The following is a 67,773-nucleotide window of genomic DNA, read 5'->3' on the forward strand; positions in this document are numbered from 1 at the left end:
TTTCCTCCCCATCACCCAAACGACTGCACTCGAGTTATGTGTGCTAATTGTTCTGAGCCACATCCGTCATCCTCAAGTGAGTGTAAAAGGTTTAAGCAAGCTAAAGAAATTTTAACTATAAAAACCAGAAATAAATGCTCGATGAAGGAAGCCAAAAATATATATCTAAAGCAAGTCACATTACCCCCAGCTAACCCCATAATTTCCCACGCCACTGTGCTTTCGTCTCACGTGCACGCACGTGCTAATACTACTGCACCAAGTACCGGTTACTCACAAACGGTAATTAATGAGAACAAGGAGAATTCTAGCACCAATTCATCAACTATCATTCATAAATCACCTTCAAACCCAAAAGTCTCCAGCGACCAATCACAAATTTTCTCAAGCAAGGGCAGGCAATAACCCCTCACCATCTGCTAAGGAAGCTGCAAATTTGTTTGCTAAGGACTGGTCTGGTTATTCAAACGATACAAATTTTTCTCAAACTTTTGTAGCTGACAAAACTCGCCTGTTAAGCGAAATATATTTCCCCCTCCTAATCTCCTTCTATCTGCAAAAGAAATTGATAATCCAATCACGAAGGAGGAATTTAACAATTTCGTTAACAGGGTTAAGGGCTCCTCTCCAGGACACGACCGCATTACTTACGTAATGATCAAAAATCTCCCCGATTCATTTAAAATGAGGCTGATAAACCTATATAACAGCATTTTTTCATCTGGTATTTTTCCTCAAAGTTGGAAGTGCGCTTTTGTATCTCCCATCCACAAGCCAAACAAACCAGTGGATAATATATCAAGTTTTCCGCCCATATCCCTACTTGTATATAATAGTAAAGTTCTGGAGAAAATAATTGCCCACAGGTTGATGTGGTTTGCTTCTAGAAACAAATTGTTAAGCTCTACTCAAGTTGGGTTTAAAAGCGGTCATAGTACCATCGATTCCCTATTAACTTTCGATCATTTCTGTTCGAATGCTTTATCCAGTAAAAAACACATCACAGCTCCTTCCCTTGACTTCCAAAAGGCTTTTGACCGCATTGGAGCACACGTAGTTTTAAGGCAACTAAGAAAGTGGAAAGTGGGTGGCAGAATGTATAACTTTGTCAAAAACTTTCTAACGAATAGAAAATTTATAGTCAGAGTAAATGGCGTTTCATCCGAGATATATGATTTGCAAAATGGGATTCCTCAAGGTTCTCCTCTTTCGGTAGTGTTATTTATTATTGCATTTGACGAAATAAGTCAAATTATAGATAAGTACAAAGTAAGTTACGGGATTTATGCTGATGACGTTTTAATATATACTAAAGAGGACAGCCTTGAAACGGTTCAGGCGATTTTTTGTAAAGTCCTTAATGACATTACTGTCTGGTCGGCTCAGTCAGGAGCGATTATATCATATGAGAAGTGCAATACCTTGTATATCTGGCGGAAAAAATGCTGCCCAAATATAAAACTATGTCATAACAATGTGTATGTAAGCAATGTCAGCAGTTTGAAAATATTAGGCGTTTTATTTGATTGTAAATAAACTTTTAGGTTTCACTGTAATTATATTAGAAATAAACTTATCAAACGCCTCAATATTATGAAATATTTTTCGTCTAAAAAATCATTTGTTCATACTACTACACTTTGTAATATTGTTAAAGCATTATTTTAAACTGTAATTGACTACGCGCTGCCAATCTATGGAACCTGTGCTAAAAGCACTTTAAATCTTCTCTGTGCTCCATATTACGCAGCGGTGCGGAAAAGCTTACGGGCCTTCACCACCACCCCCGTCGACAATATGCTAACTGAATCTGGACTCCCTAGCATAAATGAGAGAATCGAATACATGACTGCAAGCCTTATATACAAAATTTTATGCTGCAATAACAGCCACATCTTTGACGAAATACTTAAAGCTTCCAATCGAAAGTATCTTCCAAAGCGGCTCTCAGCGATACACCGTGTACTGATCACTGCCAAGAAATTAAATGTATCAGTTAAACCAACTCGGAAAGTGTATCCAAACTACCCGCCTTGGCTGCTGTCAGACTTATCAATTGAAACCCGTTTACAAACATTTCAGAAGTAAAACACCTGTCCACAACTTTACGCGCAAAATTTTCTGGATTATAAAGCTGAGCTAAGTCAAAAAGCATTCAACTTTATTTTTACCGATGGTTCGAAAACCAAATTTTCAACCTCATTTGCAGTAGTCTCTGAAAACCTTGATGTTTTAAGAAAAGGTATCCTGCCTAATCATTGCTCCATCTACACCAGTGAAATCTTTGCTATCTATCAAGCCGCCTTAATTGCATCGAAAACCCAGGGCAATTTCTGCATTTGTACTGACAGTCGGTCTGCCATTGATGCCCTCTGGAAATTCAAAAAGGACAGCGTTCTAGTAACCCACACCAGGGATTTGCTAATTAAACACAAAAACGAAATTAAATTGATGTGGATTCCTGGCCATTGTGGCATCCAAGGCAATGAACTAGCTGACTCTGTTGCGAAGAGTCTTCATAATGACCCAGTTATCTGTTTTGACACTTTTGAAAAGGCCGATTTGTCGAGGCATGTACGGCAGTATATTAACAATAAATCCTTACTAAAGTGGAAAGAATATGTTCACCATTATGCAGATATTAATCCAACAAAAATTAGCCCTACTTTTCTTTCGGATGCTAAACAGTCAAACATTCTCGTTTTCACAAGACTTCGTTTGGGCCACACGCAGATCACTCACGGACATCTTCTTAGTCATGGAGTATCATTATGCAACGTGTGCGGGGCAATGAGCACATCTGTGAAGCATATCTTGGGCATCTGCCCTCGATTTTCTATTCAAAGGCAACGGATTTTTGGCTTGACTGTTCCATCACAACTTCTTTCCGACACTGCAGCACTTAACATAAGCAAGATATCTAGTTTTATAGCCTCATGCAACCTATCTCATTTAATTTAGTTAACCTTAACTGTATAATATTTGTAATCCATAAACGAAATGTAAATTAGTATTCTTTTGTAAAACCAGCTGATGGCCTCGAGCTAGTGCTGTTTTTTTTTTCTCTTGTTTTCTGCATATTTATTGTGCATGAAATAAATAAATATCTATCTATCTACATTTACTACCATCGAATATGTTCTATATAAAATTGAAAGCTGGGCCAGCTCTTAGACTGAGGGAACTCTTCCTTTTAGAAATAAGGTCCATTCTATGAAATTTAAAGAGTTCCCGTTTCTTCCCATTAAGACGGATTTTCTAAATCATACAGAGTTGAAACTAAATCCGATTTTCAATATTGCCAGCTTATCCAGAGAGGAGTATTAAAAGGGTGATTTAACAAGGGCGTGGGGTTATGCATCTGTATGGATGGATCAAAACTAGAAAACCGAGTGGGGAGTGGTGTCCTTTCTGCTAAACTAAATACCAAAATCACCTTCCATCTACCAGACCACTGTTGTTCATACATATATGAACTTGAAAGTTTTATAACATTAAGATTAAATTATATATAGAGAATTATATTTGTGACACAAATACATTAATTACACGCATAAACTATAAATTAAATAAAAAGTATATTCAGTAAACTTAATGTCAAGTACGATGGTAAGCTACAAAATTGTAATGTGCAGCTTGCTCATAAAAATGAAAAAATCATTGCCCATCGAAGAAAAACTCATAATTCAATGTTCACTCATTCTGACAATGTTCACCAAAAGGAATATATGTATCTATATGTACATATAGCCATGCAGCTTTAAGATCACTAAAGTTAAAACGGGCACCACCCTACAATAAGACTCTGGAAAAGACTCCGACTATTGTTGAATCTATGACGATGTAGAAGAAGAAGCGATTTTAAAGTTCTATATAAAAAAGCTGAAATTCTTGGTATAAAATATTGTTTTCAGTAAGCTAAATTGCAAAGATAGAAGATTAGAAAAGATGTTGAGGATCATCAACGAACTAATAACATAGTAGAGATGGATTATTTAAGTACTACAGCACCATAATTTAATATGAATAAAAATAGTTTATGGAGCTCATACAAAGAAAAAATAATTTTAATAATTTTGTATAAAACTGAAGGAATTCTGTAGGTATTTTTCAATAGCCTTTTTTTGACAGATGACGCGTGAGCTGTGTCACGCGGTCATGTTATTTTTGTATTGTTTAGCATTTCATCATGGAAAGACTAACGCCTGAACAGCGTATCTTCTTCTTCTTTACTGGCGTATTCGCCGCTTAGGCGGTTAAAGTCGAGTTAACAAAAGCGTTAGTCATTTCTTCTTTTCGTTACGTGGCACCAATTGGAGATTCCAAGCGAAGCCAGGTCCTTCTTCATCTGGTCCTTCGAGCGGAGTGCAGGTCTTCCTCTTCCTCTGCCTCTGCTTCCACCGGCGGGTACTGCGTCGAATACTTTGAGAGCTGGTGTGTTTTCGTCCCTTCGGACAACATAACCTAGCCAGCGTAGCCACTGTCTTTTGGCTTGGAATCTCCAATTGGCGCCACGTAGCGAAAAGAAGAAAATACTAAGGCTGTTGTTAACTTGCCTATAATCGCATAAGCGGCGTCTACGCCAGTAGAGAAGAATGCGTTTCGCTTCCCTCTTCAACTTTTGGTATCTTGTTGCGATGTAGACAGTCTGTTTCTCTGCACTGCGACACGACATTCCTCATCGTACAAGCAGTTTCTTTGGTTTTTCGAAAACCAATGATTTCGCTTGCATCTGTACTTAAGGAGTTTGAAATGCCGTCCCACAGTTCTCTTACACCGAGTTGCTGACGAGTGCTCTCAGAGAGCAGGAGTACAAGTCGAGTAGAAAATCGTTCGGCTGTCTTTTGTGATTACAGCTTTTCGACGACGAACGTTCCTTGTGCATGTAGATGTTCGGTTTTTGATGCACAGAGGCGGGTGCATATCTTGGCTGCAACAAGTCTGAGTGTATGTTAGGACATCGGAGCGTACGCACGTCTAAAACGCTGGAGACGTGTATTCCGTCTATCGCAACATAATCGATCGGGTTGGTGACGTTTCGATCCGGAGACACCTGGCTTGGTGAATTTTCCTGTGCCGGAATCGATTACTACAGATAACCATATTTGGGGCCCCGGCGAAGTGGATCAGCCTCAACCCATTTGGGGATATTTCATCATGGAGGCTGAATTCATCAACCGTTGTACCAAAGATACCTTTGAAGAACGTTTTCGATTTCAATATTTGCCAATTTCATTGTTTTTTGTATTCGTCGGATGAACGTTCTGTTCAATTCGGTAATACGGTTGATCTTAATGCCAAACTCTTTTGTAATTATTTTTTGAACCTTCTTCTTTTGTTTCTACATAGCATTCCCTCTCTTTGCTCCTTTTGTTTATAATGTTTCTTTTGAACGTTTACATTTGCATCTTCAAAACGTTGGAAGACCTCTTGCCATTCGGGATGTGCATTTAATGGTAGAATGGTACCGATCGTTATAATTTCCTACAACGACCTGCATTCTCATCTCTTTTGTAAGATCAGAGTCCTAATTTCCTGTTAGTTTTTCCAACAAGGTTGAGTGCAATCTCTTATCGCCGCATTTCCGTATAACTATTTGGTTTTATGAGATGAACCTGTAATCCTTCATCCCGAAGGTATGCCAATAATCGTTCTGCCTTAAATTCGTTACCCATAACGACTTTTTTGGTTTACCGAATTTCGAAAAATGGTCAAACATTATCGCTTTCTTTGCGGGCCAGTTTCTATTTGTTGTTTTATAGGCTATCGCTAATTTTGTGAGCCTATCTAATGCTGTTACAAAGGATTGATTTGAAATGAAAAATATCTATGTGAACTATTTCATTTTTATTTTCATGGATTTCTAATAATTGAAATTTTTTGTTTTATTGGATGCCTATCATATTTGATTTGTTGGCATTTTTGGTAGTTGTTTATTAGTAATTGAATATGTTCCTTAAATTAAGGGAAAATTTTATCTTTTAGTGAATTATACGTTTACCACTATGCATAAATTCTTTTGTATGGTAAAGTGATATTTGCTTACGTAATTCCTCTTCTTCTTCTATTTCCGAGCCTGTTTTTATGCATTTTACAATTTTTAAATTCCTATCTTGATCAAAAATTTTAATGAGTAATTTCTGCATATTATGGTAATCCGCTTCAAATACTTCGGAAAATAGTCCCACTATTCCGTTTCCTATTTTTTATCTTTTTAATGTTTCCTTGTTCTCTTGTTCTGTATTTATTGGGTTTATTTCCATTATTTTTCTTCCATGGAATCTTTTCATTTGTACTTTATTTACACTTCTTCTTTGATTGGGAAGTGCGCATGCATTTCTTAATCTGATGAATTAATTATTTGTGACAACTCCAATTTTGATTCATTGTCGTCCTTCTTTTATTTTTGGTTGAGTATTTTTGCTCGTGATTATTTAGTGTTCTTGAAATGTAACACACTGGTTGGCCTTGCTGTGAAAGTACTGCTCCAATGGCATAGTCACTAGTATCAGAACATTTTAAAATTGGGTGAGACGAACTTAGTGCTTTTAATTTCTCAAAGCTTTCAATATATTGTGGGTTTTTGGTATTTATTTTATTGCATTTTTTCAATTATTTTATAATGGGATAAGCTATTTGTGAATAATCTTTCATGAATTTCTATAGTAACCTGTTGCTCTAAAAATCCTTCTAATTGTTTCACTCATTGGTTTAGGTTCCTTTTAAGTATTAATTTTGTTTTAATTAAGTATATTCGTTTTATACGACCGAAAACCGGTAAAAGGTTTCTTTTCCGAAAGCCGACTGCGCCATGTTACGATTTCAGTTAATTTACAGAAATATGTATGTATTCCTTTGAATAAAAATGCCACGATTTGCCGTACCGAGCAGTTTGTCATCTGCTCTTACAGCCCTATTCTACCGCCCTCACAAAAATCACCACCCTTGTGAGATTTTTGTTATTTATGAGTATGCTGAGGTTATTTCAAGAGCAAAAAATGCTCACAATTACCTCACGAATTTGTGATGTCTGAAAGCAAACTTTACAATGCAAAATCGGTTGTGTTTGTTAAGTAAATTTCAATATTTTTAAAGAAGCTTGCAATTATTTTATTGAATTATAATGAAGAAACTGGTTATCTACTATAAATATAAGGATTTATCTATTATAATAAAAAATTTGTGGTCTTTGAACATTTTACTTCCTTCTGAGTATGAAGAAAAAAACATTTACATATTTATGTTTAAATATTTCGGCCAAGATTTTATTTTTAAATGTGTACATAAGTATGTATTTAATACATGTGCGAATAAAAAGACATTTCTTCTTCTTAATTGTCGTAGACACCGCTTACGCGATTATAGCCGAGTTAACAACAGCGCGACAGTCGTTTCTTCTTTTCGCTACGTGGCGCCAATTGTATATTCCAAGCGAAGTCAGGTCCTTCTCCACTTGGTCCTTCCAACGGAGTGGAGGTCTTCCTCTTCCTCTGCTTCCCCCGGCGGGTACTGCGTCGAATACTTTCAGAGTTGGAGTGTTTTCATCCATCCGGACAACATGATCTAGCCAGCGTAGCCGCTGTCTTTTAATTCGCTGAACTATGTCAATGTCGTCGTATATCTCGTACAGCTCATCGTTCCTTCGAAAATCTAAACTTTCGCAGAATTTTTCTCTCGAAAACTCGTAACGTCGACTCATCGGTTGTTGTCATCGCCTAAGCCTCTGCACCATACAGCAGGAATTATGAGCGACTTATAGAGTTTAGCTTTTGTTCGTCGAGAGAGGACTTTACTTTTCAATTGCCTACTCAGTCCGAAGTAGCACCTGAGCAAAGACATTTATGTTTAAATAATATACTGTATCGCTGCAGCTGCTCCTGAGTTGTTCTCTCATATATTGACATTCTAAAAAATAAATGAAATTATTATATATGAACCAAAATTAACAGATTTGCAAAATTACCCACTTTTTTGGTTGACCATTTTTTTATTTTGTCTTGTTTGTTTAGGTATTGGACGAAGGAGAAGCCAAAAAAAGAAAATAGTATTTTGGCAGACGTTTTCACAACAAAACGAGTTTTGGTAAACATTTCTGAATATTGATTTGTTTTTAATTGTAATTAAACAAAAAATTCTACATTCAAGGCCCTGTTGAGTAGTTCGTGAAAGTCGGCGTTAAAAGTGACTATAAAGCTGATTTCGTGCGCTACTTTTCACTATTCGGATCAACTTGGGATTTTAGGACTAGGGATGTTATAGAATTAAATAAGACAACAATATTTTTTGAAGCCGTGAAACTCATGTAACGACTTAATTAAAGGCTGGATACCGGAAAAAAACTGAATAGGCTGTTGTATGGGAGATATATGTTATAGTCGTCCGACGTGATGATTCCAACTAATGATCATGCAAACATCAAAGAACATTTTATAATAACTTAAAAAACGTTTCCTTGAAAGCGAAGATAAACCAATTGCCTCGTAAGCAGAATAGTTCAGTATGATTCGTAGTACTTTTTCAGCATATGCAATTTTACGCAAAACAAGAAAAAACGTTAACTTCGGCTGCACCGAAGCTAATATACCCTTCACAGGTGCATTTCTTTTAGTAACTATGTGTCTAGTTTGTATGGAAGCTACATGCTATAGTAATCCGATCTGAACAAATTTTTCGGAGATTATATTATTACCTTAAGCAGTAATCCATATCAAATTTCGTCAAGATACCACGTCAAATGCGTAAGTTTTCCATGCAAGAACCTTTTTCCGATCGTTCAGTTTGTATGGCAGCTATATGATCTTAGAAAATAACTTGTGCCATTTTTTGTGAAGATACATTGTCAAATGTGAAAGTTTTCCATACAAGAACTTGATTCCGATCGTTCAGTTTGCATGACAGCTATATGTTATAGTGATCCGATATCGGCAGTTCCGACAAATGAGCAGCTTCTTGAAGAGAAAACAACGTTTGCGAAATTTCAAAACGATATCTTAAAAACTGAGGGACTAGTTCTTATGTGTACAGACGGAGAGACGGACAGACAGGCAGACAGACGGACATGGCTAAATCAACTCAGCTCAACATACTGATCATTTATATATATGCTTTATAGGGTCTCCGACGCTTCCTTCTGGGTGTTACAAAATTCGTGATAAACTTAATATACCCTGTTCGGGGTATAAATATCTACTCAGATATGTATATCGATCAGTAAGTTAGTTGCGGATTTTTTTGTTTTTGTAAAACGGGAAAGAATTAAAAGTGTTTTTTTTTTCAAGTAAAATTATTCTTCTTCCGTTTAACCTCATAGTATCATTGAAGAACGCTCCTGGTTTTTGAAATGATTATTTGCGTATCTTAAAATTATAGAATGATTATTTATGAAATTTTGGCTCCTCATATGGCCAACTATTGTAACATGTTAGGTATAAAAAACTTAATTAAATTATTAACGGAAAGAATAATATTTAGAGATGTATAATAAATTAAATTCAGTCGCCTTAATCTAATCTACCCTTCTTCTTCTTTACTGGCGTACACACCGCTTACGCGATTATAGCCGAGTTAACAACAGCGCGCCAGTCGTTTCTTCTTTTCGCTACGTGGCGCCAATTGAAGATTCCACCTGGTCTTTCCAACGGAGTGGAGGTCATCCTCTTCCCCCGGAGGGTACTGCATCGAATACTATCAGAGCTGGAGTGTTTTCGTCCAATCGAGCAACATGACCTAGCCAGCGTGGCCGCTGTCTCTTAATTCGCTGAACTTTGTCATTGTCGAATAATAAAAGGAGTGATTGGTGCTATTCACTGCACCCATGTTGCAATAATTGGACCGTCTTCGTCGTCTAACGTTATTCCACATGAATACATGAACCGAAGGGGTTACTACAGTATTAACGTAGAAGCGGTAGGTTAAAATATTAATTTAATATAATTAATATACGTATATATGAATTTTAGATTTGTGACGACAAACTTATTTTTATACAAACAAACTTATTTAAATGCTCGTTTTCCTGGCTCATGCCATGACTCTGGAATTTGGAGAACATTGCCGGCTAGAATAAAATTATTAAGGAAACATGTTTCTGGTTCATTTAAATGGCTTCTAGGTGGCTTAGAATATGAAGTTTTTTATAACAGAATCCATATAAAGACCAGGAACATAATTGAATGAGCCTTTGGTGTTTTAAAGTGTCGTTTCCGGTGCTTATCTAAAGAGCGAGTACTGAGGTATACACCCTCAAACGCCGCGTTCTTAGTTTATACTTGCTCAATTTTCGACAACATTTTGCAAAAACATGGTATTTGTGACTTCGATTAAATCGACATTGAAAACTTTTAGGACTCTTCTTCCCATGATAACTCTCCAGCTCAAACAAATCAGTATTACACTGCAGGAATAAATGCACGACGTAACTGCTAAAATTCTCTCACACAATCTTTGTAAATAATTATCTTTACAAATAAATTTTCCACTTATATTTTGTATGTACATATTATGTTATGTACATAATAAACATAAATAGGAACAACTTAAAAATATCTTCTTAACTTAAACATATGTTTAATTTTTTTTAACAGCTTCCGACAGCTTTAAAATAGCACTTGCCATATTGTTTAAAGACTCCGCAACATTTTGGAAGCATTGCTGCGATGTCTCCCTAAATTTTTCCTCTTCTTCGCTCCTCCTCTTCATCGTAGCCATCATGTCAGCAAACATTTCCTGTGAAGTCTGCCTTCGGGAACGTGAAGTTAATGGAATCTCGCTTAAAGGGGCCATACACGACACACATATGCGTTCGATCTGTATGAAATCGTTTCGCTATACACGACATACAAATCCATTTTGCGTTCGTTCTTCACACAGTGAACATGTGCGACAGGCAAGCGGAACATTTCTTGGAATTTATTTCTAATGTGTGTGTAAAGTGCTATCTATTTCTTTGTATTTCGTTAATAAGTTATTCGAACCTTTATTTTTCTCAATTTTATTTTTATATTTATCACTTTTCGTTAGCCAAATTGCCAATTCATTTTTTATAAGATCAATATATTCTGATACGAAACCATTATTAGGGGGGAGCCTGCTTTAGAAGCTTCAAACAATCGATTTTTTTTGTTTAAAACTCTTTAAAATAAAAATTATATAAGAATATGTCCCCAAAGTTATATCGGGTGATTTTTTAAGAGCTTGATAACTTTTTTTAAAAAAAAAAAACGCATAAAATTTGCAAAATCTCATCGGTTCTTTATTTGAAACGTTAGATTGGTTCATGACATTTACTTTTTGAAGATAATTTCATTTAAATGTTGACCGCGGCTGCGTCTTAGGTGGTCCATTCGGAAAGTCCAATTTTGGGCAACTTTTTCGAGCATTTCGGCCGGAATAGCCTGAATTTCTTCGGAAATGTTGTCTTCCAAAGCTGGAATAGTTGCTGGCTTATTTCTGTAGACTTTAGACTTGACGTAGCCCCACAAAAAATAGTCTAAAGGTGTTAAATCGCATGATCTTGGTGGCCAACTTACGGGTCCATTTCTTGAGATGAATTGTTCTCCGAAGTTTTCCCTCAAAATGGCCATAGAATCGCGAGCTGTGTGGCATGTAGCGCCATCTTGTTGAAACCACATGTCAACCAAGTTCAGTTCTTCCATTTTTGGCAACAAAAAGTTTGTTAGCATCGAACGATAGCGATCGCCATTCACCGTCTCCGTTCATCTTTGAAAAAATACGGTCCAATGATTCCACCAGCGTACAAACCACACCAAACAGTGCATTTTTCGGGATGCATGGGCAGTTGGCCACCAACATCATGCGATTTAACGCCTTTAGACTATTTTTTGTGGGGCTACGTCAAGTCTAAAGTCTACAGAAATAAGCCAGCAACTCTTCCAGCTTTGGAAGACAACATTTCCGAAGAAATTCGGGCTATTCCGGCCGAAATGCTCGAAAAAGTTGCCCAAAATTGGACTTTCCGAATGGACCACCTAAGACGCAGCCGCGGTCAACATTTAAATGAAATTATCTTCAAAAAGTAAATGTCATGAACCAATCTAACGTTTCAAATAAAGAACCGATGAGATTTTGCAAATTTTATGCGTTTTTTTAAAAAAAAGTTATCAAGCTCTTAAAAAATCACCCGATAGATGGAAATTCGAAATATCATCGAAGCTAGAATGGAAATAGTGACCGAGCGTCTAGCAGATATATGAGCGCTTCGGCAAAAAGCGAAAACTTTGAAGCACGATTTCTCGGTTTTTCACTTTTACTATTTTTCTTAATTGGCGGGGAGGGTAGAAAAAAAAACTAAACGTCGTATGGAATTGGGGCAAAGTTTATTATCTTTGGCATAAAATTATCTTCCATTTAAACTAAAAAAAACTTAGAAAAGTCAAGTTTGAACATATTTCTAAACAACATAAAGTAAAATTTGTTTTGTCAAAAGCCACTTTTTTCAATTTTTAAAAAAATTTTAAAATTTTAAATTTTTTTTGGAATTTTCTTAGTTTAACTGGAAGATAAATTATTAAAAAATATGAATCTTTTTTAATTTTTTGTTTCCGATAGAAATTGCGACCTGGATCCTGCCCGCCGTCCGAAAAATACACATGCTAGATGCATCGTGCAATTGCCTCCCAAAGGCAGAATATCAAAGATTTCGTATTCAAAAAATTTGTGAAAGATGTTCAAATATATAACTACAAAGCCTAGAAATTTCGCTTGAATTAATTATTTCTTTCCCTCCCAAAGAAATCATCAAAAAAATCGATTTTTGAAGCCTCTAAAGCAGGCTCCCCCCTTAACACTTGCCATTGTTCGTCCGCGATCTTCAATGTTCGGCGACACGAGAGAAATGAGATTTTGTGTGCACACAGCGCCATGCACGACACACATGTGTGCACACCGTTCGTAAAAAATTAAACATTTTCGCGAACATGGATCGATATGCGCACAAGCCCATACACGAGTAAACCGCAATCGCACACATACCAATCGAACGCACATGTGTGTCGTGTATGGTCATTTTTACTGATGGACTCTGCGGATCTATATTGATTATAATGTCGTTCTAAACGTAAAATGAAAATATCATTCCATTTTATTTACTAATAAAACAAGAAAAAACGTTAATTTCGGTTGCACCGAAGCTAAATACCCTTCACAGGTGCATTTATGTTAGTAACTATGTGTTCAGTTTGTATGGAAGCTATATGCTATAGTAATCCGATCTGAACAATTTTTTCGGATATTATATTGTTACCTTAAGCAGTAAGTCATGCCAAATTTCGTGAAGACACCACGTCAAATGCGAAAGTTTTCCATACAAGAACTTTTTCCCGATCGTTCAGTTTGTATGACAGCTATATGCTATAGTGAGCCGATCTGAACAATTTCTTCTGCTATTACATTATTTCTATAAACCATAACTCATACCAAATTTCGTGAAGATATATCCCTACAAGGGTTGTGCGCTGGGTTTGGGACCCGCCACGTAAAAAAACAATACCAATGAAAACGTTAAAACAGCCTCGGATGAGAGACCCCCCTTTTGATGACGACCATGGCAAACGGAATAAGGACTACGATTTAAGGGCATGCACCTGGAATGTCCGGACCCTTAATTGGGAAGGTGCCGCTGCCCAGCTGGTTGATGTCCTCGCAAAAATAAAGGCTGACATCACCGCCGTCCAAGAAATGCGATGGACGGGACAAGGACAGAGAAGAGTAGGTCCTTGTGACATTTACTACAGTGGCCATATAAAGGAGCGCAAGTTTGGTGTTGGATTCGTGGTGGAGAGAGACTCCGTCGCCGAGTACTATCATTCACTCCGGTGAATGAACGTCTAGCCACAATCCGCATCAAAGCGAGGTTCTTCAACATATCGCTGATTTGCGCCCACGCCCCGACGGAAGAGAAGGACGATGTGACCAAAGATGCCTTCTATGAGCGCTTGGAGCGCGCTTATGAGAACTGGCCCCGCCACGATGTCAAAATCGTGCTTGGCGACTTTAAAGCCAGGGTGGGCAAAGAAGGTATATTTGGCACTACGGTCGGTAAATTCAGCCTCCACGACGAAACATCCCCAAATGGGCTGAGGCTGATCGACTTCGCCGGGGCCCGAAATATGGTTATCTGTGGTACTAGATTCCAGCACAAGAAGATACATCAAGCTACCTGGCAGTCTCCGGATCGAAAAACTACCAACCAGATCGATCATGTTGTGATAGATGGAAGACACGTCTCCAGTGTTTTAGATGTGCGTGCGCTCCGAGGTCCTAACATCGACTCGGACCACTATCTTGTTGCAGCTAAGATTCGCACTCGCCTCTGTGCAGCAAAAAACGCACGCCAACAAACACAAGGAGGGTTCGACGTCGAGAAGCTGCAATCACAACAGACAGCCGAACGATTCTCTACTCGGCTTGCACTCCTGCTCTCTGAGAGCACTCGTCAACAACTCGGTATAAGGGAACTGTGGGACGGCATTTCAAACTCCTTACGTACAGCTGCAACCGAAACGATTGGTTTTCGGAAAGTGCAAAAGAACAGCTGGTACGACGAAGAGTGCCGTGTCGCAGCGGAGAGAAAACAGGCTGCCTACCTCGCAACGTTACGATCGACCACTACACGTGCGGGATGGGATAGATACCGAGAGTTGAAGAGGGAAGCGAGACGCATTTGCAGACAGAAGAAGAAAGAGGCCGAAATGCGTGAGTACGAAGAGCTTGATAAGCTGGCCGACAGGGGTAATGCTCGAAAATTCTACGAAAAAATGCAGCGGCTTACAGAAGGTTTCAAGACCGGAGCATACTCTTGTAGGACCCCCAAAGGTGATCTAGTCACTGATGCCCAGAGCATAGTTAAATTATGGAGGAACACTTCTCCAGCCTGCTGAATGGCAGTGAACGCACAACACCAGGAGAAGGAGAACCCGATTCCCCAATCGATGACGATGGAGCAGACGTTCCATTACCCGACCATGAAGAAGTTCGAATAGCGATTGCCCGCCTCAAGAACAACAAAGCGGCAGGGGCCGACGGACTAGCGGCCGAGCTATTCAAACACGGCGGCGAAGAACTAATAGGGAGCATGCATCAGCTTCTTTGTAAAATATGGTCGGACGAGAGCATGCCCAACGATTGGAATTTAAGTGTGCTATGCCCAATCCATAAAAAAGGAGACCCCACAATCTGCGCCAACTACCGTGGGATTAGCCTCCTCAACATCGCATATAAGGTTCTATCGAGCGTATTGTGTGAAAGATTAAAGCCCACCGTCAACAAACTGATTGGACCTTATCAGTGTGGCTTCAGACCTGGAAAATCAACAACCGACCAGATATTCACCATGCGCCAAATCTTGGAAAAGACCCGTGAAAGGAGAATCGAGCATATAGCTTCCATACAAACTGAATGATCTGAATCAAATGCTTGCATGGGAAATTTCTTCATTTGACGATATCTTCTTCTTAATTGGCGTAGACACCGCTTACGCGATTATAGCCGAGTTAACAACAGCGCGACAGTCGTTTCTTCTTTTCGCTGCGTGGCGCCAATTGGATATTCCAAGCGAAGCCAGGTCCTTCTCCACTTGGTCCTTCCAACGGAGTGGAGGTCTTCCTCTTCCTCTGCTTCCCCCGGCGGGTACTGCGTCGAATACTTTCAGAGCTGGAGTGTTTTCATCCATCCGGACAACATGACCTAGCCAGCGTAGCCGCTGTCTTTTAATTCGCTGAACTATGTCAATGTCGTCATATATCTCGTACAGCTCATCGTTCCATCGGATGCGATATTCGCCGTGGCCAATGCGCAAAGCACCATAAATCTTTCGCAGAATTTTTCTCTCGAAAACTCGTAACGTCGACTCATCGGTTGCTGTCATCGCCCAAGCCTCTGCACCATATAGCAGGACGGGAATTATGAGCGACTTATAGAGTTTTGCTTTTGTTCGTCGAGAGAGGACTTTACTTTTCAATTGCCTACTCAGTCCGAAGTAGCACCTGTTGGCAAGAGCAATCCTGCGTTGGATTTCCAGGCTGACATTATTAGTGGTGTTAATGCTGGTTCCTAAATAGACGAAATTACCTACAACTTCAAAGTTATGACTGTCAACAGTGACGTGAGAGCCAAGTCGCGAGTGCGACGACTGTTTGTTTGATGACAGGAGATATTTCGTTTTGCCCTCGTTCACTACCAGACCCATTTTCTGTGCTTCCTTGTCCAGCCTAGAGAAAGCAGAACTAACGGCGCGGGTGTTGAGGCCGATGATATCAATATCATCGGCATACGCCAGCAGCTGTACACTCTTATAGAAGATAGTATCTTCTCTGTTTAGTTCTGCAGCTCGAACTATTTTCTCCAGGAGAAGGTTGAAGAAGTCGCACGATAGGGAGTCGCCTTGTCTGAATCCTCATTTGGAATCGAACGGCTCGGAGAGGTCCTTCCCGTCCTGACGGAGCTTTTGGTATTGCTCAACTTCAGTTTACACAGCCCTATTAGGGGATACCAAATTCAGACATCGCGGCATAAAAGCAGCTTGTCAAAAGCAGTTTTGAAATTAACGAAGAGGTGGGGCGCGTCGATTCTCATTTCACGGGTATTTTCCAAGATATGTCGCATGGTGAATATCTGGTCAGTTGTTGATTTCGCAGTCTGTTTCTCTCCACTGCGACACAGCATTACTCGTCGTATCAGCTGTTCTTTTGCTTTTTCGAAAACCAATGGTTTCCTTTTTAACTGTTCTTACGGAGCTTGAAATGCCATCCTACAGTTCTCTTATACCGAGTTGCTGACGAGTGCTCTCAGAGAGCAGGAATACAAGTCGAGTAGGAAATCGTTCGGCTGTATTTTGTGAGACGACGAATGTTCCTTGTGCTTGTTGACGTTCAGTTGGTGATGCACAGGGGCGGGTGCGTATCTTGGCTGTAACAAGATAGTGGTTCAAGTCGATATTAGGACATCGGAGGGTACGCACGCCTAAAACACTGGAGGCGTGTCTTCCGATTATCACAACATGATCTCTTTGGTTTCTTTTCGATCCAGAGACAGCCAGGTACATGCTATTAAATCAAAGGCTTTATTACGTTTGGTGTAGTCGTTATCAAAAAGGGGGTTTCTCTTCGAAGGCTGTTGTATTGTTTTCATTAGAGGCGTTTTTTACATGGCGGGTCCCAAACCCATCGCACAACTCTGGAGAGGAATGGGTCGCTTTCTCACTTTAGCTCGCCTTTAAACGATTGTTAATTGGTTACCCAGAGGATACTTGCTCTAAAAAATCGGAAGTCGTGAGCTGCTTAGGCCATTTGTAAAAAAAATCGTTTTTGACCACTCCCAAGTGAATGGCAATCAGATAACTTTCCTCACTTAAGAGAACTAATATAGATAACTCAACCAAATTTGCAACATAAACTTAAAGTCCCCATTTCAGTTAAATATAGGTATACGTATTTCAATGATTTATGGCTGAGACATGTGGCAACATTTTTCCAAAGTCCATCGGTATTCCTAAATATTTAATCACATTTAAATACTAGCTTATTTGTCAGGTATATAAATTTGACTTTCATAAATGTTTGCAGTCATTTCGAAATATTTCGTTCTTCTTTCACCGAGGTTCATTGTTTTAAATGGAAATTTCGTAGGCTTAAATGAAACAAAATCCAAATATTTTTTTGCTATTGATAGCATTTTCTAATACAGCTAGTTTATGTTTGTATACGCCTCTGAAAGCCAACTAACATTTAAATCTGTGGTTAAATACCTAAAAGTTTTACGAGAGAGTTCTTAAGGCCGATTTGACAACTCAAACCGAAACTCTTCTGTATGTGCGATCGTTCATCCCTTTTTTACGGAAAGGCCTTATGCACGGTTGCACGGTGTGTTTGTATTAGTTTCCTCGCTATTTTTTTAATGTATTGTATGTTTCGTTTGTCGTTTGATACTGAGTCAAAATTTCTCAAGTGTACCAACATTTTTTTGACAGTCGAGCTTTTAACGTTGAATAAACGTTTTTCAGTTCACAACAATAACCAAAATTTCAATTATTTTTCAAGTTATTGTTATAAACTTTTTTTTGCATGAGCTTACAATTTATTTATTTTCTCAGGATGGATAGCATCGATCTTGCTCATTTTTAAAACAGCTATCGTTAATGACTTTCTCTTCCTATTTCAATTTTTTATTGACAGGAAAAACGTTATTTAAAAAAGTTATAAACAATTGTTATAAACAAATTGAAATAATTTAAACTTCTCAATTGATTTACAATATCGCTTCAATTTAATATTGTTGTACATTTTATAACACGTTATTGACAAAGAGAAAAACATGAAAACTTGCAACGCAACCGAAGTTATATTGTTTTTGCTCCTGATGTGTAATGCGTGAAGCGCGTGTCACGAGCTTTGTAAGCGCAATGTTACGCTGAAAAATAATCTTTGGAAACGAGTTATAAGTCGGACACATGTTCTTGTTTATTGCTTATATTGAAATATACATAAAGTGTATATGATTATTTCAATAATATAATCCACATTATTTTTATTAAGCCTTTTTTTGAAAACACTTGCAGTTACAAATTTTTCTGAAGCAGAATATATTTTGCATGCAAGTTCGGCATTAAGTGGATAGAAACAATGATAAGATCTAGTGTCTTTTGCAGTTTTTGCCATTTGATATCTTGCTTCCAAAATCTTGTTATGCGTCGTGTGCTCTTCTATTGTGGAATAACTGAACTCGATTTTCTTGAAAAACTTTTTTTGGCCATTGATATAAGAGTTTTTGGGGAAGTGATGTCCTCATCTTGCAAACTGGACCTGTAGGCATGCCTTTTTACGGTACCACCAATGCCGTCGCATGCGCTTTTACCATGGGAAGTGGCGAAAAAATGCCATTCAGCTTTGACACCAAAGTCTTCTTCGTGCTTTATCAAATTGATCAAATTAAATTTGTTCTTATACTGCGAAGCAGCGCCGTCCGAAATACGAAATTTTTTTTATTTTGTCAGAACCAAATTCATTTTTTAAATGAGCTATCAGTTTCGAAATAAAAATGCACTGCATTTGCATTGTGAAGTAAATGTTCTGAAATGATGACGTAATTCACATTTTTCAAAACGGAATTTTCCCTGTAGTAAATAACGAAAGGGTGCAACGTCGTTTGAACATTAGCCCAATGTTGAGATTGAATGGCATTTTGTACTTGGCATGTATAATTTTCAGCAAAATCCAAAGTTATTATGAACTCTCCTTCGTTTGCTGTATTTTTTATCTGATCAAAATAAGCACTTTGGGCCTTTGCTAAGAAATCATGTTTCACAACTGCGGGCAAGTCATCTCAAAGAAGTTCAGAAACTGTTCAGTTGGTAGAGTCTGCAGTATCAATTCGCACCAAAAAAAATTTTAATTTTCAATATTTGCCTCCATTTAAGAGGCACTGTAGTCAGAAGTGCAATTTTTTCATTTCGAGAATTTTGATTGGCAAGAGCTCTTTTTAGATTATTAATCCAGGGCTGGAGTGTTTTCATCCATCCGGACAACATGACCTAGCCAGCGTAGCCGCTGTCTCTTAATTCGCTGAACTATGTCAATGTCGTCATATATCTCGTACAGCTCATCGTTCCATCGGATGCGATATTCGCCGTGGCCAATGCGCAAAGCACCATAAATCTTTCGCAGAATTTTTCTCTCGAAAACTCGTAACGTCGACTCATCGGTTGCTGTCATCGCCCAAGCCTCTGCACCATATAGCAGGACGGGAATTATGAGCGACTTATAGAGTTTTGCTTTTGTTCGTCGAGAGAGGACTTTACTTTTCAATTGCTTACTCAGTCCGAAGTAGCACCTGTTGGCAAGAGCAATCCTGCGTTGGATTTCCAGGCTGACATTATTAGTGGTGTTAATGCTGGTTCCTAAATAGACGAAATTACCTACAACTTCAAAGTTATGACTGTCAACAGTGACGTGAGAGCCAAGTCGCGAGTGCGACGACTGTTTGTTTGATGACAGGAGATATTTCGTTTTGCCCTCGTTCACTACCAGACCCATTTTCTGTGCTTCCTTGTCCAGCCTAGAGAAAGCAGAACTAACGGCGCGGGTGTTGAGGCCGATGATATCAATATCGTCGGCATACGCCAACAGCAGCTGTACACTCTTATAGAAGATGGTATCTTCTCTGTTTAGCTCTGCAGCTCGAACTATTTTCTCCAGGAGAAGGTTGAAGAAGTCGCACGATAGGGAGTCGCCTTGTCTGAATCCTCATTTGGAATCGAACGGTTCGAAGAGGTCCTTCCCGTCCTGACGGAGCTTTTGGTATTGCTCAACTTCAGTTTACACAGCCCTATTAGGGGATACCAAATTCAGACATCGCGGCATAAAAGCAGCTTGTCAAAAGCAGTTTTGAAATTAACGAAGAGGTGGGGCGCGTCGATTCTCATTTCACGGGTATTTTCCAAGATATGTCGCATGGTGAATATCTGGTCAGTTGTTGATTTCGCAGTCTGTTTCTCTCCACTGCGACACAGCATTACTCGTCGTATCAGCTGTTCTTTTGCTTTTTCGAAAACCAATGGTTTCCTTTTTAACTGTTCTTACGGAGCTTGAAATGCCATCCTACAGTTCTCTTATACCGAGTTGCTGACGAGTGCTCTCAGAGAGCAGGAATACAAGTCGAGTAGGAAATCGTTCGGCTGTATTTTGTGAGACGACGAATGTTCCTTGTGCTTGTTGACGTTCAGTTGGTGATGCACAGGGGCGGGTGCGTATCTTGGCTGTAACAAGATAGTGGTTCAAGTCGATATTAGGACATCGGAGGGTACGCACGCCTAAAACACTGGAGGCGTGTCTTCCGATTATCACAACATGATCTCTTTGGTTTCTTTTCGATCCAGAGACAGCCAGGTACATGCTATTAAATCAAAGGCTTTATTACGTTTGGTGTAGTCGTTATCAAAAAGGGGGTTTCTCTTCGAAGGCTGTTGTATTGTTTTCATTAGAGGCGTTTTTTACATGGCGGGTCCCAAACCCATCGCACAACTCTGGAGAGGAATGGGTCGCTTTCTCACTTTAGCTCGCCTTTAAACGATTGTTAATTGGTTACCCAGAGGATACTTGCTCTAAAATCGGAAGTCGTGAGCTGCTTAGGCCATTTGTAAAAAAAATCGTTTTTGACCACTCCCAAGTGAATGGCAATCAGATAACTTTCCTCACTTAAGAGAACTAATATAGATAACTCAACCAAATTTGCAACATAAACTTAAAGTCCCCATTTCAGTTAAATATAGGTATACGTATTTCAATGATTTATGGCTGAGACATGTGGCAACATTTTTCCAAAGTCCATCGGTATTCCTAAATATTTAATCACATTTAAATACTAGCTTATTTGTCAGGTATATAAATTTGACTTTCATAAATGTTTGCAGTCATTTCGAAATATTTCGTTCTTCTTTCACCGAGGTTCATTGTTTTAAATGGAAATTTCGTAGGCTTAAATGAAACAAAATCCAAATATTTTTTTGCTATTGATAGCATTTTCTAATACAGCTAGTTTATGTTTGTATACGCCTCTGAAAGCCAACTAACATTTAAATCTGTGGTTAAATACCTAAAAATTTTACGAGAGAGTTCTTAAGGCCGATTTGACAACTCAAACCGAAACTCTTCTGTATGTGCGATCGTTCATCCCTTTTTTACGGAAAGGCCTTATGCACGGTTGCACGGTGTGTTTGTATTAGTTTCCTCGCTATTTTTTTAATGTATTGTATGTTTCGTTTGTCGTTTGATACTGAGTCAAAATTTCTCAAGTGTACCAACATTTTTTTGACAGTCGAGCTTTTAACGTTGAATAAACGTTTTTCAGTTCACAACAATAAATAAAAATACAACTTGAACAATTTTCCAAAATTTCAATTATTTTTCAAGTTATTGTTATAAACTTTTTTTTGCATGAGCTTACAATTTATTTATTTTCTCAGGATGGATAGCATCGATCTTGCTCATTTTTAAAACAGCTATCGTTAATGACTTTCTCTTCCTATTTCAATTTTTTATTGACAGGAAGAACGTTATTTAAAAAAGTTATAAACAATTGTTATAAACAAATTGAAATAATTTAAACTTCTCAATTGATTTACAATATCGCTTCAATTTAATATTGTTGTACATTTTATAACACGTTATTGACAAAAAGAAAAACATGAAAACTTGCAACGCAACCGAAGTTATATTGTTTTTGCTCCTGATGTGTAATGCGTGAAGCGCGTGTCACGAGCTTTGTAAGCGCAATGTTACGCTGAAAAATAATCTTTGGAAACGAGTTATAAGTCGGACACATGTTCTTGTTTATTGCTTATATTGAAATATACATAAAGTGTATATGATTATTTCAATAATATAATCCACATTATTTTTTATTAAGCCTTTTTTTTGAAAACACTTGCAGTTACAAATTTTTCTGAAGCAGAATATATTTTGCATGCAAGTTCGGCATTAAGTGGATAGAAACAATGATAAGATCTAGTGTCTTTTGCAGTTTTTGCCATTTGATATCTTGCTTCCAAAATCTTGTTATGCGTCGTGTGCTCTTCTATTGTGGAATAACTGAACTCGATTTTCTTGAAAAACTTTTTTGGCCATTGATATAAGAGTTTTGGGGAAGTGATGTCCTCATCTTGCAAACTGGACCTGTAGGCATGCCTTTTTACGGTACCACCAATGCCGTCGCATGCGCTTTTACCATGGGAAGTGGCGAAAAAATGCCATTCAGCTTTGACACCAAAGTCTTCTTCGTGCTTTATCAAATTGATCAAATTAAATTTGTTCTTATACTGCGAAGCAGCGCCGTCCGAGAAATACGAAATTTTTTTTATTTTGTCAGAACCAAATTCATTTTTTAAATGAGCTATCAGTTTCGAAATAAAAATGCACTGCATTTGCATTGTGAAGTAAATGTTCTGAAATGATGACGTAATTCACATTTTTCAAAACGGAATTTTCCATGTAGTAAATAACGAAAGGGTGCAACGTCGCTTGAACATTAGCCCAATGTTGAGATTGAATGGCATTTTGTACTTGGCATGTATAATTTTCAGCAAAATCCAAAGTTATTATGAACTCTCCTTCGTTTGCTGTATTTTTTATCTGATCAAAATAAGCACTTTGGGCCTTTGCTAAGAAATCATGTTTCACAACTGCGGGCAAGTCATCTCAAAGAAGTTCCAGAAACTGTTCAGTTGGTAGAGTCTGCAGTATCAATTCGCACCAAAAAAAATTTTAATTTTCAATATTTGCCTCCATTTAAGAGGCACTGTAGTCAGAAGTGCAATTTTTTCATTTCGAGAATTTTGATTGGCAAGAGCTCTTTTTAGATTATTAATCCAATTATCCCCAATAGAATTTTCCTCGTTTGGATTATTGTCGCATAGAAAATCTGTGGATTGCCGTTTTTTGAATGGAGGAATTTCGGGATTTTCATAATTTGGATCTTTACGTTCATTATCGTCAACCTCGCAGTCACTTTCTGACGATTCATCGAGTACGACAGTTGAATTTTCTTTTGTAACATTCGTTAATGCGCAGCTTTGTGGCAAATTCCCACTAGAAGCTCTGTTAATTTGTGTTTGACATGATCTGCACCTGTACTGCCCTACAAAATTGGAAAATTTCGCATTCCAATTTATACTCACTAAAGCAACATTCTTGATAACACACTTGTGGCCTTTCTTGCCGAGAGGATTGCAACAAGAATTCGCTCTTGGCATGCTGAATCGTACACTCAGTGTAGTAGAACACGAGAAAACGTCGCTTATTGCTCCTCTATATGCAACTAAACAAATGACAAATCGTAAACACCGAGAAAAAACAGAGCACGCGTGAATCGCTTCGTGTCGAAACATGTCGCGGCGAGCTCGCAAACCCGGCATCGCGCCCGAAGCTTGTGACACGCGCTTCACGCATTACACATCAGGAGCAAAAACAATATAACTTCGGTTGCGTTGCAAGTTTTCATGTTTTTCTTTTTGTCAATAACGTGTTATAAAATGTACAACAATATTAAATTGAAGCGATATTGTAAATCGATTGAGAAGTTTAAATTATTTCAATTTGTTTATAACAATTGTTTATAACTTTTTTAAATAACGTTTTTCCTGTCAATAAAAAATTGAAATAGGAAGAGAAAGTCATTAACGATAGCTGTTTTAAAAATGAGCAAGATTGATGCTATCCATCCTGAGAAAATAAATAAATTGTAAACTCATGCAAAAAAAGTTTATAACAATAACTTGAAAAATAATTGAAATTTTGGAAAATTGTTCAAGTTGTATTTTTTATTTATTGTTGTGAACTGAAAAACGTTTATTCAACGTTAAAAGCTCGACCGTCAAAAAAATGTTGGTACACTTGAGAAATTTTGACTCTACTTAATACGAAGGCAAAAACATACAACACGAACACGAAAAATATCTTGACATAATCCCTTACAATTGATGACAAATCTTATTCTTTAGTTTGAAATAATTTTTTTAATGTATTTTGTTTATTGCTGCACATACACATTGTTTTGATACTCGTTAATATAACTTAGGATATACATACATTCATTATTATTTAATATTGATGCATGTGGCAACGCTGCCGTTGATGTATCGTGAGTTTATGTTACATACTTTTGAGGTCAAAAGCTGAGCCGTTCGCTGGACCTAGGAGTATCAGCGCAAAATAACAATAAATCTAACAAGTGAAAACAGCCTGCACAAGAAAGAATGCAAAATCTATAATAAAGGATATTTAAATACCTAGGGGTTTGGACACTCATGTATATTGTGAAAACTAATTAGTTGAAGTAAGCGGTATGAAAAGGTTCAAAAATTATAATCAATAATTAGAACAGCAACTGTTATTGGCACGCACACACTGACACGTACACACACAAATCCTCACTGCATGAGTTCAAAGGAATAATTTGCTCGCATATGCATTTGCCCACATATATATTTATGTGGGTGTGTCAACATTCGGTTCAACTTAGCAACGTGAAGCCAGCCCTTGCTTAGTAAAAAAAAACTCACACCACAACTTAAATCGCGCTTATTTCCATCCCTTATACTTATAAAATATTGCACACTAACAAAGTAAGGCAAGAAATAGCAAAATAAATATATCGATTATATTCGTATTTGACGTTGCCGTCGTGCTTAACGTCGTTGTCGTCAGTTGCTGCAGTGTCCTGCATTCGGTGTTCAGTATTCGGTCGGCTCGCCTTTTGTTCGCCCAACTGGCGACGACAATTTTGATTTCGAACAAACTAATTACAAACGAAACAATAACAAAAAACAACATAATTGTATTTAATGAAACATTAATGCGTCAAAAAAGTATTTGAAGAGAAAATATATGTTTGCGCATACGGTATAGAACGAAGCATAGATGCATACATAAATATAATATTTCACAAATTTTAAAGAGTACACAATATAAATATGTACATATGTACATGCATCTGTACAAAATGTACAAGTATAACATCTTTGGATTACTAAGGAATACCATAATAAAATCACACGGATAGCCAAATGCACGCTTCATATATGTATGCTACTGTGATCAAATTTATACTTCTCGTGTTTTTCGAATCGGTAAATTTTTTTTTGGTAGTACCCTTATTGACATATATGCTAAATTTCACGTCATTCATTATTCATTTGTATTTGAGATACTTGCCGTTTTGTGAGGCTCTAAAAGTGAATTCTTCGATTTTTACTAGATCTGAATTTATTGAACAAAGAAGTGCGATAGTGCATACCGCATTAGTTATTGTGCCGCAACCCCCGCATTCGCTTGATTTACATTCGTGTAACTTCCGGCTATTCAGCAAATTCACCTGACCACTCCGAGGACACCGTTTTGACACAAATGAGGATATATAAGCTGAATCGAAGAAGGCTCTGAGGATTTTTCCAAGTGCTATGATAACTGGAAAATTCGTTGGCATATGTCTATTGCGGCGGGTGGGGATTACTTTGAAGAAGATGAAATGGACAAAATTATCTTTTCAATTTGATCACAGTAGAATATGTATGCATGTAGAAAGTAAACGAATGTGCATAGTAGAAAAAATTCAGATAAAGAAAAGTGCAAATAAATGTTTTTGATTTAGGGGGGAAGAAAAAAAGAAAGAAGACAAAGTGTTATAAAGTGGCGAAATTATTACGGCAGTACGATTTGATCAGCTGCTTCAATATGTTTTTGTAATAACTCCTTTGCACACATGCATATGTGATTTAATGACAAGAGTGTCGTGTGTTTCTTTATGTGTGATTATTTTGATATTAGGTTGACATAGTCAATTCAAATACTACGCCCTACAGGAAACTGGCTTACAACAGGCCTATAACTTATGTCACATTTCTTTTATAAGTAAATCCTTCCAATGTCTATAAAAATTTATTTACAGATATATACATAATTGCGTGGGATTGAAATAATAATGCAAAATGTATGTATGTAAGTTAATCTGAGGATTGCCACATACATATGTAAACATATGTATACACCTACATATTGCAAATTTTTAATTCAATATAAGTGATGTTTAACAATTATACCTACAATTATTTAAATACAATTCGGTAGGTCCACTTACTGTAGTATAATCTAGGTTAAGCCTTTTCCGCAATTTAACAAAATCGGATAAGAAATATTAAACTGACATACAATTACAATTCATTATATCTTCGAAAATATTTATGTGTTCCTCAAATTACAATTGCAATACAAGTGCAAATCCATATGTATAAATATGCAGCAAAACGTACCACACTTTACTAAGAAGATTAATTCCAGCGTATTCAACAATGGCAGGAGGGATTTAAGCTCAATGACAAGTCAACTCCCCTAATTTGGGTTCCTAATAACAGGAATATTTTCGGCAACTCAAAATCAGACGAATTTGCCAAGCTAGACGCTTCTTCAGATGAATCCGAAGTGTAGTTAATATCATATCAGATGGGAACGATCTAGAGAGAGCTTTATACTTATTTTGACAAAGAGTTCAAAACAGATCGAAGTCGAAAAACGAACTGAGAGATAACGAAGCTTAGAATAGGTATAAGAAAGGTATATTCAAAACTACAGCTATAACGGGGCATTAGCCTTTTGGATAATAATATTAAAAATGGGTCTGCCTTATAAAAATATCTTGGGGCCAGAAGAGAATAAGAAAACTGTTTTCCACATTCTTTGTGAACGCCCAGTTATAGCACAAACCCGACACAGAATACTTGGAATCCATCAGGCATCAAACCTTGAATGACTTCCACAAAAAGCATAACGGATATAAGTAGTTTCATTGAGAGCACCAAATGAATCGCAACGATGGAACGAGATTGCAAGATAATAAAGACCTTACGATAGTGCATCAAAATGGCACATACAGCGCTAATTGAGCTTAGGGTGGCGGCACTTCTATCTACCTACAAATGGATAAAGTGCACGCAGTTTGTAATATCTATATGTAATATTGTTTGGGACCACTTTAATATCAACCAACATTTTTTTAGTTTTACAAAACATTTATGCATTTTGCTCAAATCATTCAACAAAATATATTATACAGCAGTCTATTTCGCTTATAACGGAGCATGCCCTGATCTTGAACTCGATTATTTTCGCTCAGAAAAAGTTTTGCAGGTTTGGCACTTTGTGCCTACATTGAATGACTCTAGTTTTCTTATATACCACTAAATTAAAGTAGCTGTGACGTCAATCCATAAAATTAAAAAAAAAAACAAAAGAACATTAAATAAAAGTTTATTTTTTAAGCAATATCAATTTTATTAGCAAATACAGAGGAGACTTAAAATGATTTTATGTACTTTCTTGTATTTGAAAGAACTACCATCTGCCAACATTATATTAATTCTACTAATTCAACTAATACTACTTATCTACAAATCTTGAGAAAGAATAACACAGGGATTGTCCGGAAAGTAATGAGACTGTCGATTTAAAAAAATAGATTGAACCAATCGTTCTTCTTCTTCTTTACTGGCGTAGACACCGCTTACGCGATAACAGCCGAGTTAACAACAGCGCGCCAGTCATTTCTTCTTTTCGATACGTGGCGCGAATTGGAGATTCCAAGTGAAGCCAGGTCCTTCTCCCTTTGTTCCTTCAACGGAGTGGAGGTCATCCTCTTCCCCCGGCGGGTACTGCATCGAATACTATCAGAGCTGGAGTGTTTTCGTCCAATCGAAAAACATGACCTAGCCAGCGTAGCCGCTGTCTTTTAATTCGCTGAACTATGTCATTGGCGAATGCGATGTTCGCCGTGGCCAACACGCAAAGGACCATAAATCTTCCGCAGAACCTTTCTCTCGAATAGATCATCAGATATTGTCATCGTCCATGCCTCTGCACCATATAGCAGGACGGGAGTAATGAATAACTTATAGAGTTTGGTTTTTGTTCGTCAAGAGAGGACTTTACTTCTCATTTGCCTACTCAGTCCGAAGTAGCACCTGTTGCTAGATTTATTCAGCTGACATTGTTGTTGGTGTTAATGCTGGTTCCAAGATAGACGAAGTTATCTACAACTTCAAAGTTATGACTGTCAACAGTGACGTGAGAGCCAGTTTGTTTGATGACAAGAGATATTACGTCTTGCTCTCGTTCACTGCCAGACCCATTTGCTTTGCTTCTTTGTCCAGTCTGGAGAAAGCAGAACTAATGTCGTGTGTGTTGAGGCCAATGATATCAATATCATCGGCATACGACAGCAGCGTACACTCTTATAACAGATTGTACCTGCTGAAGAAGTCGCACGATTGGTATAGAAAGGCTAGGAGAGGTCCCTTCCTGGTGTTGCTCATCGGCAGTTTACACAGCCGTATTACAGTCTGTCAAGTAAGTGCGTGGTCGTGTTAATTTATAAAATAAAAATTATTTTATAAAACTTTCAAACGACTTTTCAAAGTGTATGTGCGTCTTCCACGAAGCTTCTGTTTAATATATGCCCACACATTTTCAATAGGGTTTGCATCGGGCGACTGCGGTGCCAGATTGAGTTTTCCACTGAGTACACAGCTTGCTGCGGTGTTTAGGATCGTTGTCCTCCTGCCTCCTCCTTTATTTTTTCTGATGAACCATCGTTTGGCAGATGGCAATAAAGCCTATTTGTAGATTTTTATAATTTTCTTAGCATTTAGGTTGTCAGTAAAGAGGTACAAAGTGCCGAATCCCTGCTTTGAGAAGCAGCCCCAAAGATGCACCTTTACTTCATGTTTTACGGTCTGCTGAATAAGCCTATTGGTGGCTCGCGTGAGAACAGAATGTGCCCATATAGAACATTCATAAGTAAAAATGACATTTTCAAAATCTCTATCAATATTCTCATACGCCCAAGCGAGTCGCTTTGTCACAAGTTTTTCAGTCAACAGAGGCTTCTTCATTGTGTTGCGCTATTTCAGATCATGAGTATGAAGAAGGGTTCGGATAGTTTCGTAGGATATATCTAAACCTTTTGTCATTAACTTTGCTTGTCCTTGCAGTAGTGTTAAAGCAGGATTCCGCGAAAACAGATTCACTATTCTGTTTTCATCTTTTTTGTTCATTTTTCCTATCGAACCACGTTCTGGTAAATCATCGACATTTTTAGACACTATATATTGCTGTATACAGTTCTGTACAAATGCCTTCGACTTTCTCATATATGTATTTAGCAGCCGCTGATTGTGACATTTTGTGACCTTTCGGGTGGAGGCAAAGGAACACAGCTGGGCGACGCGTACTTAGCACTCATGGCGTTTAACGTGATTCTCTTTCAAAAGATCAACGACAACTGAACCTTCGTTGACAATGCATCAAAGACAAAGCTTCCTCTATCGGCTCGCGAAGAAATTAGAGCGAAATCTTTCATTAACTGTCGGTAAAGTCGACCACGCTCTTACTTGACAGACTGTAGTTTTGCGAGGATCCCAAATTCAGACATCGCGGCATAAAGGCAGCTCCTTTATGTGCTGTCGAAAGCAGTTTTGAAATCGACGAAGGGATGGTGTGTGTCGATTCTCTTTTCACGGCTCTTTTCCAAGATTTTGCGCATGGTGAATATCTAGTCGGTTGTTGATTTTCCAGGTCTAAAGCCACAACTGAGTTCAGCGAATTAAAAGACAGCGGCTACGCTGGCTAGGTCATGTTGTCCGGATGGACAAAAACACTCCAGCTCTGAAAGTATTCGACGCCGGGGAAAGCAGAGGAAGAGGAAGACCTCGACTCCGTTGGAAGTACCAAGTGGAGAAGGACCTGGCTTCGCTTGGAATATCCAATTGGCGCCACGTAGCGAAAAGAAGAAACGACTGTCGCGCTGTTGCTAACTCGGCTATAATCGCGTAAGCGGTGTCTACGCCAATTAAGAAGAAGGGGAAGTCACACTGATAAGGACCAATCAGTTTGTTGACGGTGGGCTTTATTTTTTCACACAATACGCTCGATAGAACCTTATACGCGATGTTTAGAAGACTTACCCCACGGTAGTTGGCGCAGATTATGGGGTCTCCCTTTTTGTGGATGGGGCTGTGCACACTTAAATTCCAATTGTACATAAGGAGCTTGAAATGCCGTCTCACAGTTCCCTTATGCCAAGTAGTTGACGAGTGCTCAGAGAGTAGGCGTGTAAGTCGAGTAGAAAATTGTTCGGCTGTCTGTTGTTTTTGCAGTTTCTCGACGTCGAACCTTTCTTGTGTTTATTGACGTGCGTTTTTTGCTGCATAGAAACGAGTGCGAATCTTTGCTGCAACAAGATAGTGGTCCGAGTCGATGTTAGAACCTCGGAGGGTACGCATGTCTAGAACACTGGAGAGGTGTCTTCCGTCTATCACAACATGGTGGATCTGGTTGGTAGTGTTTCGATCCGGAGACAGCGAGGTGGCTGGAATCTAGTACTACAGATAACCATATTTCTGGCCCCGGCGAAGTCGATTAGCCTCAACCCCTTTGGGGATGTTTCTTCGTGGAGACTGAATTAACCGACTGGTGCGCCAAAGATACTTACCTGGCGTTAAAGTCGCCAATCACGACTTTGATATCGTGGCGGAAGCAACTCTTATAGGTGCGCTCTAAGAGCTCATAGAAAGCATCTTTGGTCACATCGTCCTTCTCTTCCGTCGGGGCGTGGCCGAAAACATATGTTGAAGAACTTCGCTTTTATGCGGATTGTGGCGAGACGTTCATCCACCGGGGTGAATGATAGTACTCGGCGACAGAGTCTCTCTCCCATCACGAATCCCACACCAAATTTGCGCTCCTTTATTTGACCACTGTAGTAAATGCCACAAGGATCTACTCGCCTCAGTCCTTTTCCCGTCCATCTCATTTATTGGACGGCGGTGATGTCAGCCTTCATTCTGACGAGGACATCACCCAGCTGGGCAGCGACACCTTCCCAATTAAGAAACCGGACATTCCAGGTGCAAGCCCTCAAATCGTAATCCTTAATTCGTTCGCCATGGTCGGCATCAAAAGGTGGGTCTCTCATCCAAAGCTGATTGTTATTTTTCATTAGGTACGTTTTTTACGTGGCGGGTCCCAAACCCAACCTGTCGAGGGGATGTTTCGCCTTCTCATTTTGGCTCACCTTCGAACGGATGTTCTTTGGCTACCCAGAGAATACTTGGTCTAGGACTGGAAGTCATGAGCTACTTGAGTCAAATCTAAAGTAATCGTTTCTGGCCACTCCCAAGTGAAAGGCAATTAGAGAACTTTTCTCACTTGCGTGAACTTCAAATCTCTATTTACAGGCAGGGAAACAAAAAAGTCCGGGGGTTCATATCTGGAAGCTGGTTTCAAGAAAGGCATTGTCGTTGTGCAACTTCCAATCGGCTGCGATGTCTTGTCGGACCCGATTGACCCCTCTTTTGAGTCTCTGAAGGACTTCCACGTAAAACTTGTGGTTGACGGTTTGTCCAGGAGGAACAAGATCATGGTGGATGCTGCCTTTGATGTCAAAAAAGACAATGAGCATCACTTTCACTTTGGATTTTCTCATTCTATATCGAAAAAAGTGCTGGTGCCACCGAAACCCACCATTTCTTGGTAAAGCAACATCTGGGTAAGCCTGCTTGATCATATCGAACGTCTCTGTCGCAGATTTACTGAGTTTCACACGGAATTTAATCGCGTACTTCTGATCTTACGAACGCTTCATTTTCAGGGTTGCACCACTCACAGAAACACGTTGCGCAAAAATGTTTTTCCTGATTCTCCTATTACTTTCCGGACAATCCCTGTAGAAACAACATCCAATTCAGATCTTATGAATGACCACGTGCTTAACAAAAATAAGCCACAATTCACATTTTTGTTTTTTGTTTCATAAAACGAGTTCGATTAGCTTTTGAATTTCACTTCAAAGGATCAGTGGATCTCAGGAATACTTTGCAAGCGTCTGCGTCCAGTCGAACGTTGAATAATATACTTATTGAAAAAGACTCGAAGGCACGCTCAACAAAGACAGGTCCACTTCAAAGCAAAACAAATACTATATTTTCCAAATGCACATATAACTCGCAAAAATTTAAATAATGTACTATGATCTGATGAAAAGAAAATGAATTTGTTTAAATCTAATGGAAAACTATTGTATGTATTTGTAACCGTCAAAAAAATACTGAAGGAGGCAATATAACGATATGAGAATGCTATTCCGACTCAGGAGTTGGTCAGATACTTTTGATAAAAGAAAAAAGGAGGAGGTAATGGTACCACATTCCGACAAAACCGAAGCGGGACATAAAACGGGAGTTCAAGCAGGACCAGAAAATTCAACATTATTTCTCAAAGTGCCACCATTTTGGAAATTTTTTAAAATTATTTTTGACTACGACGTCGGAGATTATGTTTAATTCGCAAAATATTTAACTTTTTATTTCCCAAAAGGTCTTTTTTTGGCTGGTTGCTACAGACATGTCTGAATGAAAGTTTGCATAAATATAGTCTAAAAAAAAGTAGACTTGGTGAATAGAGTCATATTTTTAGCAATGTTACTATTGAAGCACAGAACTTTAAGATTGTTTAGGAGGTGGTAACTTTCATCGTTTTACCATATAATAATAATAAAATTTTACAATTATCACCCACGTGGCCAATATGCGTTGAAGACGTTACAAACACTGCCGAACCACGCTACCAAAACATGATCTCACCGAATCCATCGAGTTGTATCGAAAATGATCATCACATTCATCACCGCACTCATCACACAGCAACGGCAGGTTCTCAGACTTGTGGCTTTAGCTCGGGAGTTCGCAATAACCGACGCATCATGAGCAACAACAATGTGTGCGGTGTACGCTGTCGTTCTTTATTGGGCTATCAACCGCATTTGCAGCTTATCAATGATGCTAATATTATGGGCAGCAATAATTGCTGCGATACTGGTGCATCTGGAGGCCGTTATAGTCCACATCCGAATGAGATGTTCTTGCAGCATCATGGTAAACTCTCAACCCAACCGATTAATGGCTTTGATGATTCAACAAATTGTTGTTTGCCGCCACCATCACCAGCGCCGAATAGTGATAGATGCATAATGGGCTTAACATCACTGCAAGGTTCTCAAATATGTGGCGCTTCCAGTAATGTTAACTGTTTGGATATGCATACGACATACACTAATTATGATGGCGGTGGCAATATTGGCGGTCAAGTACATCAAGCTAACACACAGCATTTACATCAACATCTACATACTCATCATACAGCACAATCGCTTTCATCATCCGCATCAACATTACCGTTGGCTGTTTCTAGCAATTGCGGCACAAACTTGTCAGAAAAGTACGCAGGCAGCATGCAACAGTGTTCCATTTCACCGAATACTCGATTTCGCTTATCAGACCGATATCGTGAGGTGTCTACGCCTAAATCACTGGTTTTGAATAGCACATCCACCATTGGCAGCCAAGGCGCCTTTGCTGCGGCCTCGGGTGATGTCTCAACACAGCCTTGCAGTGCCGCACGATACGCATCTTCCGCACATTTTTTAACACAAGGTACACCCCTGATGCCAAGCGACACATACACATACCTTTCGTCGACAGTGCATACGCCTGTAAAGCGCTATGTGCCGACCCCTCCACCGCCAAACGAACTATACACTGACATATCGGTACAACAGTCTACACTGACGCCGCAAACATATGTAAGCAAATGCACGAACAATAGCAGTGTGATCAGTGAAAATGGCACAACGCAACATGTCAACACACTGCCTTTCCGCTTACGCATGAAATGCTGTGCCAATGATTTGGCACATCCACCAGTGATGCAGGCAGCTAATACAAATACCTCGCACATGACGCATAGTCTTGAGCATCGGCCACAATCAGTTACCGACTACTATGCCACATCTCCGCGTACTCGACCATCCTTCAATATTGTTAACAACAGCAATATCATTGCTAACGGCATGGGTAATTCAAAATGCGCTGGAGTAACAGCAAAAGATGCTTCCATTATCATCTTACAAGATCAACAAATGCCAACAAATGAAAACTTGGCATCGCTATCTCAGTTGCATAACACATCTAGCTGTATAACTTCTGCGTCGACGGCCTGTTCAGCGTCGACAGCTGTGGCGTGCGGTTCTAATCCTTTATGCGTTAGACCGTCGACGGCTTCACCACTATCTATTGGCGCCAACGGTATGTATGTAGTCAGCAACAGCCGCTTGAATACAAACGGTGTCGCTCGTGCTAATAACTCAAATGTGATAAATGATAGTAACAGCCGCATTTATACGACGCCTGTCACCCAAATGGATGCTAATTCTGGCGGAAATAGTGTTGGTGACAGTATAAGCAACATAAATTCTGGATCCGGTGCAGCCACCACTTGTTTGCATTGCAACACAGTACGACGTACAACCGGCGTCCATCAGACCACTCAGACAACAGGCCCGATCAGCCCAATACCTATACAACAGGTACTTGAAGGCAATAGCGCAGGAGTCACCGGTAGTTGCAATGGCGTCTTTATACAGAATAAGTTGGAACAAACTTCACTTTCACTAACACCATCCACCAGCGAGTCGCATATTTCCCCGCAATCGCCGTCGGCAAATGGAGCACCCAATTCGCGAGTACCTCTTCGAAGTAAAGCGAATGATCACAGTACCAATAACGGAGTTGAGCAATTGCTACAGCAGCAAGGAGATCAAATTTATGTGACTTCAAAAGCCCTACATCATCCAATGAATGTAATAACAGAGGGCACAATCACAGAGCACGTTAGCATTGCTGGGAACGGTCAAATGTGCAAGCAGCAGCAGCTTCAACAAGCTTTGAACCTTAAACGGCAGCTACTACAACATTCGAATATGCAGATGCATCATCAACCACAACAGCCCTCACCAATACAACAACTGCCTATACCACAACAACAGCAACAAATTCAACGCTTTTCTCGAAAGAAACGTTTGAGTCAATACATACGCAAAGAAATAGCTCGTTTTTTTGGTGTAGACGCCAGTACGGAAGCTGAAGAGTTTGCTGTTTGGCAAGGCCGTCAAAGGCGTTTAGCCCTCCGAAGGTTTGGTGCGTTGAAAAGCGAGAATGAGTTACATAATGAAATGAATAGCAGAAATACCAGTGAGATCAATAACCGCACAAATTTCTATAATGGAGTCGGTGGAGGGACTAATCAACAATACCATCAACATCACTACCACCCTTCGGAAAGGCCTGATATATTACCCGCTCATGATACAGAAGGTGATGACTTGACAATCGAATATACATCGCGACGACTCCATTTCTCATATACTGACTTCCAGTTAGGAGATCATGTCGAGCGGAAAGCATCCGTAGGTACAATGATTATGTCTAGTTTAACTTATATCGTACAGACACTGAATAAACGACATCCACGCCACAACCGACAATGGTCACGGAGTTTTGCGCAAGCTCATATAAATCAAATGAATGGTATCGATAACTCAGGTGATATTTTTGAAGGCTTACCAGCGCTTCACGAAGAGGAACTATTTTTCGACTCTTCAGGTACTGAACAAACTCTAAACAATAGCAATGTAATCGGTTTAAATAGCTGTAATGGCGCAAATAGCGGCTCGTTGCAGCAATCGAACGTTATGAGACCTGGTGATGGCAGTGCCACGATCACGAACAATAGTGGCGTACAGCTACTTGAACATCATCGACAAATATACATGAGTGAACGTATGCACGGATGGCGTACTTCGGCTGTAATGGGTGGTAGTGGAAAACATGGCACTCCCAACAGCAACGTTGCTACAAATGGTGAACAAATAACTGCGTCCATATTGCTGCAGCAAGCCACAACCACCAACATTAATACCGGTGGTCAACAATCAAGTAATGTTTGCAGTACTAGCATTTCCCACCAGTCCAATATGACAGCGATCGCTGGTAATAATGGCATACCTTTACTGCCAAATGTACAACCAACAAACGCAACACGCGGTAATCGCATATCGGCACAACTTTTAGATGGCGTACTCGAGAATTCGCGTCGCTCAATACAGCGCAAAGTTAAATTATTTACAGTTAGTGATCTAGACGATCGTGCGGATCATCGGCCATTTTTTACGTATTGGATAAACACAGTGCAGACATTAGTTCTCTTATTGTCGCTCATTTGCTACGGTATAGGGCCTATAGGAATTGGAGTTGAACAAAAAACAGGACAGGTACTGGTTACTAGCCTTAGTTTGCAAACAGTGCAGCACACCGAACAGCGAAATTTATGGATAGGGCCACGAAATAACGACTTGGTACATATGGGTGCGAAGTTTGCTACTTGTATGCGTAGCGATGTTCGTATCATGGATGTGCTAATGAAGACGCGGCGGCAAGAACGTGAAACAGCATGTTGTATACGCAACGATGATTCAGGATGCGTACAAAGCTCTCAAGCGGACTGCTCTGTGCGTGGACTATTCCCAACCGTAAGTAAAAATACAATTTTTTATACGCTAAATTAAAATGTGGCAAGAGTATATATAAAAGAATTTTCAATTTAATTTTAGAAGTCTATATCAACCTGGAAAAAATGGTCGCCTGGTGAATCTGGACCAGGTGGTCGCATTTCGGGTTCCGTTTGTGGACTGGATCCTAAATATTGCGATGCACCCGCATCCATAGCACCATATGAATGGCCAGATGATATAACAAAATGGCCAATTTGCCGGAAAACAAATTCGTTTTCACAACGTTTTCGCTATAAAGATCACACCGCCGAACACATGGTATGTGAGGTCATAGGTCACCCGTGTTGCACTGGAGTTTATGGAGAATGTAGAATAACCACTCGCGAGTACTGTGATTTCGTCAATGGCTACTTTCACGAAGAAGCATCGTTATGTTCGCAGGTAAGCTCCATGTTTGTTAAAGTTTGAACTATTCATCAATTTCTTGAATTAAGAAAATGCTTATTAGCATCTTTAAAACTATTGTACATATTATTTCTAAATTTGGAAGATTTATTATTTATTATTCAAATTTGTTAATATCTTCTATTTTACAAGAACAAGTCTTCGGATTATCTAACGAATGAATTTTGATTTCGGATGATACAGCGCCGAGATACAGAAGCCACCACAGTCCTACTTTTTTTAAGACATATTCGCATAATAGCCTCCATTTTCGTGTTTTTTATACTCTCGCAACATGTTGCTTCAAGGCTATTGTATTGTATATACTTTCAGAGCTGGAGTGTTTTCGTCCATTCGGACAACATGACCTGTTTATCTCACCTGAAACCAATGTTGATAGATATGGAGTTATGTATATGTATATACTATATGTATAAATGATTATCCTGTGAGGAAATGAGTTAAATTTCGATTGACTGTCTGTTAGTTCGAGACAAATTGCAAATTGTGAGCGTATAAATTTACACCAAAAACTAACCCTTGGGTATTTGTTTATTTACATTCTCCTGTAAAATACGTCGCCCTTACATATTTTCAATACCCAAAATTTGTATAATTACAGATTTCCTGCTTAAGCAACGTCTGCGGCATGGTACCATTTATATCTGGTGAGGTGCCTGATCAATTTTATCGTTTATTCACATCACTTTGCTTACATGCTGGGATTCTTCATTTGGCCATTACTATCGCCTTTCAACACGTATTTCTAGCCGACTTGGAGCGTTTAATAGGGCCTGTCCGCACCGCTATTGTTTATATTGGCTCAGGACTGGCTGGCAATTTGACTAGCGCCGTACTAGTGCCATACAAAGCAGAAGTGAGTATAAGGAAATATTATTTTACTTGAGAATTTTTATTTGATCAACCCATATTTAGGTCGGACCATTGGCATCATTGTCTGGTGTAATTGCATCCCTGGTTGTGTTGCTAATACTTATCCACTGGAAACATCTACGTAAACCGCACGTTGCTCTTTTCAAACTTATGTGTATAACAGCACTAGTTTTTGGCGTTGGAATACTACCTTGGCAGTTGAACTTTGCAGGCCTGTTGGCGGGCATTTTTTGTGGGATATTCTTAACCATTGCGCTGGTGCCGTTTGTGAGCGTTACCAAATATGGACGAAAATCTAAGGTTTTCACTTTATTGGTCGCATATATTTTTATTTAAAGATAAATGAAGCACTCATTCCACAAATATTGAAAGAAAATTTAAATTATATACAGTGAATAGGAAACCTAAAAAAAGGGTACCTCTATTTCAAAAAAGTTGCTAAATTATTGAGAGATTAATTTTTCAGAACGGAAAAAGGAATTGCTTAAGCCAATTTTGTCTATCTGCTTAATTTGATTAAGGATAACACAAGTGATCTCTGAACAAAACGTACTGATGTACATAGCTACGATCGCCCTTACCATATTTACAGCGCTTCAATAAGATGAAATTACATAATGAATATAAAAACTCAAAAAAAAATTTTTGAAAATGGACACGTCTTTAATGATCTTGCTATTTTTGATCTAGTTCTAATAAACCAGTTTTGCCCGCCCTATCCATCATTAGTTGGTTTTGGCATCCGCTCGCGTTTTTAGTCCAAGTATATAAAATAAAACATAGCATAAATTCAAAATATAATCACAAAAAGTTAAGTTTTTGGATAGCTCTATGAAGTGATTTGCACAATTCGTTACTTATGTTTTAAGCATTAGCCAAACATTTTTCTAATTTCGCAATATTTCTTTTTAATTTTGTTTTACATTTTTATTTCTAGATCAATCTTATATGGTCCTGCGTCATCTTCCACCTGTTTATATATTCAGTGCTGTTGGGGATTTTCTACGTATTTCCAACGGAGTTAACTTCACTAAATGTGGGAGAAGTTTTAAAAACAAATTTGAATGCTAATTCAGGCGGTGGCAGTAACGTTGCAGACAGCGTAAGTGTTGGGGTCGGCGTTGGAGGAATCGGCCTCGGCGGTGGCCATAGTGGTGATATACCTGCTGGTATCAGTAATGGCAGAGGGTATAATGGCAAAAACAAATGGTACCAATCGATGCAGCAGCAGCAGTATTACTATCACCATCGTTCCAGTGATATAATTACAAGTGGAGTGGTATGTAAACATGCACATGTATCCACATACATTTCTATAGCAAGATATGTATATTAATGCAATTAGATGGGCATACGATTCATAATTTCCCCCCAAAAAAAGAATTGCTGAATTCATGGTCAAATTTTCTGTAGGAACATATTTTATATAAACGTTCTGTCACTAATTCTTAGAAAATACTGTAGTATATAATGTTCAGCTGTACCCAATTTTAAGACTTTCTTTTTATATTTTACTTAAAACATGAATTTATTCTTGTATTTCTCTTCTATAATTATTACACGGCGAATACTTAAATTTTCAGGAATTTTGGTAGATTCCCACTTCTGTTTCTATGCATTTTTCTTTCGGATGTAAATGAAAAATCGAACCGCTGTTTACCCGAACAAAGTTTTTGCTTTGCGATTACAAAGTAGAGCGTATTTTTGATTCTACAATGGAAAGTGTTTTCTTTCTAAGCCAAGCTACTTCATCATCAGACTCAATTGGGTGCCTATTCATAGCGCAAGGCCAATGATCGGAATCACATCGGAATATTAACGAGTTGGATTTTCATTGCGATCTTGTGTGTTAGCACTGGACCAATGGAACACGCGTGCGCTTAGCAGGCGTTGGTCACCGACCCGCACCTGTGCGACACAAAGACCATTTTAGCCTAGAAGAATATTATGTGGAAACATCCAGTCAAGACTGAGGTTGAATGATCACGGCAGTCTTACCTTCGGTGAACCAGTAGACATACCCGTCCCAACAAATTTATGATAGGCTCAAAGTGTTTTGTCGATTTGTGAGGCTGTTATAATCAATTATATAGGAGTTTTAGGTACCACAACAGATCAGCGTTCTAAGCTGTTCAAGTAAGATTCGTGTTATGATCGAGCTCTTAACATCCTGCTTTCTAAGAGGGTTACTCTTGCGAGGAAAGCTTTCTGTGCTACATATTTGAACAATAAATGTACAAAAACTAAATGTTTAAGCCTGTACATTTTCTTTGTTTTCTTATTCAGGATTTACAGAAGGAACCATTACAAGTGCAGCAAAATGAAATGGGTCCTGTGCCATCATTTTATAATTATGCTTACCATATGAATCGCAGCAATAATCAAATGAGTAGCAAATACAAATATAATCCTAATAATAACGGTAATAGTAATAACAGCAGTTTCACAAATTATTATTTTGCGAATAACATCAAAAGCTTTTTGAACAGCAGTAACAAGTCACACCATATAATTGGCGACAGTGAAATATTGTCAGAAAATACGCGGCCTGTCGCCAAAATCATAGAAGTTGAAGCGGGATTGAGTAATCATAGTAATAGCAACACTAAGATAATCGCGTATAACATAAAAAAAAATAAAAGAACTGGTGATGAAGATATCGGTGATGGAAGCAATAACATTGACATTGACGTTATTGTCGGGGACATGACAGTTGGTAAGCTGCAGTCGTTGCAAACATTCAACGCTATAGTCAATCAGACGCCTAATTACAGTAGTGGTCAATATTCGTTTGGGAAGCAAACTAACAACTTGAGATTTGTAGGAGTTAGTACCAATGGTAACTGCAACAGAAGTAGCAGTCTTATCTTAGAAAATCAAGAGCTACAGCTACAACAACTAAGGCTTATGCTACATTCAGGACGAAAACAGTCACACCCTAACGGAAATAAGGACACGAGCTTTTACAATGATCGCCAAAAATTAGATAATATTGTAGATTCGTTACATAACTTCGACGACATTGACATACACAGGGAACTAATGTATATAGTCGAAGCAGATACCGACAACAAAGACGATCGCACAAGAACGCATGTAAATCCGGATGCGAAAACCCAGTTCACCTTCCATTTAAATGATTCCAGCGTTTTTGCGTTCACCAATGACAAAAATGTAAATAAGACTTCAATCAATCCAAAAGTCGCAAAAGTTGCCAAATCCAAAGTTCGTTTCAGCACAAAGCCATGGCAGAACTTTACGGATAGTAAACAACAGCAGCTAAATTTAGTATCAAATGTTGCACCCCCATTTAAGAGATTATATAAAAAAGTCGCAGTAACAGCATTAACAGATACAGTAAATATGTCACGTTCGGCTACCGGAGATCCGGCATCAACAGCTACAGGACCAAGAAGCACCACATCGTCATCCACGCTGGATGAAGCGGATAAATTGAAAACAAAAAATGAATTGATGAACAACAAAAGTGCAACAAAAACGACAAATAGCAACAGCACCAAAAAAATAACACCAACAATACAGCAATAGACGCCAAAGGGGTATGAGTATAATAACATAAATATTTAAAAATAATTTCACAAACAATAGTAGTTTAAGTAGCGAGCAAAAGCTAAAAAAAATTTCATTGTAGAACTAACGCTAAACACAATTTCCATATGTTGCACATGCTGGTACACATACACGCATATATTTGTACATGTGCATTCATACAGATATGTATATCAGTAATGGCCACATTAAGCGAACAACACTCCGAAATACCAAAAGCAGCTAACGAGCATTTTAAAAATATATTTAGAGCTTTGCGCGTCGCTACATGATCAGTTATTAAATTCTCTTTTTTACACAAAATGGCTTTTAAGGAGACCCTTCAACTTATCTCTTATAAGTCGTTTTCGATTCGCCATATCTTTATATCATAATTTGCTTATGCCAGTTAATTCGTTTATATTAGTTACTCGATTGCCACTTTCCACGGAAACAACTAGAATATTGTCTAACACGATTAGGTGATTTACAGCTTTGCCAAAGCTTAAGGCATACTATTAATTACAATTTGTATACGCTTGAAACATGATGCTACAGAGTATAATGGTTTTGTCCACCTAACGGTTGTTTATATCACCAAAAACTAATCGAAATAGATATAGGTATGTTATATAATATACATATACTTATGTATATAAATGATTAGCATGACGAGACGAGTTGAAATGGTCCGCCTGTCCGTCTGCTTGCGCAAGCTGTAGCCCAAGTAAAAATTGAGATATCATAATGAAACTTAGTACACGTGTTCCTTAGCAAAGTTCGGTTCTATAAATGGGCGGGATTAGATCACTGCCACGCCCACAAAATTCCGTTAACCGAAATCCAATAAAGTGCATTACTGAGCAATAAGTTAAGATAGGCACTTGTGGGGTAAAAATTTTGAACGATTGGGCGTGCCCCCGTGGTCTTTAAGATGTTCAATGTACATTTATCCTAAACCATTCAAGCAATAATAATCAAATTTACTCAGGACAAATCCATTAAGTACCCCTACGTACACTGTTAAAATGTATTATAAAATATATTTTATAATGAATTTGTTGTTGGCTTCACTGCTATGTAAACTGATTAGGTTTTATTAAATCAAATATATGAAATATACAAATATTTTAAAAATGGTATGCTACTTAAGTTCTTTTTTGTGCATAGCAGGGCAGGTAGTAAAAATGTTAAACAGTAACAACATAAATTTACAAATAATACCTAGTGTAGGTTTGGCTAACAAAACGAAATAGATAAGATTCAAGGGTTTATTATATAGACGTCAGCCCTACCAACTGACTAAATAACAATTATATTTACAATTTTTTCCTAGCTTTAGTTATCGCAAAAATATCAATGACTTTGTTTAAATCCAGGCTTTTTTTAATTGCTATTAGCGATAAATGTCGGAGTCGAGTTTGGTATTTGTTTTTTTTATTTTTAACTTGCTAAATGACCTTTCAGTTGCTGCAGAAGTGACAGGAATTGTCATGAATAATAACATTGCTGCAAAAACTTCCGTTATATAGTATTTGGTTCATTGTTGTGAGAAGTCCATGCTTGAATTGGTTTAGGTAAAACTAGGTGGTAAATATTAATAAATTGAAGTGAAAAACTAGGCCTATTATATCTGAATATTTTCTTTGGAATTCGTCACACTTTTGTAATAAAGTTGCTTCATCAACATGTAAAAAAAATGTTGGTGTTAGAAAATAAAAAAAATATTTTTTCTCGTTTTGGAAATCGGTGATCAACTGCTAATTCATCAAAATGTTTTTTAATAGTTTCTTGCAGATTCACTAGCTTTGCACTTGAATATTTCGAAATCAAATCTATAAATTTGCATCTTTGCTTTGGTCTCTGCTAAAACTATACTCGCCTCGCCAAATCGAAGGTCGCATTTTTGTAAAGTTTTGAATTCGCAAAGCAACGCAAACTCAAAATTTAACACTTTTGTTTTAATACTCATTGCTTCACTACGCTCATCTTTATTAGGGTTCTTTAGAACTATTTCTGATAATGCTTTAATAATATCAAAATAACGAAGTTTTATTGGAGACCGGAATTAATGTGATGCAAGTGACTTGCATTTTTTCACGATATTTCGCATTATGCAATGAGCTGTAGCCGAAATCTATAGATTTGACACAATTTATTGACTTAACGGACAATAATGTGAGTGGTCAAATCAAATAAAATTGAACCACTATATTGACCAGTACAAAAGTTTATTAACATTAGTTTACTTACTCCTGATCCATGTATTAATTTTTTAACCGTTCTCTATAAAAATCTTAACTCGAGTTCATAATAAATCACTATCCCTCAAATTGACAGCACTGCCAACCTACAGAAACAATTTAGGGGAAATTCCTAGCCATAACTTTTGAATTTCTCTCAAGTGAGTTGTCATGATTAAAGGGGCGTTGCAACCTGTCATATTTATTTTGAAAATGGGAGAAATTTTCAAAAGTTCTGTTCGATCGAAATTTTTGGAATGGATTAGAGAGCTTGAGGGTCCCAGGGCACTGCCCCGCCTAGCCCCTGTATAGCTACGCCACTGGTGAGAGCATTATAAGAGCCGGTGTCAATTGGGCGTGGCATCGCCTACATTTAGGTGAATACCCATATCTCAGGACCTACTTTACATTATCTTCACATTATTATATTCCCATATAACTAAATTTTAAATTTCATCTGATTTAATGAATATATTGGGATAAAACATTGCGCGGATAGTGTCTTTAAAATATGCCATCTCAGGCCAAAAAATTGTTAAAATCGGAACATAACTTTTCAACCCCCAAATACCGGGAATATGAACCCTAGAGCCTCAGACTGACTTTTAACCGAAAATATCGGACAATATGTACATAATTGAAATTAGGAGATTCCTGATAATATTATGTCTGTATGCTAAAAGTGGGTTGAATCGGGTCAATATAGGCTGACTTTATACCGCATCGGTATATCGGCCGATCAATGAATTATCTCAATGAGAGAGCGTGTTTTTCTGATAACGGTGCATGTAGGAAATGAGGTGAAAACATGCCCTAAACCCAATATAACTAACAAACTTTAACTTAGTTCTTCCTTACTTGATTTATTTCCGGCATTTGCTCAGACTAATGTGTTCAAGTCAAATTATGGACGTAATTGAAAATGACATTGATTGTAAATTGTACTTTTCGGAGTACCTATAAAACGTATTTACAAGGGTTGCCTTTTATATTTCAGGATTATGGAACAAAAACAAATATTAATCATCGAAAATTGCTTCATAGTTTTTTTAGATATTCTCCATTAAAATTTCTTACATACAGTATTTTTATTTTTACCGTTTGGTACACAATTAAAGTGTAAATAACTCATAAATTAGGCGTTGCAGGAACATGAACAAATTACAATTTTAAATAAATAATTAATTAAATAAAAGTAAAACCATAACATCATGACATGACGGTAATTTTAAAAGTAAATGCTGTTTGTCTAGATCCAGTCCCAGGCGGTGTACTTTGCGGTAATCAACGCCTTTCCTTGAGATTCATCAGAAAACATTGGAACAAAAAAAATGATTTTACTAGCTATTCTAGTGCTAGATTTTGCGGAAAAACCACCAATTATTTATTTATAAAACGTCGAAATTAAGAAAAGTGCTCGAAAATTCCTTCTGTTTTCAAAAAGCTCTATCAAGTACCTTGAAGGCTCTATTTGTTTTTCCGGATACATGGAACGGTTCTTGATTTGTATACTGAAAAGTAAAAGAACCAGATGAAATTTAAAATTGTGTTATCTGGGAAGTAGGCGTGCTTTTTGTCTGTTTTCGCCCATTTTTAAACTGTAGGAATGTCAGGATTATATTATATACCGAGTTTGGTTGGTTGGTGGGCGATGCCATACCCATCACCCAATTTTTCCAATTGCTCCCATAAAACTGTCTCGTGCAATTGGGAATGTTAATTTTAACGTCTCTGATACATTCAGGTACTGATTTATCTCGCTTTTAGTAGTTTTTGACTAATCCGTTATATGGGGTGTAGATGTTGTGGTTATAATCCGATTTCACCTATTTACGTTCTGTGGCAAGAAGTGTCGAAATGATATGTCCTCTGCAAATTTGGCTGCAAACAACTGTTAGGTAAAACTATTATACTCTAGAGTAACATTTTGCAAAAGTACAAAAAAATATGACTACCCCTAGCCTTTTAATATTACATAAGGTCATACAAACACTTACACTATAATCACAATTCAAATAGACCAGACAGAAAACAATATATAATTTGTGGTTAATAATTAAGTACTTTCACAACGAGTCGGCAGAATACAAAATGATAATAATATGCTCAACTACTACGAGTTAAGATGAAACTTTCAATAAAAAGTAAAATTTGAAATATTTATTCTAAGCTGGTTTCACTTAATATATAGTTTTGAATGCAGTCAATAGCATCGCCGATAAATATTCAGTGATTGCCCCAGCATACCACTATCTTCAATGCCACGAAGTTTTGTTTTGAATATTTTAACTACTTCAGTTTTACTATTGCGAATGGCTGAAATGACACACATTTCTTTTTATTCTCAGATTTCCAAAACTTAAGATTTATCGTGCGATTCTGTACTGTGATACAGTCTCAAGTCTCTAAATTCGAGATTTTAAGTTAGAGACAATTTTTGAGACTTGAAACGATTTTGCTATTCTGTAAGTGACAGTCACAAAATCTATTACATTTCATTATTCAGAGATGTTTTTACACTTGAATAGAAATGAATATGTCGATAACAAATATTAAACAAAGTCAAAAAACATAATTATCAATAAAAATAAAAATATATGTTGACTTTGTTTCATAATATTTACGAAATTTATGTAAAATTGATTTATTTTTAACCTTTTCGTGTTTGAGTTGCTTACAAAATATAAAAAAACGACAATCGATATATGATCTATGGTGATCCCTATTCAGTATATTCAAAATTGCAGACCAGAGTTCTTTTTAGTTCTGTGACCTGCTAACTATCAGGTCTCAAATTTGAGGCAATATTATGAGACTAACGCTAGAGACTGTGAATAGTAACTGGTCACAAATTGAGACTTCACCACAAAATGTCTCAAATAGGGACTAGAGACTGCTTACAGAATATCGCTATTAAAATCAATTATAACAGGGGTTAATAAAACGTTCTTTTGACACGGAAAAAATAATTTATCTACCCAGAAGGAATCGTAGTACAATTCCGCATGAATAAAGCACATGCTATAGCCGGTCACACCAGAATTGTTGCCTGTTTGTCGATTGGCTACTCTCAACCGATTGGGGGTTCAAAGACAGCTATAATCACTGGCTAAAATTATAACAGATATATTTACAATTAATTAATGATACTCCTCCTCATTAATCAGGTTGCAACACAGGTATATACGTATATAAGTACATAGACCTCGCTTATGTTGGCACCCGTGAATTAAGTCCACAAGATAGTAAAAGTGATCAATGAAGATTCGAATGCTAAAATTTACATGATCCCATTCGTTTCGTAGTCATCAGGGGAATTCTCTTGCTCTTGCAAGATTGCATATTGCAAAAATCCTATACCGAAATATACAAGAGCACGAGAGCACCCATTGCAGAATCTATTGATATATGAACGGCTAATTCGGTCAATTTATTGTAAATGACTCTTGTGTATGGCTATCGTGAATTGGCGCACCTTCTGCATTCATTCTTAACAAAAAAACTGAAACCAATCTTTATAATTTAAATAGAAATTATAAAATCTATTTAAAATTTACCTTCCTCAACAATTTAACGTCAAAATATGTATTTAAGTAAAATGACAGCTAGCACAGGGTTTCAATTATTTTTTTACGTGTCATTGAACGAAAATAAACATGGGTTTGGTCTGACAAATTTTACAGCCATTGCAAATAATTTTCTGCGTGTGTTTGTTGTTGTGCCGTTGCGCCAAGTGGAAATATCTGCAATTCGTGCACCGTGTAAGGGTTTTGCAAGAGCAAGAGAATACCCCTATTATATTTTACGTATTTGTACATTTTTGCTATGCTCACATTTACCTTTTGCTGATATAACGGTCATGGTTTAGCATGGCAAAATATCTTTAATATGTATAATATAAACAATATATACCTGCTTATAAGAGAATGTCATTCATTTGAATTTAACGTTTTGCAAAGATCTTTTAAGTCTGTACGAGATATCAGCGCAGAAAAATGTGTGCAATAACAGCATAAAAGGTACGACATTCGGGCTGTCCTCTTTTTATATTGTTTGCAATAAGGTATCCCGTAGGAAATTATTTTCAATACTTTTTATGGATTTTTAATTTTTGCTCCTCATCCTCACACATACAAATGTTCATCCCCACCTAAAAAAAAAAATAATGAAAAAAGGTATGAAGTAACGTAAATAAATCAAGTGAATAATCTAATGATGCGATATATAAAGAACCATAATTTTTTTATATTAAAATATAATATTAATAATGATTAACAAATATTCTAACATACGTACATACATACAAACACACAAGGCATACGTGTCTGGTGCTGTTGTTGCAAAAAACGACTTGGAATTAATCGAATTTGCTTTGTTTTCCTTCTTCCACTGTTATACGAGTATATATATACATATAAAGTTTTGATTTATATAAAAAACCAAAACAAAAAACCGCAAACATGGATTAGCTCTAATATGGAGTATAATAAGATATAAAAATGTGCATAAATTAATTATAAAATGGAGAACAAAATAGAGTATTATACTAATAAAGAACAGTTTTCAATAAATCAAAACTTCATTCTTTAATCTATTAATGTTGCTTACTTGCGGAATATACCCCTATTTTCGGAAGGCTAGAAGATTGTCGTTGTGTTTGCTATTGATAACGCAGCGCTGCCAGATCGGGAGACTTTTCGGCTTTTTCCGATACTGCATTTATGCGGACCTGTATTTTTAAAGTTTAATGTCATAATTTCTTTTTTTTGGTATTTATATATATTTTGAATTCGGAAGAAGAAGTACATCGGTTTCTCTATTCAAAATGCGAAGATAAAAAAATACATTCCATCCTCGGCCGATCGAAGGAACTGGACATGGCCGAACTCTAACATTTCTTGCTTACTTCTTTCCTATATTTCTCGCACTTTACTAATGGTTCTAATTCCACGGTATGTTTCTCATGTGCCCTATAAGAAAGTTTGGATCTACATATATAGAATATACATAGTTTTGATATTGATCTACGATCAGTACTTCCTTTTTATCATTTATATCCGATTTAAGTGAGAAAGTGGATGTACTAATAGTTCTTCGGGTGTGTTTGGGAAAAAGTGGTGCACTATTAGTATAAAGAAAAAAAACTTTGAAATTTTGAACTTACCGATTGTAGAGCGAGAGTACGGTTATAAGTACATTAAATGGCAATATTCAGAAACCAAACATGAAAGTAAAATATCCTTGCCCTGATTTTATTTTCAAAAATTTTAAAATTATTGATATAGAAAAAATTAATATAGCTTTGAAAAATGGAATAATGATTCCTTTCCATATGAAAACTGTTCAGAAACAGGTTTATTCATTGGAAGTAAGTGAACAAAAAAATAATGCACTTGATCATCTAAAATCAGAAGAAAAAAGCAAGATTGAAATTCTATAAAGCCAATTAAACAAATTATTTTACAAAGAAAAGAATAATCTGACCAACACAAAAACTGTGGTACATGGGATTAAGACCACAAACAATCATCAAATAATTTCAAGAATCTATAGACTACCTCCAAGGCACGAAGAAGTGGTAAGAAAGCAAATTTATGAGTTAGAAAGTCAGGGAATAATCCGAAAAAGTGAGAGCAGGTATACCTATTTTAATTGTACCAAAGAAAACAGAGGGTTCAAATATTCAAAAATATAGATTAGTGGTTGATTATAGGAGACTTAACCAACTGACTGACGATGATAATAAATACCCTTTGCCAAATATTGATGGGATTTTGTATAAATTGGGGAAAGCACAGTACTTTAGCGCCATTGATTTAGCCAAAGGTCATCAAAAATTAATGGCAGAAAGGGAAAAAACAGCTTTCGTTACTCTGACAGGACTGTATGAGTACGTCCGTATGCCTTTTAAGCTTAAAGATTCTAAAAGAATTCATAAGCAAAATTTGTGTTGTCTATCTGGATGATATTTTGGTTTTTTCCAGGTCCTTGGAAGAGCATATTCTAACACTTGAAAAAATTTTCGCGGTTTTACCGAATCTCAATTTAAAAATTCAAGCAAGCAAATTTAACTTTCTAAAAAAGTAAACGAAATTTTTAGGGCATACATTAAATCCCTCTTTTTTAAACGTAATACAGAACAAATTTTGGCAATAAAAGAGTTAGAACTTCCGAAAACAGAGAGATAGCTTAAAGGTTTTTTGGAAGCTACAGGATATTATAGGAAATCTATTAGAGACTATTCGAAAGTAGCATATCCCATGATAAAGTACTTAAAAAAAGGTTCTAAAATAAATCCAAGACATTCGCAGTACATAGCTAGTTTTGAAAATTTTAAAACACTAATTTCATCACATCCAATTTTAAAGTTCCCTGAATATGATAAAGAGTTTATTTTAAAAATAATGTTGTAGCTGATTTCTTGAGTTGTATTGAGAACTCACCAAAAATAAAAGAAGGTAACGACAACGAATCTAGCCCGAAATTGTCGGACACAATTCATTCAGCAGATGAAGAACAGCATTTTCCAATTAAAGAAAAAGTTGTAAATAAATACAAAAGCAAACTATATTGCCATATAGCCCTCTAGCTCAGATGCAAAGACTCCATGGAAGAAAAATTATTGAAATAAACCCAATGGAAGAAGAAAAAGAGAACAAAGAAACATTAAAAAGATTTATAAAAGGAATAGTGGGAATATTTTCCGAAGTATCAGAACTGGATTACCATAAAATGCAGAAATTACTAATTGAAATGTTTTCTCAAGATAGAAATTTAAAGTTTGTAAAATGCACAAAAAGAGCCTCAGAAGTAGAAGAAGAAGAGGAATTCAATAAACAAATATCACTTTACTATTCAAACGAATCTATGCATATTGGTATAAACGAAACGTATAATTCAAGATAAAATATATTACCCTAAATTTAACAAACATATTCAACTACTAATAAACAACTGCCAAAAATGCCATAAAATCAAATATGATACTCATCCAATAAAACCAAAATTTCAATTAATAGAAACCTCTGAAAATAAAAATGAAATAGTGCACATTGATATTTTTCATTTCATCTCTTTCATTCTTTGTTAAATCATTAGATAAGCTCACCACATTTGTGGCAGTCTATAAAATAACAGTTAGAAACTGTTAGAAACTAGAAACTGGAAAGAAAGCAATAATGATCGACCATTTTTCGAAATTTGGTAAACCAAAAAAATTCATTATGGATAATAAATTCAAGGCATAACAGCTATTGGCATACCTTAGGGATGAAGGAAGAAAAGTTCATCTCACAAAGCCAAATAGCCTTACGGGAGGAAAAAGTTAAAGAAATACAAAACAATATAGTAGCAGCAAAATATAACCTGGGTGTATACCCAGCAATATTAACAAAAGATGAAATAGACTATTTTAAGATAGATTTTTATATGATTAAAAACTGCGATAGAAGGAAATTTATACTCCAAAAAAATTAAATAATACATGTTTTAATCATATGAAAATTAAAAAAAAAAATTATTACAAATATATATCCAGTAAAATTATTAAATCTGACATACGAAGTAATACTGAAATTTAAATAAAATTAAAGAATTAAAATATCACAAAAATGTTTCATATGGAATAAATGTTATTTTAATAGAAATTATAATAATAGCAATCGTATTGTTAGTTATGTGGCTCAAACGAAATAATGTTAAAATTAGAATTTCTAATACAAGGATTCAGGAGAATCTTAAAAGTAACGAAAGGGGACGACTGCCCTAATAATTGTAATTTAAAGACAACCATGCCACAGAGGCATGGACTAGAAGCTGAACGTGGCGGAATGTCACTTGTCAACATTTTTTGAAATGTATCATGTTGTGCCGATCAGAAAACGCGGAGAAAGTTATTTGTGATTATGATAAGCACCTGCGGACTCTCCAACCCTCGGTAATTGTGGGACAAGTATAAAAACGCATTGTCAGAAGACATTGCCCGCCAGTACCAAGGGATAACACTAGCCAATGATAACAGAATTTTTACCGAAGTCCTGAAACTAATGAACCTGAACTTATGAAAAATTGCTGCCCGATTTCAGTATGCCTGCCTGAACAAAGGGTATTTTTTTTAGACGCAACAGGGTGCACCGGCAAAACTTTCTTACTGAACTTGCTGCTGGCGCAGTTGAGCAAAGGCAAAGTGGTTGCGCTGGTAACGGTAGTATGAACCTTGCACTTGATTAAACTCCCGATTGCAATATCAGCAAAAATAATAGTCTCGGCGCCCTGTGCAATGATGTAAATTGATCGTGTGGGATGAGTGCAGCAATATTGCACAAGTAGCGGTTGAAACACTGGGTCTCAGCTTACAAGACATTGGGGCCAATCGAATCTTGATGGGCGAAATGGTCGTTTTGCTGACAGGTGATTATCGAACGAGTTACCGCGGCAGACGAGAAAAACTATTCTGAGCATATTCACATCGAATAACCTAGGCATTCCGCTGATACAGAAACCTTGGGTACATAAAGGGGATGCCAAAGGCCTCAAAACGGACTCGAACAAGGTAATCAGATATCTCTCTAGTGCGAGGCCCAAACCTTTTATAGTAGTTAGGAACATAATTGCAGCACCCCCAGAGGCTGGGCAGGGCCTAGTGAACTACTGCAGAAGAAAAAAGCTGCCCCTGATCCTGGGATGGGATGTAAGCATCAATCACATAGAATGAATCAGCACGGTCCCAATCTAAAAGTTTATAATGGGGGTTGTGAACCTACATTCGTTACAAGAAATAAGATAGAGGTGTTGGACATCACCTTGAGTAATAAACTTATGGCTGGATTTATCTCACAGTGGAGGGTGTCACCAGAGTCTTCCATGTGGCATCACAGGATCATAAGATTCGGGCTGAAGGTAGAGGTCACGAGCTTCCTCCTCAAATGTATTCCAAAGAATATTAATTGAGTTATCCTTCGGAATACGTTAAAGCTGACAAACATCTCTGGGACAGACATAAGCGCAAAGGCTCTGGGCTGAAAAGCAGGTTGTCTGCACTTAACCAGGCCATCATATTAATGTCCTCTAAACTAACTAGATACGTAATCTCTTTAACGAGACCAAACGTACCTGGAACTAGAAGGGATATAGATGCAACCTAACTATTTATAACAAGGAGATTAGATCTTTTAAACAGCAGAGTTTCATTAATTTCAGTGAAAACGTCTCCTCAACACTAAACTTGGCATCGCTGCATAGGACTACAGCCAAAGAAAAGACTCACACTCTTCCAGACATTAAAAGATGGACGGAGACAATTCGGAACGCAAGAGAGTTGTTTACTACTGACTCAATCAAGTGGGCTTTGGCTTAGTTCGTGAAATTGAAGTATTCAGGGCGGACTGCATCTTTCCGGCACTTTCGCTACAGGGAGAGGAAGTTTTACTCGCTTACCTTGTTTGGCTGAAAAGAGATAGCCTTGCGCTGGCAGAACCATAGAGAACTGCAAATGCAATCATTATATCCACGGTAGGAAGGAAGGACTATTCAATGACGAAATCTGTAGGTCAATTTGTCATACCTCCTTCTCACGAAAGAGTATGGAAAAGATTGTTAATTATAAAATAAAATCCAAGACATTTAAAACTGCACCTCCGCATGCGAATCAGGGAGTTCGCTGGAAGGTGTAGAGGTGATGCTATGCGACTTCCATGACATTGAAGGTGCATTTGACAACACGTCAGAATTTTTCTCGGCACTACAAGAGGCTGCCTCCACCCTGTAGTGCTATTTCCTCTATTATGGAGTATTGTCGTAGACGATATATGTACCTTATTTAAAATAACAGTGGGATCCGCTGTCAATGCCATTAATATGACATTGATGACATTGTTACTTTAGCTAGAGGAAAATTCGAGGACACTCCCTGTAACAGCGAACATAGCGAATTAGAGCTATCTAAGGGATGGTGCAGTGGGGATAGGCTGGACATCTACCCCCGAATGCGATCATTATTTCGTTTACGAGACAAAGGTCCTTGCCCTGCCTCAGAAACCAATCCCTTGGGGACATAGAGGTGAAGATGACTCATATGGTCAAACATCTTGTCCTCACGCTGGATTCCACTCTGCGCTGGAAGCAGCATGTGAACCTGACCATGGTTAAAGCTACTAAAGCACTGTAGAGAATGGCTGTAAAGAACGGCTGAACAATCTATCAGGATGTAACCAAACCTCATCCGCGTGTCCGGTTACAAAGATATAAACGGAAATAAACTAGAAGGCATTGGTAGCAACTCCAAGGGGCAACACTAATGGGTGGTAACAATCTTAGCAGGTTTAGATACGTAATCAATCTCCCAAGGAGCAACTTCCGGCTACTTTTCGTATTTTACACTGGCCAAAGTAAGCTCAAAAAGCATTTATATAATATGGGCCAAGTGAGTTGCTGTGACTTAGGAGAGGACACAATAAACCTTAGGTGACGGCGCAAGCCTCATTTATTTATCTGTCTGTATATCTAACGTATGCATCAAGGCTTCGCCGTTGTGGGCTAAGGTAGAGTGATTTCAGTTGAATACCAACATTAGGGTCCAGAAGACCTTTGACGGCCTATTTAGTAATGTTCTTGGCTCGGAAGATAACCTTATTAATTAGGTATTTCCAAAGTTTACAAGAGGAGGGTTGTGCGAAATAGCTATCAGGCGCCCAAAAACGAATTGGTAGAAAATATAAATAAAAGAATATTACAGCAAGTTCCTGGTGAGGTGAGGACCTTCATCTCAATGATCACGGTGATGGCAACTGACGACGTAACAATATACCCTGTAGAGATCTTAAATTCTCTCGACCTGTTAGGGGGACCCTCCCACAAGTTAAAACTCAAAGTTGGTGTGCATGCCATACTGATGCCTACTCTGGATGTGCCCAGACTATGCAACGGCGCTGGGTTACGTCTCACAGAACTTAGACGGCACAAAAAAGCAAAAAATCGTATGATTTACGCAGAAACAAGTCGCGCAGTGTTGTTTACTGGGATGTGGTGCGGTAAAATGATTCCTAGCTACTACCCGAGACATAAAACAATTACATAAGCATAATCAACTCTCCAGCATTAAATTTTGTAAATTCATCTTTCGGATGCTCAAATGTAAACTATTTCGCTTCTGGAAACCTGAATAGTCACTATTTTTACTATTAATATACAATTAATTTTCCTTAATAAATCGCAGGTAACACCGCGGGTCAAAACAAGTTGTTAAAATAATAACATGAAGGGTTCGGTTTCACTTATCAAATAGAACTCAGCTATGGTTACCCAGAGCTCCTTCATTTATAGATGTTCTTATCCTATTTCATGTATGCACCACACATAACACAATATTAATCTACTGTACATAACGACAGTAAGTAAAATAAGCTGATGAGATGAGCGGCAAGAGGTCCAAATAATACAGGTAATTCGGTAAGTGCCGGAGCTAGAACTTCATTGTTGAACCATTAACATCAAGATATAAACTGAACTTAAAAATATTATTGAACTGTAATTGAACCTAAAATCTTGGCGCATAAGTGTCTGCTGCTATATACGGCAAGCCGAATCAGCATACGTCAACACAGTCGCTTGCGACATATGTATGTACACAAGTATCGGATTACCGCTGCTGACCACAGTGGCTGGGCAACGAACTTGTACGTCAGCAGAATGTTGCATTGCATCATTCTTGCACTTCATAAACAAAAAGTGTATTCTTATGACATAAACAGAAAGTGCAATTCTTATGTATTAACTACACCCCCCTCAAGCTCATGACCGTCCTCTGTTATTTTGTAGTTGTTAATGGCCTTTCGTACTTCCTTCGATGTTTTTCTTCTTTTTATTATTTGCCAATGATAAATCTATGATAAAGCCAATGCCAACAACACAGAGCATGATGCCTGCTGCAAACCAAACATTATGTGATCCGGCGGTCTCCAACTCGGCCTTGAAATTTTGAATGACGCGCAGATTTAGGTTATTCATCCTCTGGAGTTGGGGCATGCTTAGCACTGGATCGTGGCTGATGATGTTGAGTAGAGGCAATCATGCTACGCCTGCCGATCTGTTTAACATCTCGCGTCGATTTACTTATCTTATGCCGTTGATTGTGGCACAAGAGAGAATGGTGATGAGATGTGTCCCTTTTATAGTAATCTCTGGCCCATCGCCTGTGCTAACTTGTGCAGTGCTCTCGTTAATTATAATAAAGTCGTCATCTTTTATTATAAGCTTTAGGTAGCTTGCCTGAGTGCGGCAAAAGGCTGTATCTCCAAGGTGCAATGCTCGTGCGCAGGTATCTTGCGCTGTCAGTTTACAGACGATGGCATAGGTCGTCGTTACGCATTCATTTACCGCTAGTACGTCATCGTTGCATTCGGCTATGGTATCATGGTGTTGGTCTGTCACCGGGCAGATGGTGATTTTCTTACAGATGAGTTTGACCCTAGGATACACTATTAATATATGGGCAATATTCTCGGATTGGAGGACCTTAATTTTAGATGTTTCGGTTAAGCTAGCTATGGTCATTTCGACGGGGTGTTCATTCATAATTGATTTCAAATCATCATGGTCAAAAATAGTGGGATTTATTGTATCCGCCTTATAACATGTTCAGACCGACACTTAATCAGAAGATTTCAACTATATAGTTTATCACACTAATCTTAAATTGTCAAGATTTCGTCATACAAAAATTACAGTTCTTAATTTCGACTCCGAGGTGCTTTGAATCTAATCTACGCGAAAGCTCTCTGTGCGACTCTGATTTAGCTTTTCTACTTGTCAGCATTGGAAATCTATTACATAATCACATCTGATTTAGACACTACAAAGAGAAAAAATTAAAAAAAAACTCAAATGAATTAAGCGCAATGATTTGAATTCACCTTCCCAAATAAAAAAATGCGTCCATTATTTCCTTTATATGGAAAATATTTAAAAAAAGACGGCTTTTATAACAAAATACTATACAAGTATAACAATGTTTTCTTTTAATAAATATTAAGCGTTGTGAATTCTTGAATGGCAAAAACAAAACAGATGTTTGTCAAACAACTGAACTCAACTGTCAAACAACTGAACTCAAACTGAGAACGGGTTACATTAGTGAAGAGATTAACCGTGCGATTCTGTAACTTGAGACAGTCTCAAGTCTCTAAATTTGAGATTTTAAGTTAGAGACAATTTTTGAGACTTGAGATGATATTGCTATTCTGTAAGCGACAGTCACAAAATCTATTACATTTCATTATTCAGAGATGTTTTTACACTTGAATGAAAATAAATATGTCGATAACAAATATTAAATTTTCTATAACATAGTCAAAAAACATAATTATCAATGAAAATAAAAATATATGTTGACTTTGTTTCATAATATTTACGAAATTTATATAAAATTGGTTTATTTTTAACCTTTTCGTGTTTGAGTTGCTTACAAAATATAAAGAAACGACAATCGATTAATATCTATGATGATGTCTATTCAGTATATTCAAAATGGCAGACAAGAGTTCTTTTTAGTTTTGTGACCTGCTAACTACCAGGTCTCAATATTTTGAGACTAACGCTAGAGACTGTTTAGTGAATAGTAACTAGTCTCAAATTGAGACTTTGCCTCAAAATGTCTCAAATAGAGACTAGAGACTGGTTAAAGAATCCCGCTATAAATGTAATCTAATCACTTTTTGGTGGGAACATATCATTTGCTACTGTAATTGTGAGTATCAAGTTCGATATATAATTTATTAATATTCTATTTCTTGCTAATAGTGTTTCATACAAATTTTTCGGAGTGTCAACCAATACATTTTTTAGCTTTAATTATTTCCTTCACTATTAATTTGTGGCTGTATTATGTATTAATGCCTGCCTGTTGTTTTCATCAATTAAATTGGACTCGGACCACCTTACTTTTTCAAAATCAGAGGCAATAGGCATTTCTGCTATTAAAGCAAATTCTTTGAAAATTCAAAAAAAGTGGTTCTTGACCAAAAATTTTTACTTTATCTTGTTTAAAAATATGTTAAAATGACTTTTCTTAGTTTTTTTTAGTTTAAATAGAGATAATTCAACGTGAAAGGTAATAAACTTTGCCCCAATTCCATACAATGTTTAGTTTTGTTTCTTCAAAGTTTCCGCTTTATTTCCGTCAATTATGTCATTTATGTCCTCACGACCACTTTGAAAACGTTGAAACCACACGTGAACTCAGCTACGGGATAGGCAATCATCGCCATAAACTTGTTTCATCAATTGAACCAATTTTATTATTTTATATTTTTAAAACAAAACTTAATGTTGGCTCTTTGTTCGAAGTTCATTTTCGCACCGATAACACAAACATACTACACTTAAAACGCAATAACTTCACTTCCATCCGATGAAATGTCATGAAATTGTCACTGGACAATCGATAAAGATATCAGATTCTAACGCATCAGTCGACATATAGATGGCGCCATCAGGGAATGATAGATTCAAATAGTCCTGTTTACTTTGGAACGCTCCTTGTAAGGTGGTGTATTTTTTGGCCAAAGAGTATTATAACTCATTTCAATCTGAATTTTGCTTCTTCAAGAATGATTTGATTTTTGAAAAAGTTTAAAGGCTTTTCTGTCGTGTCGATCGTGTAGGTCGACGAATTTTCGCTGTGAATCGTTGCAGCGTCTGACTGTAAGGCGTTTACATTTTTGCCGTGAAAGGGCATCAGCCACATAAGTTTCTTATTCTGGTTTGTAGTACGCTTTTGCGTTGTGTTCATCAATGAATGCCTTCCATCGTTTAATTTTCGCATTCGTGTTTCTATCTGAAACGAAAAAAGTAACGGCTTCATAGAGGTATTTTTGCAATTTACCTAGAGTCCAGACTAGAGCTAACAATTCTCGCTCATTCGTGGCGTAGTGTGTCTCGCTTGTCTTTAGCTTGCGTGAAACCATGAAAATGGGTCTACCCCCTTGAGTAGGGCTGCACCAATGCCATCTCATTGCTAAGTAGCATTGGGTATCGATCGGCTATAGTTCATTCATTTAGCTTCCTAAAGTCGATTACCAACGGTTTATTTCGGTTTTCATTGCCGTCTACAACCCAGACTGAGCTGTTGTATGGAGACTTTGATGATATAATGATACCATCTTTAAGTAACTGCCTAATTTCGTTGTTTACAAAATCTGAAACTTTCATTGGGATTGTAGCAATGTAGTGTTAACTAGTCGAATTCTATAATTGCATCAAATGAGTTAAGTGTGCCTAACGCGAAGAATGGGGAGATTTGGCCAAAAAATTTCAAAATATCCTCGAACCATATATCGAGCTTACGGGGAAAAGGCTTTCGACAGGAATTACTTCTTGTAGCTCCTTTATGGGTTTAATGTAATTTTTTGCCGTCTTATGTCAATTAATATTTTTATATATTTCCCACCCACGTAGCTGCCGCTTGACATGTGGCAGCCGGGAGCGTAATACAATGAGCCCTATCTGATGTATTGTAGCTTTTTTGAGCCTGTTCGCCACTAGTTTGGTGCTTTGGAGAAGTGGTGGCCTGCCTAAACTTAGAAGCTGGGTCCACTTCCCCTAACTCTCGGGCTTCCCTTGGTCTTCTCTTTTGTTTCTATCTTGGTGGATGTTCTTATCCTGTTGCCTTTTAACAAAATGGGAGTTTCTCTCACCACCACAGCTTCTGCCTTGTTTCGCGTGCGGTCGATTTTTATTATTTTCCCTCGCCTGTTCTCTTTTTGCAATAGCTTTGGAGTTGGATGCCGAAAACATACTGCGCTCTATGCTCGACTCTGCTTCTCTGCTAGTGCTAAAACTCTGCTAAACCTTTTGGCTGTGACGGAAAAACAATAGCCTTAAGGGGCTTTTTCAAGCCGGAAATGAGGGGGTGAAGCGCGTCTGACCTGACTTTATCGTTGAGCAATGTAGCCTACCCCGCCTCGTGTGACATTACAATCTTGTTTGTAACAAGGGTCAACTTTCTTTCGACCTCAACATAATATTCTATGAGGCTTATTCCCCTTGCCTAACCATTTCGAGGGCCGTCTCAATAGGCGTAGCGAAGTTTTATCTGCGTATGAGCAATCTAGCCGAGCTATGATAGCATCGACACTGTGTTGTGAGATACAAGAACTACTCTAGCTGTCCTCTTACCTTATTTCTGATTATTGTTACCGCTTGGTAAACCGTTAAATGGTTTAAACAGCTCGTACAAGTCTACGGCCGAGTGTCTACATGCCACGTACTCGTCAGACGCCCACTAAAATCGAGAATTGACTTAATTATATCTAGGGGAATATCGCACCTGATTTCTTAATTTACCGAAATTCTTTGATAAACTTCCACTTGTGGCGTTTGAAAGCACAAATTATTAACTTTTGCGCTCATATCATTAAGCTGTGATTGGAATCTTTGTTCCTGCTGTGGCAATGCTTGGCTGACAGAGATCTGCACTACCTCTTGCACTTGATTAATATTCTTGTCGTTTTGTGTGTGGCTATCGCTGACTTCTGCGTTCACCTGATAGTTGCTTTCCTCGGTGTCCACACCATTTCTCTGTCTAATTCTACTTTAATATTACTAAGCATGTGTGTAAATATTTTATATTATATTCTTTATATATTTTTATTTATGTAGAATAGCTTCACCACACCGAAATACACCAATCACCGCACAACCAAAAGCACGCATTCACCTCATCATGCGAGAGAACACTACACATTAACACACACACACGCACATGTATCAAAACACGATGAAACCATTCAGGATACCAAATGTAACAAAAGGGAACGAAAAAGGATCTCACGCACCTTTTGTCGATACGACGTCGATCGATTTACATCTCCGCTTTTCGCATCATCCCGTTCTTTTTCGATATTTACCCTTTACCCGACTTTATATATTTAACGTGTAAAACCAATTTTTCAACCAAGTGTGTGCAGAATATGCGAAGAAAACTATGAATTATGAGGAAGAACTGCGATGTATTCTTCAACGTTTCAACGTTGTTATCTTTTGACTTTTGCTTCTAACCCCAATGGCACTGCCAGCGATCAAGTTCACCTTTAAGCTTCAAACGTCTCTCGACGTTGTCATTATCCAAAAAGCCTTTGAATCTATCTATCAAGCAGTCAATAAGATTTTAAATTTTTTGGTTTTCAAAGCACGTACTTTTTTTGGATGCAGCAAACTCAGTTGAAATCCATTCTCTAGAAATGTCTTTAAATCTTCGCCGATTGTATCCAACAGAGGAATGTACACTGAGACCCTGTAGTATTCTTCGTAAATTCTCACGCAGAAATTTCCGCGTTTTGTTTGTCGGCCGAAAATTCTTGGTTTTCCTTCAAGTTTTTCCTAAATTCCCCAATTCCCTGAATGCGCTATTGATTATACGTATCATAAATGATCAGGATAACGAAAAAAGTTGAAATCCGGGTAACTGTCCGTCCGTCCGTGCAAGCTGTAGCTTGGGTAAAAACTGAGATATCTTGATGAAACTTGGCATATAGGTTTCTTAGTACAACAAAATAAATAGTTCGTACATGGGCGTAATCGGAACAATGCCACACTCACAAATCGCCACTTACCGAAAACCTATAAAGTGCCATAACTACAAATCTAATTAAGAAATAAAACTGCAATTTGGCGCTGGGGATCGCAGTAGCAAGGGGCACCTGTGAATACAAATTTTGAAAAAGTGGGCATGGCCCCGCCCTCTGATAAGTTTAATATACATATCTCCTAAGCTATTAAAGCTGAAGCAACAAAATTTACTTAGTTAAAACATTATACATTATAAACTTCTACAGACAGTGTGAAAATTCATGAAATCGGAAGATAACCCCGCTCACTTCCCATGTGGCGTTACTGTTCTTCTTATTCTTTACTGGCGTAGAAACCGCTATAAACGCATATAGCCGAGTTAACAACAGTGCGCCAGTGGAGGTCTTCCTCTTTCTCTGCTGTCCCGGCGGGTACTGCGTCGAATACTTTCAGAGCTGGAGTGTTTTCGTCCATTCGGACGACATGACTTAGCTAGATAACACAATTTAAAATTCCATATGATTGTTTCACTTTCCAGTCTAAAAACATGACGTAAATTAATATAACGGAATAATATTTTGCAGTAATAATTCCCTGAAAATATGCTTTTGACAAAAACCGTCTAAATCCAATCAAAACTGGAAACAAATATGTGGACCCCTGTATCTATAGTTGACTTTTGACCGAAAATATTGGTCAATGAGTGAGATATACAATTGAAATTCAGACAGAATCCTTTCCTAAACATAGTAATTCTGTGTATCAAAAATGGCTTGAATCGGGTCAAATATGATCATACGAAAATTATATTTCTTTCTTTTTTTGAAGTAATACAATTTTCAAATGATTCTTACATGAATTTTGAATACATGCTTACGATTTGAAATATAATTTTGATATTTATTAATTTAATGACTTTTACCATAAAGAGATAAAAATTATCCTATGTCCGTCCCCTGGTTGTATGCTACTTTCCTAACAACTTTCAGCCAAATCGGTTCTTGAGTTATAATTAGTGTAACTCTTGCTACGTTTTCCAATGAAACTGCTAGATTGTAGGTAACGAATGGAGCTAAGTTCCAATGAATTTGAAAATGTAACTATAAATAAACTTTTTTTTTAATATTAAATTTTTTTTCATAATCTCAAGTGTTATCAACTAACAACTTTACTTATTAATCATTTTCAAATTTTAAAATAATGCTCAAATTAAAGTCGTGGACTCTTACAACGGGATTAACGTGGATGGGTTTTCTAGTTTTAATGTAAAAATATTTGTATTAATGGCTTCTTATATCTCATATTCACTGGAGATTATGACAGTGGACATACACATGTATATGTTAGATTTGTTTATGTTACTTCATATCCTTTTTCATAAATTTTGTTTAGACGAACATTTGTATGTATGAGGATGAGAAAATTATAAAAAGTATTAAAACAAATATCTTATGGAAAACCTTATTGCAAACAATATGTAATAAAGGACAGTGTGCAACAAAGCTGCCAGGGAGATGGTTGACGGCGGCATGTAGGCAGGTTAGAGTGGTGCCAAGAACTTTAGGCCTATTAGTCTTTCCTCCCTTTAGAGAAAACTCTGAAGTGACTATTGAACCTGTACATTAGGGGACGAATTTCAAAGAATGGGCTATTAAGTGCTTAGCATGCCTACAGCAAACGAAGGTCAGTTTGGAGGAGCCCTCATACATAAAGGCTATGGTGGGTACCTTTCTTCATATCGAGAGGATTCCACAACGAGAAGAGAATACAGGCACATCGGAAAATGAATAGGGGAACTCTGCAAGGTGTCGTCCTTTCCACTCTGCTCTGGACCTATGTAGGTGTCAATTGGTATGCGAACTCATATCGTGGAAACTACACCAAACTAAACCCACCAAAACCCAGAAGACACCAATAAAACAACAACAACAAATCATTATAAAATTTTCATTTGAATTTTAAATAGTGTAAGTCAGCAATATAAAACATTATTTTCTTACAAACTAAATTGTATTCATATTCATAAATTACTAATAATAATTTTTCCCTTTAATTTTAAAATATTAAAGTCAGCAGAACAAAACACTGCAACAATTGTGTACTAATTAATACTTACTTCCTGTTTACCAATTTTTATACAATTATTATTGTTTTAATTTTTACTGTATTTTTCTTGACTCATCAAATTTCTTTTACTTACTTACCTTCATGTTAAATTAATTTAAAAATAAAGATCATTATTGGTGTAATCTTCAAGAAGATAAAGTGTTTTATTTGGTGCAATTAACGAAGGAACGTAATAACATAACTGGCGCAGTCGGAAAGCCAACGGTTCGGGTTGAAACTTAACTAAAAGTGCTAACAAAATAATATCTTTGTTAATAATTAAATCCTTGGACCACATAAGGGGCCGCCTGTTCAAAAACTCGAAGGAACATCGGACGGAGAACAAATATCAAGAGCATATTGGTATAAGCTTACAAGGAAAATAAGTGGAATTACTCGAGAACCGTTGGAAAAAGGACCTAAATCCCTCATGCGTACAATTTTCATAGGGGCTCTGTAAGTAAATGAGTGGTTATTGAATTTTAAGGAAAAAAAAAACAAAAAAAAAATGTTTGAAGGAAAGTTAACATACGTACATACAATATATTGCGAAAATAGAAAAAATTTTAAATGAAAATATGTTAATTCAAAAGAAACTTTTTTATAAGCACTTGGAAAGATCATTAAAAAATATAATCTTTACAACTTAAAAGAAAATATAACATACATTGTCAAAATAAATAAAATTAAAAAGAACGAAGTCGAAAAGTGGAAAAGTTACATAAAAAATAAATTACATACAATATATATAAAAAAAAAACAAAAAATCGAATTAAATAATTTTTGTGTAGGCATTATTTGATTCCAAATTCCTATCAAGTTATTATTTTTGATGAGTAGTAAATCTATATATTTTCCATATCCTAAAAGTTTTAAAATTTTTAAGTCAAGAAGCCTACCCGTTATATCCGAGGACATTACATTAAATTTTAATATGCTTTCAAATACAGAAGTTCCAAGTATATCAGGAACTCAAACGACAACTAATAGTAACAACATGAATAATATCGACATTTTTAACTCACTTAGAATTCCAGATGCAATCAAGGACCTACCCAAATTTGATGGTAATCCAAGATTGCTCCACGAATTCATTAGTAATGTGGAAGAAATTCTTCTTCACATTAAGGGAGCAGATTACACTCCTCATGGACTAATCCTCTTGAGGGCCATAAGAAATAAAATTGCTGGTCAAGCCAACGAAGTCTTAAAAATGTATGGCACATCCCTCAATTGGGGTGAGATCAGAGGAAACTTGATATCGCATTATTCAGATAAAAGGACAGAAACATCCGTAATTAGAGATCTTCATTGTTTTAAACAATACGGCAAACCGATTGAAAAATATTACAGCGAAATAATGGAAATCCAATCAGCCTTGTCTAATAATTTATCTATCCATGAGTCCGACACTAATGTAATTAATGCAAAGAGAAATCCATTTTCTGAAATGTGCCTAAACTCATTTTTGTCGGGTTTACGGGAACCTATGGGATCTACGATTATAGCAATGAGACCAGAATCATTGCCGATTGCCCTTGAAATTTTGTAAATAATGCACCAAGACAAGAAAATTATTACCAACCTAAAAGATATTCTAATTTTTCAACCAGACCTTACTATGTTAATATCAATAATTTTGAGCCAAATTCAAACAATCAGATAATTTTTCGAGACAAACAAATTGGAGGCAATCACAACCTCCACCAGAACCTATGGATACCGGTAGTGGATTTTCAAAACCTGAAAAAGGCACAAACAAATTCAAAACTAGCCCAAGCACTCAATTTAGTAGGATAATAAATAGGAATGAAATAAATAATACTAACGAATTTAGAAGTCTTCAAAATGAAAGCTCTATCCCATGTCTTGACCACGCTAACAAGATAAACCTGGACCAATATGAAAATTACAAAATTGACGATAATCAGGATTTTTAACAGTTAGCCTCAAGAAACAAACAGGATATATAGACTGCAATAAACATGGTAGTACCCCATATCAGTATAAGCTCTCCATTTGGCAGACAATTAAGATTCCTAATAGATACCGGAGCTTCTTCTTCATTTATATACCCGGAATTCATAAATCCCTTAGATATCAAGAAATGTATTCCAATAATTATATCTACTATCTTACATAAACATACACACACATACATAAAACAGGAACTCTTACATTCTTAGTTTTTAAATTCCATGATTATTTTGACGGACTGTTAGGCTTAGATTTTCTGACAAAAATTAAAGCTAAAATTGATCTTGAAAATAAAATACTAATTACAAATAATACTCGTATTACAATACCTCTTAAAATAAAACCAAATTTTTCCTCTGATAAATTCACAATAGAGGCAAATTCGAAACAAATCGTAAAACTGACAGTTGATTCTAAGGAAGGAGATATTATGATAAATACAATAACTTTGGACAACGGCTTATTTATTTCTCCAGGCATATACTTTGCGAAAGACTGGTTTAGTACAATAGAAGTAGTTAATCCCACGGGGAATGACCAAACAATTTTCCTAGAGCAACCCCTGAAAACAAGTCCGTATGATTCAGAAAACTTCGTCGAACTTAATAACTTTAATATGCATTACAAATCAAAGAGTGAAAGAATTACAAATTTATCTGACTTACTCTGAATGGCGAAGAAAAGCATAAACTTTTGAAACTATGTACTAAATATACATAGTACATAGAGAGGATGAAAAGTTGACGTTTGCAAATGAAATAAAACACAGAATTAGGACGACGGGCGATATTCCTATTAATACTAGGTCTTACCGGTATCCTTTCGTTCACAAAGAGGAAGTTCGGAGACAGATATCAGAGACGTTGGAGCAAGGGATTATTATTCCGAGTTTTTCCCCATGGAGCTCTCCAGTATGTATTGTTCAAAAAAAGAAGGACGCATCGGGGAAGGCGAAATGGAGACTGGTCATTGACTACAGGAAGTTGAACGAGAAAACCGTCTCGGACAGGTACCCACTCCCGAACCTATCTGAGATCTTGGATAAACTGGGCAAATGCCTTTACTTTTCGACTTTGGACTTAGCAAGTGGCTTCCATCAAATTGAAATGGATCCACGGGACATATAAAAAACAGCCTTTACTGTGGGAGGGGGTCACTACGAATACGTAAGAATGCCTTTTGGCTTAAAAAACGCACCCTCAACTTTTGAGAGGGTTATGGATAATGTCCTAAATGATTTCGTTGGAAAAATCTGTCTAGTGTATTTACATACACATATGTACATACATTATTATATTTTCGACGTCCCTCCAGGAAAATATTGAGAATCTAGAAAAAGTTTTTCTAAAGTTAAGATGTTCAAATTTTAAGGTCCAAAAAGGCATAAAACCGGATCCGACAAAAATAGAAGCTATCCAGAAATTTCCAATACCACGCACTAATCGTGAAATAAAATCGTTCATAGGCCTACTTAGTTATTATAGGAAGTTTATCCCAAACCTGGCAAGACTTGCAAAACCAATGACAGAATGCTTAAAAAAGGGCAGGAGCCCAGATATCTAGAAGCTTTCGAAATATGCAAGAACATTTTAATAAACGATTCAATACTGCAATACCCTGATTTCTCAAAGCCATTTTTACTCACAACAGACGCAATTAACATTGCGCTTGGAGCAGTCCTTTCTCAAGGTCACATAGGCAGTGACAAACCTATTTACTACGCAAGTAGGACTCTTTCTGAGAGTGAGATTAACTATTCCACCATTGAGAAAGAGCTTTTAGCCATAGTGTGGGCAACCAAATATTTCCGCCCATATCTCTTCGGTCGTAAATCTACATAAATAAAAATGAATACCAAAAATGTATGTACGCGCATAACTCAATAACGCCTGGATCAATTTGGCCAATTCTTTTTCATAAATGTTTGTTGAAGTTCAAGGATGTTTTTTACGGCGAGAAAAATTCGAATAGTTTCCGGAAAACCTTTAAAAACAGCCCTTTTCTTTTCCCCATACAAACGTTACAATAAATATGAATGTTT

General features: G+C 37.2%; 2 protein-coding genes across 8 annotated transcripts; both read left to right on the forward strand.

The window, feature by feature from the left end:
• Nucleotides 1-2,088: 2,088 nt before the first annotated feature.
• LOC126765994 (uncharacterized) lies at nucleotides 2,089-3,125 on the forward strand (the record flags this gene model as incomplete). The annotated part of the gene is made up of 1 exon (XM_050483712.1): nucleotides 2,089-3,125. A coding segment is annotated over one exon (873 nt), but the record flags the coding sequence as incomplete, so codon positions are not given.
• A 21,559-nt stretch (nucleotides 3,126-24,684) lies between these two features.
• LOC126765906 (inactive rhomboid protein 1) lies at nucleotides 24,685-46,250 on the forward strand. Of its 7 annotated transcripts, none has more exons than XM_050483578.1 (8): nucleotides 25,232-25,406; nucleotides 32,928-36,975; nucleotides 37,057-37,398; nucleotides 38,024-38,278; nucleotides 38,338-38,595; nucleotides 39,233-39,574; nucleotides 40,582-40,717; nucleotides 40,785-40,902. In XM_050483578.1, the coding sequence occupies exons 2-8, from the start codon at nucleotides 33,184-33,186 to the stop codon at nucleotides 40,805-40,807; spliced, it is 5,148 nt and encodes a 1,715-aa protein (XP_050339535.1). In that variant the 5' UTR covers nucleotides 25,232-25,406; nucleotides 32,928-33,183; the 3' UTR covers nucleotides 40,808-40,902. The 7 variants fall into 7 exon arrangements, with proteins under 7 accessions (XP_050339533.1, XP_050339538.1, XP_050339535.1 ...); XM_050483579.1 differs by having other exon boundaries at nucleotides 40,788-40,902; XM_050483577.1 differs by adding an exon at nucleotides 41,532-41,658 and having other exon boundaries at nucleotides 25,238-25,406; nucleotides 40,582-41,469.
• Nucleotides 46,251-67,773: the final 21,523 nt, after the last annotated feature.

The sequence above is a fragment of the Bactrocera neohumeralis genome, unplaced genomic scaffold (genome assembly GCF_024586455.1).
Source record: "Bactrocera neohumeralis isolate Rockhampton unplaced genomic scaffold, APGP_CSIRO_Bneo_wtdbg2-racon-allhic-juicebox.fasta_v2 cluster11, whole genome shotgun sequence".
In the NCBI taxonomy this organism is placed as follows: domain Eukaryota; kingdom Metazoa; phylum Arthropoda; class Insecta; order Diptera; family Tephritidae; genus Bactrocera; species Bactrocera neohumeralis.

Coding starts and splice junctions, on each gene's coding strand:
- LOC126765906 (XM_050483576.1), top strand. CDS start 33,184: ATGATCTCACCGAATCCATCGAGTTGTATCGAAAATGATCATCACATT. Junction 37,399..38,023: donor AAGCATCGTTATGTTCGCAG/GTAAGCTCCATG, acceptor GTATAATTACAG/ATTTCCTGCTTAAGCAACGT. Junction 38,279..38,337: donor TAGTGCCATACAAAGCAGAA/GTGAGTATAAGG, acceptor ACCCATATTTAG/GTCGGACCATTGGCATCATT.